The sequence below is a fragment of the Phoenix dactylifera genome, chromosome 7, assembly GCF_051530095.1.
Source record: "Phoenix dactylifera cultivar Ajwa chromosome 7, Ajwa_hap1_PhDact_Kaust_v1.1, whole genome shotgun sequence".
NCBI lineage: Eukaryota > Viridiplantae > Streptophyta > Magnoliopsida > Arecales > Arecaceae > Phoenix > Phoenix dactylifera.
Genome location: NC_143196.1, coordinates 32902220 through 32974308, shown reverse-complemented (window position 1 = coordinate 32974308; position 72089 = coordinate 32902220). Strand labels below are relative to the sequence as shown.

Below are 72089 nucleotides of genomic sequence, written 5' to 3'. Positions count from 1 at the left end.
CCACTTTCCAAAGGGAAAAAAAAGGTAAAATAACAGGAACTAACTGTGGTGGTTTTAATACCATTTCAACTTTGAAGTATTAGTACCTGGCTTTTGAAAAGTTGTCTGGATTAACTTTTGTGAATGTTATATTTCTCCTTAGGGCATGGTGGGAGGGATGACTTGCATGGATATGTCCAATCCCTTGATTATGCTGTCACTGATTTGGTATCAACATTTAACCTAAGTGAGACCCTGAATCACATGTGGCATTAGGGTGTACATGGTATCTTAGTGATAGGTTTTATGCATACAGAAAGTATTTTTGGAGAAGGTGTTGGCAGAGAATCCAGGCTTGCCGTGCTTTTGCTTTGGACATTCAACAGGTGCGGCTGTTGTACTGAAGGTAAGTTGTTCCGAGTGTTTGGAGAGATTGGGGATTGAGATATAGTTGCCTTATTATAATGATTTTTTCTCAATTTTATATTGTTGGCTTTGCATTTACTTTGAAGTTTTTTTTCCTTGTTTCGTGAATATTTGAAGGCTACTGCCCAAAGTTAGAAGCCTGTGTTGAAGGTGTGGTATTGACATCACCAGCTATACATGTTCAGCCCTCGCACCCACTTGTCTCGGTATGGACATGGCTTTTTCTTTGCAGTTATACACACTTTGAAAAGAAAATTTCAATGTCCAGAGAATATATTATTTTGTACTTTGCACAAGTGCCATCAGGATCCCTGATGGCTATTAATCTGTTGCATCATGTGAGATGATTTCTTTGGCATCAGAAAGCTAAAATCTAATGTTAGCAAACCTATTACCTATGCTATATGGGCATCTTACCATTGTATGATCATATTCTGGATGCAACCATCTTCCTTAGCAATGCTTAGTCCGGCATCATTTGATTTTTCATAGTACTACTGTGATATAATGATATTGTTTTTAAACAAATAGAAAATTTAGTTTTAGAATACTCATTGTTGATTTTTCGCAAATGCAGTCTTGTTTTTCTTTCTTAATTTTGTTTATAAAACAAAACTTAATCAAGTTGATGAATTTTATTTATATCCTAATATATATTATAAAAAGGAACTGGATTTGAGGATTTTTCCTTTTGATTTTGCTTGACTTTTTGCCCAAAATGCCCTCGAGTTAATACTAAAATGTTCCAAAATGTTATTGACTATGGGAGCCTTTCCTTCTGGCATTTTTTTAAAGTAAAATTGCAACAAGTATTTTACTTTCTGTTTACCAAAGAATCCTTATCTATATAACTTTCCATTTCTTCTCCAGTCAAACATAAAATTGTGATAGGAGAATTCCAATAAAGAAGGTGATTGGCAATTTCCAATCTATTTAAGATTCCATAAGTTCTTTCTTGTTTACCAGATATTTTTTTCCAACTTAACAATCAATCTAAAATCAAATTTAATATTTATTATTTTGAGACAATTTAAAATCATTAGAGGATCTTTCTTATAGATTTAGGTTTTTCGGTTTCCTATTTTATTTGTTTATTGTTATCTCTTTTCAAGCATGTGGGTGCATTCAATACAAGTTAAAAATAGATAATAAGAAATGTTAATGAAGTAGAAAATAGAAGAAACTAAATTACTATGCACTAATTTTCTTTTAAAATATTTTAAACTGGAGTCTGAAAGTGTTGAATGTTTGAACTGATTTAAGATTGATTGAGAATAGTTATATGATAAACATAGAAGATCTCCTAGTTACTTGCATAAACTTGGAATTTGCCAGACCACCTTTTTATCGTGATTTGCTTTACAACTTTAAATTTGATTGGAGACAAAAAGGAAAGCTATAGGCGAGGGTTCTTTAATATGTAGAAAGTAAATTTCTTGTCATGGCATTTTTCCAAAAAGAAGGTATTAATAAAACAATAGAAGAAAGGATGCACATGACAATACTTTGGGTATTTAATATTTATGAGTTAAATCAAGGACATTTTGGAGAGAAAACAGTGGCAAACATAATCAAGATGGAAAACCCTAAGCTTGAAAACTCCTTTTGAATTTAAGCAATTCCCTTTTCATTTTGCGTCGCCTTTCCTTCTAGGATGCTGTCCACTTAACACTTAAAATATCTAAAAATATTGACCTCAGGTGCCTTTTTCTTGTGATAACATAGAAAGTCTTCTTTTTAGCAAATTTACATCAAGAAATTCACTCTCTATCATGATTAGCAGAACCATCCCGAACCAGGCGGTTTTGTCCGTTCTGAGCCGTACTGGTGGCTCACCGGTATAGTTTGGGCTGTAAAAACGGCCACCGGTACGTTTTGGGCTGTAAAAATGGCACGCTACCAGAGTCAGAGAAGGAAAAGAGAGAGAGAGAGCGAGCGGGGAAGGATAGAGAAGGAGAGGCGACGGATGCCGACGGAGGGCCGGCAGAGGCCGCGACAGTCGAGGCCGCTACTGGTTCTCCTGTTGCGATTGCCGACTTCACTTAAAAATTTTGAATTTTTTTAGCCGCTGTCGGACGCTTGTTTCATTTGAAACGGGGGAACCAACTGTGGCCTCGATGCCGCAGCCCTCCGCCGGCGTCCGCCGCCTCTCTTTCTTCCTCTCTCCCCCGCTCGCTCTTTTTTCTCTTCTCCTTTTTCGGCTCCGATAGCGTGCCCTCTCTCGATACGAGCCCAACACGACCCGTACCTAGTCGTTCCGTCGGAAAACCGGTACGGTACCCGGTATCGGTTCCTTTGACCTTGCTCTCTATAAATTGAAGAATCTTCACCTATAATTTTTTTTTCTTATTCAATAAATTTAAAATTGAATTGAGGAAAATCCCAATCAAAGGGCTGATTCAGGAAGTCCAAGACTTATTTAAGATTCTAGGAGATCTTCCATATTTACCATATAATTTTTTCCTAAAATAATAATCAAGTTAAAACTTATTTAAATATCTTTAATTTTGATACTATCCATTTAAAATTTTGAGGAGAAGATTGTGCTTACTAATATTTTTTTCTACTTTTTCTTTCATTTGTTCATTATTATTAGTTTGCTTATGTGTATGGTGTACATGCTGGTTTGATATTAAGTTTCAAGGGACATTTGATGGCTTTACATAATATAGAAGAGTAAGTTGCCCCTTTATAGGCTTTATGGTGTAGAGGATGATCTGTGAATTGCAAATCAATAATATTTAGGATGGATTTGTGCAAAAATGTTGAGGTGATAGGAATTTTGTAATTTTTGAAGTAGCAAGAGCATGCAAGTTGGGGACAAATGGTTACCCCTAGACTGTAATTTGAGGCAATTGTATTGGGAAAGAAAAAAATATAGATATGATAAAATAACAAGAAAAACTACTAAGGCTTATAATTTAGTACAAATTCTGTATCTGAGACATGAAATCAAATGGATTGGAATCATGCATGCATTTCGTTGAACACCTAACGGAGGACGATGAGCTTTTAAATCACTTGTCACCATGGGATGACATGATGAACTAGCTTGTCAATTTTGTCATGTTGGAAGTGCCTTGTTGAACTTGCGATGATCAGTGCTATTCATGATTTCTGTTAGCTATTTTTGATCTGGTTACGTTCATTCACAGATAGGTTAAGCTTAAAAGTGATCATCTTATGCAATTTAAGAAACAAACTCATCAAATAGCAAATGAACAAATATAGGAGAAACACAGTTACCTAACATCTAAAACAAACTATGGAATTGGAATGCCCCTACTCTCTATGTAATTGGATGTCTGAATGTTATTATTGATAGTGACAAAATTCAGCACACTTCATTGACCTACTTACTTGCCTTGCAATGTCATTTGACCATGATCTAAGTGACTGCTCTTGGAAAAGCAATAACACATTTAGGAATTTTTGAAAAAAAATCATTAATCGGTATGCTCTATATTTGTTACTTGGATCAATTTTTGGAAAAAAGTACAAGATGATAAGAGAACTTGGAAGTGCCCAGTTCTTGGACGTTTGATGCCCATAGTGTTAATTTCGGTATGCTCTATATTTGTTGCTTGGATCAATTTTTGGAAAAAAGTACAAGATAAGAGAACTTGGAAGTGCCCAGTTCTTGGACGTTTGATGCCCATAGTGTTAATTGTTAGAATGATTCAATTTCTTGGATATGATAATCAAAATGGCTAAGCTATTGTGGTATTAATTCATTGTATTTTCCATCATGCTCCTGTCCGTGGTCTTTTCACATAAATAAAAAGGGAAAAGTTATTACCTTTTTTGTATAGAAACTGTAATATATAATTTGGGTAACATATAATTCTTGTGTATATCCTAGAAAATCAAAAAGAAAAAGAGAATTATAATGTATGCTTGTATTATTGCTTCATATACGGTAGTGTGTTGCTTACCCACATTTAGTTTCCTTTTTGTGATAATGGCCAAGGTCTCTAGCATTGTTACTTGATGACAGGTGCTGGCCCCGGTCTTCTCCCTCATCATTCCAAGATACCAATTCGCTGCCACATACAACAATGGCCCATCAGTCTCTCGTGACCCCCAGGCGCTGAGGTCGAAGTATTCTGACCCTCTAGTGTTCACTGGTTCCATCAGAATCAGAACTGGCTGGGAGATCCTATGATTATCAACCTATTTACAACAGAATCTAAACAGAGTTAACATCTCATTTCTTGTACTCCATGGCACAACTGACACTGTAACTGACCCTGAAGGCTCTCAAAGACTGTATGAGGAGGCCTCCTCAACAGACCAATCTATCAAGCTGTACAAAGGGCTCTTGCACGATCTCCTTATCGAACCTGAATGCGATGAAGTGATGGAAGACAATCGTTTGGCTGAGCTCTAGACTCTGATTGTTTGAACAGAGCTTACAGGAGCAGCTGATTGGGATCAATGACAGCAAGCTGGCAATGTGGCACCAAATTTTTCATACTGGATGGCCAAATTGGGAGCTGGAAGGGATAATATAATGAGATACAGCTGATCACCCACTGGAATTCTGGAATGTAATTTGGAAACATTCTTGTCATATACTTCTGGTGTTATTATTGAACTTCGTAATTTTAATTGCAAGTTGAGATCTAGAGCTAAATAATCCAAGTTGCCGCACAAGCTGATGATGTGATGGAGTGTTTAAGAGCTGGTCTGCATGATGTAAACCTATGCAAATAAAATCTCAATTTTGGGATGCTATCATGAGCAAAAACTTACGCACATGACTTTTCAGGACCCATCTTTCAAAGCAGTCTTGAGAATTTCAAGTTTATCTCTAATCTTAGATATTTTCCCTGTTTCCTGTAGCATCTCTCTCTCTCAAAGTTGAAAGTTTATTAATTGTTCAAAATAATACTCAATATCTTTACCCATTGTTACAAAAATAATATCCTTATTGTATTCAGCCTATGGTAGAAAGGGTACGCTTGTGATGCAGCATCTTCCTTGGAATTATATTGTGAATATGATTACATTATATTGGGTTCCATGGGCAGCCAAACAAAGCAAATATTACGAAAGTTATGCAATGTTATGTGCTTTATTGGTTGATATGAACTGATTTAGCACTGTGTCCTCAAGTTGGAAAGGTTTGCCGCCTTTCTCAAGTCATGCTGAACCACCAAACAATGATTTATAACAACAGTTTTGGTAGCCTAATGCTGCTCAGGTCTACCTTGATATATTTATTACTTTATGTTTTCATGTTAATTTACTGTACAATTTGTCCTAAACATATCTATTATTTTATGTTTTCAGCTTAATTAACTGCATCATTTGTCCAAAACAGTTATCTGCTAATGAGGAGTTAATGGCGGTGCCGACAAAGGTATCGGAGTTTAATCATTTTTCTCAAAAGCCATGGAAGAACATAGGATCAACCAACAAGCTGTGTCCCATCTATTTGGTGGCAAGCAAGACAAGATATGCCCTAAGAAGTTTGTGAATTATTATTTTCTTATGGAAAAGCTCATAAATCATTCAGTCACAGATTGACCTTATTAAGCTCACCATTTTCCTAACAGGTACATATTTTTGTTTGGAGCTGGGACTTTTGCCGTCAACATTGCATGGAAATTCTAATAATAACATTAGACCTAGCTTAAAAAATTTACACAAATTTGATCGAAGGCATGATATCTGTGCCAATGCCAATGGAGATCATAGTCCTCATATTATCAACTGGTGGCTATAATTTTGATTGACTGCGAAGATCCCACGATGAAGATTATCCCGAAAAATACCCAATTTGATGAAGTCAAGTTATGTGAATGACTGCCATGATCATTCTTCAACTACCTGTCAAAAAACCAATGGTTTCACATTACGTAACGCCCTGAGGAATTCCTCTCTGTATCTCATGGCCTTTTACACTCCTTGTAATGATCTTATCCAAAAATAAAATTATTTCCCAATATGTTAAAAGTAATGCAAATCACTGAAGATGGTCTATGCTTTTCAAGCTTGTAAATTTGTTAACTATTGTATTTTTTAGTGGATATAAAATGATTAGTAATAACCAAGTAAAAAAGCGAACAACATACGTAATTTCCATATTCTGACTACGGGGAGGAAGATGATAGGAAAATCAAAATAATAGATTCTAAAAAGTTTCGGAGATATTAATACTGATTTATATCTTGCATATAATAGTCAGACAATGATAAGCCCGTTTAAAATGGTTCCTGCTATGATTCCTCCACACTAGTTTGAGTTTTGGGTAAGTCTGTTTGCAGGTTTTATTTTATTTGGTATGAGATAAACTTGTTATTCCAGAAAAAATTAAGAAAATCTAGTACATGGAGCAAGAGAACAACATGGATCAGCCTTCAATCATTTCTTCTTGAATTTGACTGTGTTTGATTCCCCATTTATAGGCCTCATAAGAAGCTTTACATGGTCCAGAATTTAAGCTCATTTGACAGAATCCTTAGAATAATTACCTGAAACATATATTTAGAACATAACTCTTCATTTCCTTGATCAATTATAAAGATCTTTTTAACCATTGTGCAGATCGCAGTATGTAAGGAGTGAAGTTTTCTTCACATTAACTTTGGGCGTGTAAAGAGGAATAAAGGTGAATGCACAATCATCCCACATTGCATGGTATTTTTGTTTCATTTAAATTAGTTAATATTTGCTTCCTATTTTTCTTTCACTTAAATTGATTAATATAATGTAATCGAACATTTGTCCATCGCGGCCTTCTTATAAATAATATTGATAATGATCATCAAGGACATGAATTAAATTATGTAATTGTTGAATCCCAAATAGACGGGAAGTTTTGTCCATTATTGTTTTACTTCATATATATTGCATACATAGCTTTGCAATATTAAGTTTGGCACAGGATGAAGAATTTCATTTCATTATGTCTTAAATGTAGTTGCGGAAACGACGAACAAACAAGGAAACAATTGGCCCATGATGTGATATCTGAAGTTTAATAACCTTCTCTTTTGAATGTTATTGAAATGATAGCCAACAACCTTGTGTTTAGGGACCTCTTTTTAAGTGCAGAACACCTGTTTATCATAATGTACATGAACTCATTTAAAGTTATATGAACTCAAGAGCCTAACTATAAATTATAATCTTGAATTAAGAATCATCGTAGTTAAATAATCACAGCTGGCTTACACTTGGATTATAAAATTACCAATCATTATATCTGGCACTGTCACAGCATGTCGTGGGGTTCAACCACCTTATCTCTTTGTCTTTGCTGTCAAATAATAAAAAAGGGCCACTAAACTTAGTGACCGAATCATATCGAAAAACTATGATTTGTAAGAATTTAGCCTGCCTAATAAACATTGTGCCATGCTATTTTATGTTATCACATAAACATCTGCTCATCTAACAAAGTATACACCGAAAGCAAGTTAGTTATGTAATTTTATTCTTATTATGGAAGATTAAGACGAGTGAAATGCATGAATTATTTTTTTTCAACTCCTTTACATCACAGCTCGATACATGCTCCCCAAGTTGTGCTGGATCGGAGTATTAAAAAAACTTATCAGCCAGTCTCTAAAAAAGTTCCAACTTGTCCCTTAAATGTACTTCCATAGGTTCTTTTTTTTTATGTATTTATAGCTGGGAGGGTCAATATCACTTAATCACTTTGAATACATGAGGTTGCAATGTGACTCCTCTAAATATAATGACACATTCTCCACCTAGTGAGTGATAGGTGAAAAGATTAGAGGTGATCAACTGAGATCTTGATAAGGGCTGACCATATTCCCAGTAGATCGATGGTGGGATATATTGATCGAAACTGGCTGATCAATCTATTACATGATAATTGGCAGTACAAGAAATGGAGTTATTTTGCTTGATGAGATAAGAAATCGCCAATGAGTGGTAATTATTAGATCAAAGTAGTGTAGATCATTCTCTCTTTTTTTTGATTAAATACAAAATGTATTACTGCAAAACGAAGGATCATGCAATAAAACTTATTATACAACTGTTAGCAGTTTCTAGTGGGATCAGATGAGAGCTTTTATCCACATTATCACTAACAACTTAAACTTAAAGAACACCCTGCCTTGTGCGTATGCATAATCTTATTCTTATTGGAAGCCACTTGTGGAGAGACTTCTTCTTCTTCTTTTTGAGAATATTCAAGTATTAAAGCAGCATGCATGGTCTTTTCTTAGCCACATTATATCAGAAGGAAAGTTATTGAACAACTTTTTTCATGAAAAAAAATGAAGAATATGACCTGTATTTGCTAGAAGATCTGCAACTTGTTATTAAATTATAACGATGTATATGGAAAAGTAGTTACCACCATCTACATAGTGCTTACTTTAATCTAGATTGAATATTTATTAAGATGTCTAAAGGGTCATTTTCAATAAATATCTGGCAGCCATTCATCTGCCAATCCATTTGCATGGAATCATGTAATAAAATGAAGGCGTTGAGTATGTCATAGAAGTCTTTACATAATAAGAAAACTTTGATTACATGGCATGCATGAATTCTTCTGGATCATGTTTCCTTTGGGGCTGCACCATACATCACCAATCTATTTATCGGATTGCTAATTTTATAACTAATATTGAAAATGAGAATCAAGACACTTATCATAGAACTCGGTTTTCTGGGATATTACGTCCAACTACTTTCAGAGAGCATGCCAAAGAATATTAACAATTTCCGTACGTCAATGGAATTATCAGTTCTCCACAAATTTGCTTAGCAGATAATGAAAATGCTTAGCATATAAAAATGTACAGATCTGTGTCCTTGAAGTGAATGCTCCAGACAAAGCTAGATATCATATTTGTTTATTACATTCTCTTGTTCAATTTATTGCTACATATCTCTTGATCTATAAAATTAATAAAAGTTTTGCTGCAAAAGAGAGGGAAAAAAGATTAAGAAGCAAAAGAACAATAGATTATCTTCCAAGAAAAATTTAGTTTAGTTCTTTCTAACTATATGATTATAAAGCAAGAGCTATAAACTATATGCAGATGGCTGATGTTTGCTACGTTCAGCAACTAGTTCCGACATAGGAAATGCATGGATAATAGTTGTCATAGTTTCTAATTTAACTCACTCATAGGAGCCACTTGATTTTATCTTCTTGTCTGGTGGGCTCCAAAGAAGTGACTTTTTTAAAAGATATTTTAATGTCAATAATTTGTTCAGATATATGCATGCTCTTTTCCATCCTTGTCACAATATACAAACCTTCGTTATTTTGAACGACATTTTTTGCAGTAATACCTTCAAGCAGGAGAATTATGCTTGAATGTGTGACCATGTAATATTCTGTAAGTCCTATAAAATGTTACTATAAAGATTGCTAATTGTGTACCAATTAATGTATTAATAACTATTTATTAATAATATATAATATGGGGGAAGTATATATATATCTTACTTCCTCCATCTTACCTCAAAAAATATTACTATGAAGAGGTCAAATTGCTCGTCTGTTTTGTAGACTTTCGAGTGGATTTGAACAGTTTCTAGGTTCGGTTTGATGTAGTTTAAAGAACCTCAAGCCACAGGTTTTCTTAAAGTCTACTTTATGTTTAATGAATCATGTAGCCTTTGGCTTCAATCTCCTCTCCTGGTTTCCATTAAAAAGGAACCTTGACAATGCCTGGATGCCCAATGGGGGCTGCATGCAGTCTTTGTCATGATGAATTACCAGTCATGATCCTGAATAATTTCCAAATGACCGATGTGTCATGACAGGAGGCAACAAGATTATATTATGAGCCAATAGACAGAAGAATGGGTCCTTAAATCACCAAAGTCATATTGGGAGGAATTCAGACTTCAGGTGAAAAAGAATGCAAAAACTTCCTTGCTTAAAAAAGAAAAAGAAAAATAAAAAGAAAAAACGTTAGAAAAAAAAAAAAAAAGAAATGCCAGTTCTGGAAAAATCAAAGAAATTGAAGAAAAAAAAAAGAAAATAGAATACCAATGAAAGCTCTTGCATAAGCAAGGGAAGGGCAGCAACTAATTAAAGGAAGCAACAAGATTTAATTACAGCTTACGACTAAATCATGCCTAAAAATACCAAGGTAATTAAATATTGAATATTTGACTATTTCTAATTCTTTTTTTAGGAATAGTTTGAATTATCCCCAGTGCAATGAGATATTTATGAATACCCATAGTGATAGTTGTAGTATTACAAGTGGTTGGCTTCCGCGATATTTAGAAGTCATAAAATATGATAACCTATGGCCTTACTCAAGCCATATTTGAAGTTAGATAGTGTTATGATCCAAGATCTTACCTAAAAATAACTAATTAGAAAGTGTTATTTAGAACTAAACCTGCTATATAAATATCCAAGATATTTCTAGTGCATAACCAGTATGGAACTAAATACACTCCCACACATGTTCTCACATAAACCCCCATTTAAACCTCTAACATCTCAAATGGGCTAAAGGTCTAAATCTAGTCAAATCCAATTAAAAACTCCACAATAAGTTTATGGTCAGAACCAAAATGGTACATGCTGCAATTTTTTCTAGAATCCTAGTTACATATGGTCTATGGATTGGGTCCCTTCTGATACCATTTACGATGACTCTCGGGGCCTTACTCAAAAATAACTAAATGGAAAGTATTATTTGCATTCTTGAGTCTTGTATAAATATCCAAAATCTTCCCAATGTGCGAGTCCTCACAAAAAATAGGCTTCTATAACGTTTCCATTTATTTAGAAAAGAAAAGAAAAAGAAAAAATGTTGGGTCATGAGAGCTCTCCATATGCTTAACATGTGAGATGTCCCAGAGAACATATGAATATTTGTATGATTCCATACTTCTTTTTATCTTGTTTAAAAGATATTTGATATCTTACATAGTTTAAGAGGAAAATATTGGGAAAAAGAATTGTAAGAGACTAGAGGTCCTAATGAAACAAGTTGATTGACTAACTGGCAATTCAGATTAAAGAAATCTTTGAGTTCTTTAATAACTACAGCAGATGAGAACGAAGTTGGAAGTATTGGACTGTCTTTGGTCATCGTAGTTTTTTTTTTTTTTTAATGATTAACTTATAACCACTAATATAATCATGTTGCACCTTGACCTTTTTGGAGTTATATGAGAATTCCTATTGGATGGTATTACTATAGAGGTGAACGGTGTTCGCTCTTGTGGAGAAGGTAGCTTCCAAGAAATGACGTACATCAGTTGAGTCTGAGGCATTCAACATGCAATGTCGGATTTGAAGGGATCATGAAGAATCTGGTGACGATGTTGGCAAATATCTATGGATGCAGTGAAATTTTAAATGTTGCATAAAAAAAAAATGAAAGGAAACATACACGGGTCGAAATTTTGGTGTTAAATTGAAGCTTACTTGAATGGAAGATTTCTGACATATTAGCCAAAAGAAAATGGTAATGTAATTATATGAGAGATTCAGAACTAATTATTCTTCTAAATCAGGTATATACAGCCCTTAGTTTAAGAGATAAAAACTATTTTTATGCATTCCAATTATTGGTTAATCCAAAATGTCATGAATGAACTATACGAAATAAAAACCTATGCGATCTCTACCTAGACATTAAATACTCTGGCTTCTTAATAGCAACCATGATAAGAATTTCATCATCTGTATATATAACAGCCTACCGATAGATGAAATGCAGCAGTCATGAAAAATTCAAGAGGAAGTAAGTTACAGAGCCGACACATTTCTTTGTTACTCTCTGGCCGGTACTAAACCAGATTTACACTCTGACAATTAATGTATGAAGTGCTTCTCCCTCTTAACCCAGCTAAAGTAGACTAATCATTAGAAAAGAAACGTGGCCCTTGTGAGTTTGGCAGTCCACTGAACCGTGACAAAGATTATTTGATCCTTTAGCTATAACTAGCAACTGCTTTTATTCAATAATTGGCTATAAAAATGTGATGGTTTGGAACGGATCGATGTTGCCTATTCATAAAGTTTTCCGTCCTTTGGGCGGTTGTGATACAAAGAATAAGACAAGCACATCAAATAGCATATATATATATATATATATATATATATATATATATATATATATCCTGGTGTGGGTCCAAAGTTCATGGACTTCACTCTCCACCTTCATCACCCTCTTCTTTGTAAATGCCTCCTCGCATTATTGGTCATGGTCGCCTCCATGCAACTTGGTCATCTGTAAATCTTCTCAGTTGAGTATATACTTGATCGAGTCAGCTCGATCTCTAAACGCTAACTAAACAAGTTCTACCGAGGCCAGATTAAAAGAAAAAAATCACTGAATTGATTATATAAAGTGTTGAAGGTATTCAGAAATGAACAAGCAGCAACACGAATTTAGTCTTGTTCTTGCAAGTGCTTCCGTCTCCGCTGATTCTGGCCTTTTTATCATCACCAACTCGAACCCAACTCAAATCTAGCTGTTCTTGCATGAAACACGAGATTGACAGGAATGGGAAGGTCTTGCTCACGTGAGCAAATTAAATACGCAAGTGGGTAATGCAAGTTGGCAAGCATGATGAGGGCTTTTCGGACCTGATCCCTTCTGCCGCCCCATTCTTCCATTCCGCGTTAACTTCAGAGTTCAGATTAAAATACGCCCTATTGTCCCTCATAACAAACCCTCCGGATGCAAGGAAAGGAAGACCCAAGTAGGAACGCTCGATCTGGGTTGTTGAGTCCTGGTCCCCGGTTTTACTTCTCCTTTCTCTTGTCCTTCTCTATAAGACTAATTTCCAGCGTGAAGATATTCCCATTTCCCACCAATTGCAAGCTTTAACATGCATCATCTTCGTCGTCAGAAGAAGCTTATTGCCTTCTCTCTTCCAACTTGCCAATATTTAATATATTTTAGTGCGTAGAAAGGCCCTGCCCACCATCCCCATCCCACCTCCTTTTTTATCTGTTCATTCTCCTCTTTCCACCCCTTTGTTCCATTTGCTTTCTTCTCCTCCAACCCCCAAAAGCAACCCCTCCCCCTAGCACCCCAAATCCTATCCTAACTATCACCATGCCTGAAAACCAAAACCAAGGAGAGGTGAGCTCCTCTCTCTCTCTGTGTGTGTGTGTGTGTGTGTGTGTGTGTGTGTGTGTGTGGGTGTGGTGTGTAAGATCTAAATGATGACAAATTCAACTTATCAGGTCATGTGGCCTAGATTGGTGTTCAACAAGCTGCTTCGACGGCCTCGGGGCAGCTATTCCTTCATCGCGGACTTCCCGAGCACCGAGATGCAGCTCGAAGTAGCCAGTTTAGATGATCCCATCAGCCTGAACAGACGGTCTAATGATCAAATGGACGCACAAAAGTACAAGTGAGCTCTAAAACCGCTACCTCTCAACACTTTTTTACCGTATGCCCTTCCTTCCCCACAGCATTCATTGACAACGAATCATATTAGCTGGGATTTATCCTAACACGCACGGGTGCTTTTTTCTCTTGTTTTCTCCTTAGGCTGTTTGTTAGTACATGGAATATTGGTGGTATCCCACCGCCCGATGATCTAAATTTGGAAGATTGGTTAGACACGAAGAATAACTCCTATGACATCTATGTTCTTGGGTACTTTCATTAATTAATTTCTTATTTCAGATTTAGCTGGATTTGGTATTTAAGATGAGTGGAAATATCCATAAAAATGGAACTTAACCACAGGTTCCAGGAAATTGTGCCGCTTAGTGCCAGAAACATCCTAGGCCCGGAAAAGAGTACAGTAGCCAAGAAGTGGAACTCCCTCATTACGGCAACATTAAACAACTCCCAATCCAGCACACAAAGAGGCCGGGAATCCAAGCAAGGGGAGAAGCAGAAGTTGTATCCAGTCAAGCAAGGCACTTCCGAGGAAAGCATTATGCAAGACATTCGATGCATCATAAGCAAGCAGATGGTAGGTATTCTAGTCTCCGTGTGGGTGAGAGGTGATCTCCGACGATACATTCGCCACCCTAGCGTCTCCTCTACTGGTTGTGGCGTTATGGGCTTGCTAGGGAACAAGGTATTTCCTGCTGTTTCTTCATTGGCTTTAGAATATTAGTGATATATGTATGCATTTTTAAATCAAAATAATATGACAAATTTTGTATATATAGACCATCAAAAGTGTCAGAATATATAATTCTTTTATTTCTTTAAAAACTTATATTCGTGCATTCGCCATGCAGGGTGCAGTGTCGGTTAGGTTTTGCCTGCATGAGACGAGCTTCTGCTTTGTATGCTGTCATTTGGCTTCAGGAGGAAAAGAAGAGGATGCGATGCACAGGAATTCAGACGCCATGCAGATATTCACGAGGACAAGCTTTCCTCGTCGGCGCCCTTCTCTTGATTTGCCACAAAAGATTCTGGATCACGAGTGAGTAAAATGAATGAATTGGAATATTAATTCTACATATATAGCAATCGATATCATGTTTATTCTCTTGCAGAAAAAAAGGTCATAAAGAATTTGGGGCAGTTTGAGCTGAGAGTTTATCTTATTTTAATTTACATAAACTCTCTCTCTAGATATCTCTCCATCAGATGTAATACAAAGCTGATTTATTGTTTTCAATTACTCTCAGCCTGTTAATCCAAATTTCGAAAAAAAGATCACAGTATGCAGGCTTCTTGTAATATCAAATTTGGCAGTGGAAAGTTGGAACAGCCAAAACCATGTTCACAATTAATCATGTCTCTTATAATACGGTCTTATTATGAGTACGTGAATTTTTTCGAAAAGATATTTTAAGTACGTGATTTAATTAAGGAAGACAGATGGATCCCACGTCATGACATGAGATAAGTTAAACCGCCAAAAATGGATGGTCGGTCATTTAGGTAGACCAAATCAACCCCTACCGCGAGTGATTCAGATTGAACTGCAAGCTCTTGCTTATGAGGATAGAATTGTTCCACTTGGATATATTTATCAAGCGATGATGATATCAAAAGCATTTGATATGAGTTATAACATTAACTACGACTATGATCTCTACTTTAATATTCATTTGAGAAAGATAACTTACCAAATGTATTCTTTCTTTAAGAAAAACTATAGCCTGCATTTATACTAATGACCTCTACCTACTGCATACTTTAAGAAATACGCACAACTTCTTTCAGAGAGACAATTGGTCACCAAGATTATTTATTTTTCCAATCCGTGCAGTCGGATAATCATGCTTGGAGACTTGAACTACCGAATCTCCTTGCCGGAGGACAAAACACGAACACTGGTGGAACAAAAGGAGTGGAACATTCTGTTAGAGAAAGATCATGTAATGAACAACATCACTCTCCAAAACCCTATACTTTTTTTTTGAGAACCAGTCGCTAAACTCCCGAAACATGCAGTTGAGGGGAGAGGTCTCGGAGGGTCGGGCATTTGAAGGTTGGCATGAGGGTGCGATCGCGTTCTCTCCCACGTACAAATACTACCCAAACTCAGATGCATATCATGGGTGCATTCAACGCAAAAAAGGCGAGAAAAGACGAGCTCCAGCATGGTAGGTTCAGTAACATCCCGGTCTCCTTGGAACCAATTAGTTTTTATTGCTGATAACCAGGGATTAAGATATGTGACCTATGGATCCACAGGTGTGACCGGATTCTGTGGCGTGGGAAGGGCTTGAAGCAAAACCTATATGATCGATGCGAGTCTAGATTATCCGATCACCGGCCTGTGAGAGCAATTTTCACCGCAGAGGTTGACGTCCCGAGAACTAAGAACTCCTTAAGAAGTTTTTTCTTATCGGACAGATTGGATCAAATCGCTAGCGATACTGATTATTATCCAATGGAGACCGTATTTTGGAGTTCATTGTGAGCTTTAGCTATCATATGGGCGACCACTTTCGTCAAGCCTCCAGAGAGCTTGGGAAGCTATTTTTAGTGCAATTAACTTTCTGGTCTCTCCTCGCATATATGTTTAGAGAGAGAGACCATAACCCGGTACATAATCCTATATCCAGGTTTTATAATTTGTTTATAGCAGAGATTATATAGTGTTAGTGATTAGGCCTGTCTAATCTTTTACTCAGAAAAAAAGGGGAGGGAAAAAGCATCACATAAGAGTGTGTCGTGATGCTGTACGTTTTGTATGGACGAGAAAAAGAGATCGAAAGTTTATTACTGATAAGTTTGCTTAAAGAATAAAAGAATATTGGTGTTCGTTCGAGAAAATGTTGCATGGATTTCAGAGCCTTGCGTTGTATGTGTGCATGTTTGATGTGGGCCTTGAAAGTTGGTGGGTGGATGGGAAGAGGACAAGTTAATTATCTCGCAACGCACGCTAATTATGTTCCAGAATTTGGATGTTGGGGGGATTGGACTCGAGCTGGATGTGACCTTAAAGAATTACAGCTCGCAGGGCTTACTCTTTTTCTATTTGAAGGCACTTTTGTCCCCATCCGTTGTCCTTGTCCAATTTGGTTGCCAATCACTCTCCCCCTATGTGGTGGTTCCATGCTTGTTAGACCAAGCATATACATCAATGCAATATCTCATTATATATTTGGGCACAATTATTTTACTGCTTAGCAAAATATAATTCAAGCAACTTCTGGTCTCATAGTTTGCTTTTCTTTGACACCATCTCTATGGTCTTTTGAAAAAATCTGAGCTCTTCGCAAAGAGCTAATTATTAAGTTCAAAGAAAGAGCATGCTTTGGATGTTAGGAAGACCAGTTTTGCAAATGTTTGCTTCTTAGTAGCCCACTAAGATCTTGATAGACTTAAATCCAAACATAGGCTCATGAAGTTCTCATACAGCATAATATAAAGAATACAAGTTTACCTCACCAATTTGACAAGGGCTACATGCATGAATCATTAGATCTTATTTTGTTTTAAGGTTTCAATCCTATGAAATTAATCTCTTAAAACTTTCAACATATTTTTTATTAGTTTTGATGCATGGTATATTATTATGTAAGATTGCCTGACATGCATTTGTTCCTAATAACTTTTTTCATTCTATATTGCCTCGGATGATCAAAATTTGGCCTCTCTATTCCGGCTTGAGTATAGCATACCATGTTTAAATTTTTACACCAAAGATTTTATCCGCAAAAGAACTCTCATAAGAGTGTTTTTAACCCCTAGTTTTTCATTGTGGTTCCACGTAGAATAGTATGAAATTTAATCATAGTTATTCTGATCAATCTGAAGTAGTCACACCCTACATATTAGGCATTATAAAATGCTTAATTATAACCTCTCTTTTTCTTTTTCCTTTTACCTATTATACCTCATCAAACCATACATGCTGACTTGATTATTAACGGAATTAAGGAAAACATGGTTGTCATATTTCTTGCATTCATAACAGTAACTTCATCTTTGGTAAAGCATATTCAAGAACTTGATAATTAAGGGGTGTTTGGATGTAGAATAAGTGGAACGGAGGGAGGATGGATGTATTCGTTAAACACTAGATAGTCATTGTAACAAAAAAAAAAAAAAACACTAAAAGATTATGGAATAGGGGCTTATATATATCATGTGGGACGCCTAATCCACACAGTACAAATCTATTCCACTAAAATAATAAAATAGACTTATATTATGGAATAGGTTTTCATCTATTCCCTTCGATTACTATATATATTTTGCCCTTATCCACTCTGCACACTCAAAAAAATAAGAAGGTAATTTGACCTTTGCACTTTACGAACACTCAATATACACCAAATGTCCCTTATTCCCTATACTTATATATATATTCCCTCTATTTATCCATCCAGCAAAGTGCCAAAGAGGCTTTATTCCATGAAATAAGTCCTACAGCAATGCCAGGGATATCCCTTCTAAAATTTATTTTGCAACCAAACACTCTCTTAGTTTCTAGATTAGGTGAAATTAAGATAGTGATTTGTACATATATAGAAGTGCTTGAACGTTTATCCCAACAACTTCCACTCAACACAAGTTGTCATAATTTATAAACAAATGAAACCACAAACTAACAAACATTAGCTTCTATCAAATGATTGCAACTAGTTAGAGTATTGACACCATATTTTGGTTGGTCAAACATTACAAAGCAGACGAGCCATCATATGGGGCCAAAAGAAGCAACTTGGTGGACCCAGTGACACAACTTGTGGCTGGGACTCATATGGGCCAAGACGAAGCAAAAGCGGCGACTTTTTTTGTTGAAACAGATTATTTTGCTAGTTATAGCTACATGAAAGGGAGATCAAGAGGTGTTGACACTTGACATATGTATCATGATAGCAAATCCAAATAATTTGAACTCCCTTCATGTTATGTACCAAAAAAAATGGGAGATAAGGTTGGTTATCCTCCACAATGAGTCTGTTCGATGTCTTGGTCATAGGGTATTTGTTGAAGCCAAAATAAGGGAAGGAGAATCATTTAGCTTTGTAGGATTCACACCCTAGAACTACGTACATAGGAAATAACTCGGAATGATGTTTTATTAGAACTAAAGTGCAAGGCATATATGTCAGTGGTCAAAAAAATTCTAGTCTGGAAACAGACTATAATGTGATTTCATAAAGGTGATGTGTCTTTATACACTTCAGCAGCTAGACATATGAGAAAAACACTCATCTGTCACGCCCCCAACCAACTGCATGCAGAAGCTGGACGCATGGGAAACGGTAGCATATTTCATCATCTTCAGCCCCACAAGAAAATAAATAATATCAGATACCATGACATTTGGCTTGAGAGGGCGAGGGAGATAAGATTGCAACAATAGAAAGAGAGTGGAAATGAGGACATGACATGAGAGACAGAGAGAAAAAGCGGAGAGAGAGAGAGAGAGAGAGAAGGGGGGGGGGGGGGGGGTGCATACTGTAATAGAATGAACTTGTTTTTATTATTTATTTTCAGGAAAACTGGGTATTAAATTATCTTATAGGGTTGGCATAGGCCATACTGTAATAGAATGAACAAATCCAAGATTATAAAATTTTATGCACAATTTTTTTCATCCCAGTAGGTTGGTTATTTGCATCTTTCGTGTTCCAGTTGTTCTAATGAGGGCTGAAGAGCAAGGATGGCCTTTTAAGCTTGACCAAATTTCATTGGGCTTTACCCAGATTAAGGGATGATGATATAGATGGCCCCGGCAGCACTAGAGCTTGACATGGATGTCATTACTCTGGTAATCCATCCCAATAATTTTTCCAAAGTTAAATTATGTAAAAAAATATAAAATATATAAATAAGTCTACCTCATTCTATTAGTTTAAGTTTTTGGGACAAATGATGATTTTAACATAGTCTTAGAACGGAGAGAAGTTTGGCCCATATGTGAGAGAGAGTGTAAGAAAATATAAAATATATAAATAAATCTATATCATCCTATTAGCTTAAGCTTTTGTGGCAAGTGGTGATTTTAACAAATTACATCTGAAAACTAAATGAATCATACTTAGAATACATCTATAGATTGCAGAATGGGATAGCACTGCATGTGGCATTTGGGTTCGTATATGATGACCCAACCCAAGCTTGATATTTGCACTATCCTAGCTTGAAAGTCATGCTCATATTAACTCTTAAGTCCATCATTTATCACCAGCATGAAGACTTATTATGAACTTTATCTAAAAATCAGTTTTTCTTTTCTTTTTCTGGCCCAAATATATAGGCTTACATTGAAAGAGACCCACACGATGCTCGTGGTCAATAACATCTTTTTGCTTGCAAGCCTGATCTTTAATCATGCATTGATAAATGGTTGGATTAGTGAATAGAGACGAGCAACAGCAATTTTAAGGTGTTTTCCCGTGTAACATAAAAGTTGCAAGCTCCGATATGCTTATGTAAATAACTAAAATTAAATTAAATCTTGAATGTCCAAGTCCTGCTCAAAATTAACCTAACCACCACTCTAAATAGATTGGATACGGAATTTTTTTTTTTTTTTTTTTTTTTGTATACTGTGTGTAAATAAGTTCTATGGGTAATGGATTCCACGGCAAGATTTTGGATATTCACATAACAAATAGTACTAGGGCTAAATTTATATGGATGGGATATCCTTGAATTGCTTACCATGCACACAAGGAATTGGAAAGTCAACATCCCGGATTATAAAGGCCAGAAGAGAGCAAAAGGAAGGCACTTGCTTCACATTGCTCGCCATCATGAGATCCCTGGAAGCCAAATCTCTCTCAAAAGGAAAATAGTGCAGGAGTAGATAAAAAAAGAAGAAGGTAGATTCCATGCCACCTTTGTTGCTTTGCTCACTATTTCATGTCGATTTTATGGTTGTTTGTATTCGAACTCAGGACCTCTGCTCTAATACCAAGTCGAAATCACCACTTGTCCTAAAAGCTTAAGCTTATAGAATGAGTTAGATTTATTTATATATTTTATATTTTCTTGCCAAACTAAAGCACGCTCCTCAATTATCATAAACCAAAAATAATTAATTACAAGCCAAAACAACTTCCATAGTCTGGATTTGCTGCTCATTGGCCAACTCAAGGCTTGCTTTCAAGTGGATCCTATGCCATACACAGGATGATAAATCTTAGAGACACACAGCAAGCGTAGATTGTGATATTTTTCAAATGGCCTCCAAGATTTTTTTTTTTTTTTTTTTTTTTTTTTTTTTTTTTTTTTTTTTTTTTTTTTTTTTTTTTTTTTTTTTGGTGTAGCCCACCGACTTCAGCATACAACTAGGGAAAAAGCTATGTGCCATGAGTTGGGGCAGCAACCCTACTTATTGCATGTCAAAGGTGCATAAAGTCCACCAGCAAAAAAAACTTTGAAGACACAATAAGATACAACCATGTTGCTTAATCCAAAATCGGCTCATGGATTGGAGATGGCATCACAATTCTGAAAGCCATTAGATTTTCAAACATCCTGATTTGTTGGTTTAGTCACCAATACACTTTAAGCTAGGACTTCGAAATTCTCTTAATGTAGCCCGCACATAGTTGAAAAAATAGTTGCATGCTAAATAGCTATAATCAAGATTGAATAAAATAATCATTTTTTACCAGCGATTAAAATCATTTATTATTTTTTCGCTATATAACCTATTTCTTGTTTGGTTGTTCTCCGATTAGAGAGGCATTGTTGTAAAAAGGTAAAAAGTTTTTTTTTTTAAAAAAGGATTTAGATGGTTAACTTTATTTTACTATCTCTAATAAAATAAACTTACTAAAGTTAAATGGCTTTTTCATCCTTTTTTTTTTTTAATAACCTTGTCTTATTCACCATTTAACTAGTAATGGAACTTAAACTAACAACTACTTTTAAGCTGCAATCCAAATATAAGATAGGTTTGGAGTTCTCTCTTCTAAATTGGTCATTTTAAGATCTATGCAAGTGGATGGATGACGAGTTTTGGAGGACTTCAAAAGCCATGTTGCGGGTGCCAATGGTGGATTCGTGCGAAGGAAAGCTGGTCTTTCTTCCCCGCGACCCGGATCCGTTAAGACATTCGCATGCCGCATGGCTAACAACTATGTCACGCCAAATGCACAGGACTTCGAAAGCTCCTCCCTTTTGCCGTTCAGTCACCGACTGGAGTTGCACGTTGAAGCAGGTCCCACATCAAAACTAGTTTGACGAAACTCGGCATCCGCTTTTCAGCAAAAAAAAAAAACAAAAAAAAAACTCGGCATACCCGGCAACATCCAAGAGTATAAGTACAGCGGGGCCTGCGGGTTTCTATTCGCAGCCCACTGGCTCGAGCACCGTCCGCTGTTTCCATCGATCATGCATTAGGCTCTCGTCACTTATCCAACAGCTGGCTCTTTCAAAACAATATATATATATATATATATATATATATATATATATATATCCACTAGCTGGGCCCTAGCCACATATCGCATGGTGAACGGCCAAGATCTGTCCATCACGGAATTTCCCTGTCCTAAGTGGAACAGCAAAATCCTCTCCCCATAAATGCCGCTCGTTTCCGGAAGGGAGAAAGCTACCATCCAATATTGTTAACCACTAATTTCAAACTTAATTACGTAGGATGCCACTAAATATCTAATCTTCCATCTGACGGTAGCTTAACGGCAGTTATGCCATAGCCGAAAACCCATTACGAACGACTATTAGTGCAAGGAGAGGAGAAAAAAATAAAATTTAAATTGTCATCTTATTAGAAAATATAATATTTGCAATTTATCCGCCATATACGGCGCTATAATGGCTGCCGTTATGTTCGTAGGACGGCGTTATTTACAATGTTGGTTGCCGCCAAGTACGAGCAGAAACGTAGATTCGAGAAGAAAAGACGGGTATTTCCGTAACTTTATTTTGTTACTTCGGACAAGGAAGGTGGCTAACAGCGCTCTTTCTCTTAAATATCTTCTAAATAGATAAGAATATCGTTTAAATAGGGAAGCGGAGCTCAGCGGGAGAGGACCGAAGGCCGGAAGGCAACCACCCACCTCTCTCTCTCTCTCTCTCTCTCTCCTTCTCCTCATCTTCTTCCTCTCGCTCTTTCTCGAAGTCTAGGGTTTCTTCTCGCCGAGCGATCGAAGTGGAGAAATCCCTCGGATTCTCCAATACGCCGCGGTGGAGTGGTCGGAGGCATCGCCTGATCGAAGTGGAGCGCCGCGATTCGCATCGGATTCTCCACCATGTCGTACCAGGGGAAGAAGCTCATCAACGATCCCAACGGTCTGTCCCGATTCTTTCTTGATCAACCCTACTTTCTTGATTTTTTCGATCTTGATCAGTATCTTCTTATGGTTCTTGGCGATTTCTTGCGTTGGTTGCGTGTCTGATCTGATTCTAGGGCCCGTAAGGGTTGGATTTGTGGTTATTTCTTTCTGGAAGTATGCAACTATAGGGAGGTTCGTTCCATTTCTTTGTTATGTAATGGTTCTTGGAAGTCTTCATTTTGTGGATAATGTTGGGCCGGAAATGCGTTATCCCTCCATGTTTTCTTGGATTTGTTTTTTTTTTTGGGAGATTTTTGTGTACTGGGTCCATCTATGAAATGCTCGGTGGAATTTTTTATGTTCTTTTCTCGTGCTATATAATTATTTCTCGGAATTCTTTCCCATGATGTTAGATTGCGGATGATATCGAGTAGAGATTGGTTGTTCTCCAACAATTTTCTTGAAATTTCGCTCTATTTTGATTTTCTGGAAGCATGTTGTAGTCATCTCTCGAACTATAATTCTTTTCCGAAGATTTTGCTATTTTCTTTCTTTTATTGCATATGTTTTCTCGGAAGTCTTTCCCACAACTCTATATCGTGAATGGTGCTGTGTGGAGATATGTCATTCTCCAACCTCTTCTTGAAACCATCCATCACCTGAGTGATCATAATTTTGTAAAGATTATTGCATGCTCTCAAATGCTCATTAATTTTGCTTTTCTTTTACTGTATACTCTTCTTGGAAATCTTTCTTATGATGTTAGATTATGGATAATACTGAGTGGAGATTGGTTATCCTCAACCCTTTCTGATTTTTTTTTTTTTATTTTGATTCTTTTTTTGGAGATTTTGCATTGGTATTTATCTCTGAAACGTTCTTTAGATTTGTTTTTCTTTTCTTTGTTCTGGAAATTTTGCTTTATTTTGGCTCTCTCTCTTTTTTTTTCTTCAAAGATTAGCTTCCTATATCTATTGTTCTAATGCATTCGTTGCTTCCTATCTTACCGTCAAATACTTACTTAAATGTGGATTAATTTGAATATGCTGATGGATTAAATTTTAGGAGCATGTCATGTGGAGATTGGGTGATCTATCTCTCTCTATTTTTTGTTGCCATTTTAATTGCATACATCTTTCATAAGATATACAATTTTGGTTGGGATGAAGGAGTAAAATTTTGACTGCTGTGGGTGCAGATGTGGTGACTGAGTTCATTGAGGGCCTTGTTGAAACTTATCCTGGTTTGCAATTCTTAGATGGCTTCCCGCAGGTGACAGTTATATGAGATATTTGCTAATTTTGAGTGATTATCTTATGAGCATATAGTCTTGATTTTGAAGGGAAATTTTTGTATTGGTGGCAGATTAAGGTTGTATTGCGTGCTGATGTCCTGAGAACAGCTAACGACAAGGTTGCAGTTATATCTGGTGCGTGGATTTGAAATCAGGCTTTCTTTCTTTCTGGCAATTCCCTCCTCTTTATTCATCTCCTATAATAGATTTTGTATGAAGCTTATCTCATGCCTGATATTTATATATATTGAGCATAGTTGCATACTTATGTTTTCGAAAGCTTTGAGATGTTTTATCATGCAGAAGAGTAACGATATTGGACTCCTTAAAATCTATTATCGTTTGTGGTACGGATATGGGCATCTTTCCTTTGTTAACTACAAAGAATAAACAAAATGATAACCCTTAAAATCTACTGAAAAGGATAACCTTTGAATAACATAATTGGTACAAAACACAAGAAACAATCTTGAGAAATATATTATAATAGTCATTCCCCATTACATGATTTCTTCCATGCTATATATGCCTCTGGAAATGTTCCCTTTGCCTCTTTTTACTTCCTTATCCTTGTAACCTATTCCTTTACCTCTACATGCGTTGATCTTATGCTTTCCTAGCAGAGGGCAGCATATAGTGACTATGTAAGTGGCAACTTGTGCAGTAACACTTGTTTCTATCTTTATAATAGAAGAAAACTTCCAATTTGCAGTGTATGTTTTTGTTTCTTACTTTACACATCTCATGTGTAGTATAACAAGCCTAAAAATTTTAAATGTGGCTCAACTTTCTTGTTCTTATTGCCAAGCATCAAATACAACACTTACTAACAGTCACCGACTAGACATAATTGATTACCAGTTTATATATTGCCCTTTGTCCACATTGCAACACACAAACACACACTTCAGTTTGCCCCAACAGTCAGCTTTGCCCCAACAGGCAGCTTTGCTGGCTGTTAATCAATGCTATCTTTAATATCAGAAGACACATCCTAATTCTTTCATCAGTTTCCTAGAAGCATCACTCTTAGACCACCATTTCTTATAGAAAAATGATATAGGTCCTTGTGTGTCATGCCTTAGGATATGTATCCATCCAAGAAGTTTGTCCCTGTCAACTCTTATATGGATAATTGAATTCTTCTTGTCACTATGTGAATTAAACATCTTATGCATACCTAATGTCTTGCCAAGAGGACAAAAAATGGGTTAAGAAGGCCTTAGTCTGAGATTTTGCTGTGTTTTTTTTTTTCAATGGAGGGGTCTAAGTCAAGTTTTGTGGTTTATGGGATCATTTACAAGCTTGATTCATGAGTTGGTGGAAGTTCCGTAATAGGTCAGCTTTTGTAACCTGGGTCTGAAAGTTCATTGTTCAAGTTATGTGAATCCTAGGCTTACGTTGTAGCCCCTTGTAAATTGTGAGAGCCTGCAACTTGGGGAGGTACCTAATATATTTGATCACTATAAATGAGGTCCCTACATTTTGATTACAAGAGAGAAAGGAGGAGGACAATGTGAGATCAGAATCATGAGGGTTTGATAATATTTAGAAGGGGATCAGTTGTTGGAAGGTGCAAAAAGTTGACCTCCCACTCCCGAACATAGACAAAGACAAACTTCCTTTTTGCTTGTTGTATGATGGATTTGTTCTTTTCTTGCTTCTGCTTTTATAGGGAACTTAGGAAAATCATGATCTATTAGAGATAGAGAGATTTCGAGGGGAGTTTACAGTTCAACCATAACCATATGAGACAGGGTGTTGGATGAAGAACAATTTGATCGCCGGGATTACACTTCAAAGATCAACAAACAATTGAAACAAATTGGATTGAAGAACCCTTCATTTGGAAAAGGAAGTTCTTTTTGACAAAAAATTATTAATATGCCAAAAGGCCACTTTCATACAGTATATTAGAATTATATATCGGACAAGACTATTGACTCTAATCTGGCAAAATTATACTCGAAATAGGACTCAATAATAAGAAAACATTTAGGATTATTCAACCACAAATATAGAAATTTTACTAAAATTAGATGTTGTCTCAATATGAAGTCTTTGCCCATGAATCTGTTGGCCCTTGTGAAGCTTGGCATGGTCCGGTTGGTCGTAATACTTGCTAGCTGCACCTTGTGCTGCATCACCATAGCTATCCAGCCTTTTTCCAGCTATTTAGGTTGGCTTTATGTATCTTCGTTTGCCATGTATTCTTGTTTAAGGCCATGTCTAGTATTATTCCAAGCTTTCCATCCTTTTCCTTAGGACCTCCATCAATGTAACTTATGTTTTTCCTTCATTTTCCTTGTAACCGTTTCGCACAGATTAGTACATCTTTGTTGCAGTACCCTTGGCTATTCGTTGCATATTCCCATATCATCTCACTCAAATTTCTATCTTTTTGTCCTTAATTTGTGCAACTCCTGCATCTTTGGTTTATTCATTTCGCAATTTATCCTTTCTGGTGGTACCGCACATCCATCTTAATATTATTAATTCTTCCATACCTACCTCGATTCCTTGAACCCTCTTAATTGCCCAAGATTCTATGCTATACAACATTGCAATTCTTATAGTTTTATATAATTTTTCCTTAAGTCTCCAAAGTATGCATTGATCTCACCCCAGAGGCACCTCTCCACTTCATCCAACCAACTCTAATTCTATTACTTAGATCTTCATCTATCTCTTCATTATTTTATGCAACAGATCCCATAGTAGTTTTCTACAATTGGCTATCAACCTAATATCAAATCTCCACTTTTCTTATTTAGGATTGGGACGAGCCTTGGCTGTGTTGGATTTTAGAGTCCAAAAGAGATCAACTATGTTGGAGTTAACTTTTCAAAATATATTGCTGGGGCATATTTTTCTTCTCCTTTTCCTCTAGTTCTCTTTTTTCTTTTGATTCTTCCAAAAGGTCATAATTGATCATAGATGTGATCTAATTAATGAACTATGAGATCTAGAATTATGTTAAATCATGTTGAGCATCTTGACTAAAATCTTCTAAAGTTATTAGAGTATATGACTATAATTGTGACAGTATATAACATGCCTTTATCCATGTTTTGTTCCAATTCAGCTATTCATTCTTACTAAAGGCATTGAGCTGTTTGCGATGATATATGTCACTTAAGCATGGGTGTTGTAAATTTACAAAAAAGCACATCTTATATATAAATTGACAAAAAGGGAAACATGAAGGACCAAAGAAAGTTTTAGAGCAAGGACTTAGGTCCTACCGGAATGGAATATTATTTGAGTAACCCCCAGGTGGAATTAGGGATCAAAAGACTAACAACAAATTATATAGATTCAGATCTGAAGGTTCTAAAAAGAGAAGCAATCTCTTGGATTCTTTTTATAAAGAAAGAACAGAAACCAGGGAGTAGAGTATGAAAGAGAGTAGGAAAGTAGTGTAAGAAGAACAGAAATAACAAAAAAGAAGAAGACAGGGGGGAAGAAGGCCTAAGTTCACTTCTTAATCTCAAAATAAATCCACATGCTTTTTTTTTGAAATCATCGTATATACCATTTTAGTAGCCTCAAGAAGCCAACTTACCCAACTCTAGTTGGACTCTTTTAGGGCTTGTCTGGATATTCCTACATAATTGAGCTTAAAGTCCTCCACCCATTTAAGCATGGCTCTATCAACCAAACACCTCTCGGTCCATATCCTGTGGGAAGAAAAAAAGACCTTCATGGATCTCTTTTTCTTTCTGCACTCCAAAAGCTAGGATTTGGGTAGGTCCTTAGAAAATGTGAGCTGGATGGACCAACAGGCCTGATTTCTGCAAGATTTTTAGCCTAGTCTTGTAGGAATATCCAAATAGGCCCATAAAAGGAAATATAATCTTAAACATCCTACTAAATATGGACATATTTGACTCCCATTAGGACTCATAACCGAGAAAAGAGATTAAAAACTGCTTAAAGCACCCCAAAATAGACACAATTACAGTTTATGGTATCGTAGCATGAATAGTACCCGTGAAGAATACCTTACAAGTTATCGACCCAATAAAACAGAAAATAATGATGGAAAAACTGAGAAATAAAATAAAATTCCAGCAACTTGAAACTTTAAGAATTTGATTCTATCAAGATCCTGGATATTATACCATTTCGACAGGAAAAAGAAACCAAAATGTGTGCGGGACACCTGCTCTCTCTTGAACTGGGATGTCCTGACCATCCTAGTTCGTCTTGATTGATCCGGTTGCATCCCAACACTTGGAATGCACCGGGATGGCCAGAATAGTTCGAAATGTTAATGACTTTTGATCTATCCCATCCATACTGTCCTGTCCTGGTATGAACAGTAAAAGCAAGAAGGGTTGCATGAATGGCATGTTTTACATTGTTTACTGTGGCATGAGGAACAAGAGCTGTAGGGTGAATCTCTGCACTTGAAATGATCTAATGCAAGGGTGTAAATGTTGGTGTCAGCTATGTCATGGTTTGCTCCTAAGATGGTATTGGATGATGAAACTGTGACTAACAATAAAAATAATATGAAAAAAATATTGCATCCTGGTAGCTCTCGATTGTCTTGGTGCTTTCGAAGTGTCGGAGCATAACTGGGATGATTGGGATGGATCAGGATAGTTGAGATGTCCTAATCCAAGAGAGAACTTCTATCCCACACCTATCCTGATCTCGTTCCTACTGAACAAGATTGCATTGGGGATACTGGCTTGTTTTGGCGGGGCCTAAATCCTTGGTCTAATGCCATTATTTAGCAATCTTGATCTATTCTGCTATTTGTTGCACATGACTAGATCATCTTAATTGGTTGCGTCTAGGCTGCATTATTTGTAAAAAAGTTCTACTATTGCCTATCTTGGTTATAGCATTCCCTGCTTCCATATTTCATCTCTCTAATAGCTGTCTTCTGTGTCTACATATAATTTAGTGCCACCCCTAGTATTGTTCAGTGAAATTATCTGTATAATCTACCTGGAGTGTGATTACCATTCAACACACTAAAAGCTTCTCAACCTCATCAACCTTGCCTCAAACCTTTAACTCCACAAAAGATGTCGAGCATTTCATATTAGCTGTAGATTGATGATAATGAATGACATTAATTTCAAGGGGTCTTTTAGCCATTAGCTTGATGTTGGCCCTTGTTTCAAAATGTGTATGTCTGCACCAATGTTTTGTAGTATATATGTATGATACCATTGAACTTCATATACTTCCAAGTCTAATATTTTAATCCATCTAGTTGTCAGTTCACCTAGTTCTGGTGTAATGATGATTAGTGACATCATTTGATAGGTAGCTTTCTATTTCTTTCAATGCTATTGCCTTCTGTACAGGGGGTGGAAGTGGCCATGAACCTGCTCAGTCTGGATATGTTGGAGCAGGGATGCTGACAGCTGCCATTTGTGGAGATGTTTTCACTTCTCCGCCTGTTAATTCTATCTTAGCTGTATGATTTCTTTGGCATAAATTACCTCTTTTTCACTGTTTGCTGTAAGTCAGACTTACTTGATCTAATCTTATAGGGCATTCGAGCTGTCACAGGTCCTAAAGGATGCCTTCTAATAGTCACGGTATTGTAGTATTTCCTTGATTATAAATCACAAGAAATGTTACCATAGTAACATATCCGCACATTAGAACTTTTTATCCTTTTGTATCTTGTTACCTCTCAGTTGTTTGATTTGTCATTTATTTGGATTTCTGCACATCATGTGAAATTTCAACATTTCTTTAATTAATTGTTTGAATTAAAGAAGAATACTAAGTGATTACTCTCATCTTCACTGCCTTAGTAAATATTGTACTTTTTCTTTGCCATGGTGTTTTTTCTGAGAGGACAGTGTTTTGCACATTGACAGAATTATACTGGTGATCGACTTAATTTTGGTCTGGCAGCTGAGCAAGCTAAATCTGAAGGCTATAAAGTAGAGGTATTAAACTATCTACTATTTCCAGAAATCCTACATAATCATAGGGATGGGTTTGCAAATTCCAGACGTTTTTATTTCTGCAGATGGTTATTGTTGGAGATGACTGTGCACTCCCACCACCTAGAGGCGTAGCTGGGCGAAGAGGTTTGGCGGGGACCATTCTAGTTAACAAGGTAGTTTCCCTTAGGTTCTTTTTTTCCCATCTCATGTGTATGAGCTACGGCAGTTGTTTTATGTTGAATAACATGTGTTGATTCTAAACAAATATATGCTATCCTTATTGCTTACCGACACCAAAATTGGTTCTTATTTAAATATTATCCAAATTTTTATATTTCCTATCCGGGAAGCCTGAAAGCTTGCTCAAATATGTGTACCAGACAATCACATAAAGAGATTAAAATAGTGCATCTGACAATGTAGATCTTATACAGCTTGCTGGCCTCAGCTGCACGACCATGACAATTTTTTTAGAGTAATTATAAGAATTTTCTAATATGCATTTCTACCTAAATTTATCATGGTATTTTTTTTTATATCAGTGAATGCTTTATGTTATCAATTTTACATGCAGAAATGATGTGAGAAAAGAAAAGAAAAATTGGTTTTAAGCTATTTCCTTGTGAAATGACATACTTGTATGTTTTTATGTATAGGCATGTGTGCTTAGGGGGGCTCATGTTCATAATAAGTTTTGCTTTCTAAGGATCTGCTTCTATGCAGTCCAGACTTGAGTTGGAAAGCAGAACTAATAATAATCTGCCTTCGTTCGCACCATCATGATGGATAATCACTTCTTTTATATAGCCACACATGATTAATTCTGGTTTCAGTGTTGCAAGAATTCAAAGAATAAAGATGTAGTTTGGATCGTCTCTTGGAAATAAGTGTCATCACTTTTGCCTTTGATGCAAGCAGCAGGCCGTGCGCCGTGATGAAAATAGAGGACATTATCAATGGTGGTTATTTTTGGTTAAAACAGATCAAGTCTCCACATAGATTACGATCCTCTGACCCCGGATCTAAGCCATAGTCCTGAACAATTAAATAGAAAAAGAAAAATATAAGCCAACCCCAAATCAAGCAACTAATGCTCTTCTTTATGCCTATTATCGCTAGATCCAGTACGTTGATTAATGAGCACATCCTTATCAGCTAATACAATTGTTGATTCAAGATTGTGTAATAGCGACATGATGGCATTTAGGGTGATAAAAAGTGAGAGAGGCAGATGGTGATGGAATACCTATTCCATGTCTATAAGTTCCTAGGCATGAAGTTTGGAGCACCAGTTAGACTATGGTGATCCTGATGGGAAAATATCAAAGCCAATTTGCTATTTGGTGTGAATCAGTCACTCTAGTCAAAAGACATGAAAAAAGTCTGGTTTCAGCTTTTGTATTCTGCAATGTTGTAGTGGCTTTTAGTACTGGGCATTTCTCACCTCTTGAATACTCACTGCCATTTCTCTGATTTAATGCATATTTTTGCACATTTTAGATTGCACATGTTCCAAATTTTGCATAAAGATCTTAGGACTCGTTTGGTTCATGGGAAAAGAACGGGAAAAGTGTAGTCAATGGGAAAATAAAGAAAGACCTCTTATTTGGTTGGAGTTTTCAAAGGAGAGAGATAGGAAAGTAGCATTTCCATGTTTCACGAGAAAGAAAAATCCATGAGGGACATAGGAAAGCTACTTTTCCACCGGTTGGTATAATCCTATGTCATGAGAACACATCCTGGGCTCTCCTACTTATCATTTTCTGAAGGAACCATTGCTTTTTGGTAGCGCAATTATATGGAAAATGTGATGGGGTTTTGGTTCTAAAAGAATAAGAACCATTTCTCTTATTCTCATTCTCACTTGCTGCGATTATATGGAGAATGTGATGGGGTTTTGGTTAGGTTATATGATGGGGTTTTGGTTCTAAAAGAATAAGAACCATTTCTCTTATTCTCATTCTCACTTGCTGTGATTATATGGAGAAGGTGATGGGTTTTTGGTTAGGTTATGTAGAGCTTGGTGTAGGGTTAGCAATAAATGCTGTTTTCTTTGAGGTTGAGAAAGATGGCAAAAGAGATGACAGATCTTGAATTTTTCTTTAACATTCCTTGGTAGAGGGGACAGCAGTCACATTCGCAGCATATCTTGAACAAAAGGAGGAGTAATGAAGATTCATGAAACTCAAATTTGAATATCACACTCCTTGTATGTCAGCCTTAAAGGCTTAGAACTAGTATATGGATGCAGTTCAACCTTAAATCTGGAGAAAACAGAAATAGAATAGCTGAAACAAATGCTTAAGCAAGAGAATGGAAAGAAGACAAGACAGAAGGAGAAGTGATGGGGAAGTGCATGGACACTCCAGATAAGTGAACCACCTTATTTTCTTTTATTATTGCCAGCCATCATTCTCTACTAGTTAATGATGAAATCATTTGGGGTTGCTTGGAAAAAAATAATTATGTTGGTCTTAATAATTGTGTCCTTTATATTCTGTTAAGGCCTCGCAACTTGCTAGCTGCCATAATACATACTAATAACATTATGGCTGCATTGAACCAGTTCTACCAGATGCATCTTTGTTTTTTAGATGTTAGATTCATAGTCAATTCATCCTGCTTCTATCCAACATAGATGATAAGATGTGCCATTCTACATGGAGATAGTCTGGTCATGACTGTACATTAGTTTGACGCTTTGTCATTTGGACAATATCGAGTCCAAGGAGTAAGGATGTTCAGAATCTGCTACTGGAAAAATGTGTGACCCCTTAGAGGACTATTTAGCCAGGTCTATGATTAAAGTTGTGATTTTCACATTCTCAACCCAGTTATCAAATATACATTTCTAGTGTCAGAGCTTAGTGTTAGATATTTTGGAAATCCTTTGAAGAGTATACTTTGTTGGTCTTTTTTGCGTATACTTTCAAACTTATAATGTTTCTGTAATTGATAGGTTGCTGGGGCAGCTGCAGATGCTGGTCTGTCCCTGGCTGACGTTGCTGCAGAGGCAAAGCGTGCATCTGAAATGGTGGGAACAATGGGAGTTGCCTTGTCCGTATGTACACTGCCTGGCCAGGTCACATCTGATCGTTTAGGTCCAGGACTGATGGAGCTTGGTCTTGGAATAGTAAGTTAACTTAAACATATTTTGTTGACAAATTGACTTCAATTACAAGCCTTCATTACACCATCACTTGTATGCGTATCTTGTTTTTCTGACTTGGTATATGATGTTGCATTACTTTATTTGTCAATGCACTGCATGTCAGCTGGAAATGTGGATCAAAATTATATAGGCATCCTTGTATTTTTTTTTATTCCAGAACTAAAAGGCCTAGTTTGCTGCTCATTTTTTCAGCATGGGGAGCCTGGGGCTGCTGTTGCTGACATCCAGCCTGTTGATGTAGTAGTATCTCATGTTCTTAAGCAGATTTTGTCAACGGTATACTTTGTTTGACTAATATTTAAGTTTACTCTCCAGTTCATTATTTTCCTTCATGTGCCAGATTCTTTTTTCCCCTTTTTATGGGTAAGATCTTTTATTTATTAGTCAAATGCAAGTCCTTACCTACCTGCTAAAGCCGTTGATGCAAACTAACCAAGTTTATTTTCATCAACTACTTGCCAGCATAAGTTGTGTTCTTGATCTTTTTTCATCAGATCATCCTAAATTGGTATGGTTCCCAGAAAGGGACATTTCAGAACAACATAGGAGTATAGGGTGGTGTTAGTTTTCTAGTCCATATGTGGAGAATGTAAAAGACTCAGGCCACCTTTCATTTCAAGTATAAATTCTGAATCCTTGTATTGCTAGAGATATTGAATTGCATGAGACATCAATTAGGGTGCCTAGAGTAGTATAAAAATGGTTTTGTTTGCATAAAATCTGAACCAATATGTTGGAAAATCTTTATGATTTAATACATTGATTTTACTTTCACAATTTAGAATTTCTTTTTTTATTTATTTGTTGAGTACTTTGAAGATTGGCAGGGCTGTATATTTATTTGGTCTACGCAAACTATAATTGAGATTGTTTCCTTAAAATCCATCTTCAACTAGGTGCTTATTTCAAGGAGTGTACAAATATTTTGATCATCTCATGATTTGTTATGGCATATCTGAATTTGAGGAGCCTACGAATCTGTGGAGTTTGACAAGTTTCTCATGATATCATCCACAACTAACATTATTGGACATCATGATGCTGAAAAATTTGAATCAAGGAGAAGATTATTAGTGGTGTTTGATAGCATTGTAATGGGTGGCCATCTAGGTTGCTAGGTGAGCCTAGCCACCTAGCAGTGTGTTACTAAAACCCTAGACTTTTTGATGCTGGAGCGCCTAAGGTTCACTTGCTAGGCGAGTGGGTTTGAGCCAACATTGGACGCGAAACTGGAACGCACGAGTCTCGGAACCTAAGCTACTTTTGTCTTGTTAGGATTGTTTGATGTTAGGTAATTTTAGGGAGTTTTGATTTTTTTAAATCTTTTCTTTTTGACAACTTTTGATGTTAATAGAAAAGTTAATAGTTAGAGTTCTTTGAGTTAAAATAGGATTTGGAATCTCAGATTAAAAAGTAGGAGAAATAGGCTTCTTTTGTATTACTTATAAATACCCCTTGGGGCTCCTATTATAGTCATACTTGAGATACTCAAGTTATTGATTAATGAAAACTCTATTGTGGGAAGTATTCTTCCTTTGCCTTCTTTCTGTTTTCTCTCCTTCCTTTTGGTGGATTTCTAGGGTTGTACGTGTGTGAGAACTGTATCCTTGGAGTGGCTGGTCAAGATAGTGTTTTTGGCCTTGGAAGAGAGTAGCCCATCCTTGCTCCTCTTCCATCAACTGTCTGCCCATTCTAGCACTATGCGTTGTATGTACCCTTGTGGGGTTTCTACTACGCCATAGTCGCGTCGACATGCCCTTCAAATTTTTTGCCCAAGTTTGACACATACCATATCTGAGAATGGTTTCAAGATGTCATGCAGCCACAATGTCGAAGAGCATGTTTAAAGTGAGCAAGATCTGTGAGACATTGAATTAGATGAATTGCATCGCCAACTTGAACAACTTCAAGAAGAAAATTAGTGGCTTCGTCAATGGCAAGGCAATGTGAACATTGACATCATCAGGGTTCCAATCACTACTCCGACAGAAAGCTCTTTGATGATGAAAGTGAACACTTCAATGAAGAAGTAGAAGATTTCAATCCACTCTACAATAAGAGAGCATCTTCATCGACCTGTTGCCAATGCAAATGAAGACTACATTGCTACCATTGCGACTTAAACATCAAAATAGATATCCTCGATTTTGAAAGATGCCTACAACTCGATGAATTTATTGATTGGGCTCCACACTATTGAACGAGTCTTTGAGCTCAATGAAGTTCCCGATGATCGACGTGTCGAGTTAGTCGCCATCAAGCCCAAGAAGTGCGCATCAATTTGGTAGGAAAATTTGAAGCAATGATGTGAGCATGAAGGACATGGCAAGATCCGAACGTGGGATAAGATGCGTCGTGAACTCAAGCAAAAGTTCCTTTTTGAAGATTACCATCAAGAAAAGTTTCTTAAGCTCCACAACATTCGGCAACACGAACTATAAAAGAGTACAAGATAGAATTCGAGCAACTCCCCATGATATGTGACATCAAGGAGCTTGAAGAGCAAACTATAGCACGATATCTTGGAGGACTGAAGCCTGAAATTGAGCTAGTTGTGCAACTCCAAACCTATTGGCTGTTGAATGTTGTGATTTGATTTACAACAAAAGTTAAGAAGTAGCAACTAAGAACAAGGAATTTGTACTTTTCAAGGTATAGAGATGGAGCGTCCAATTGGGGAGTTTCATGTCAAATATATCGGCATACTCCAAAGTCGATGCCTCCTAGCCATCCCAGAAGAAGGATAAGGGCGGCCTCAGCAACCCCTGCTGTTTTTGATCCAAAATTTTGAAGAGACCTATTTCAGACGCTAGTTGGCAAGCTTTAGAATGTATAGGCCATTATTTTTAAGCTTTGGTATCTGCACCCGAGCTGGAGGAGATTTGATGTCGAAAGACCACTTGTAAAGCACATGGCGCTCTTCTCTTGGGCACCCAGAAAAAAAATGAAAATGGAAACCTCCTATCTAGCCAATCACAATCTCTTGCTTGCAACTCAGTCTGAGGAAGTCTCTTCCTTTTCATTGGATAAGCTCGAATGGCTGCTCAACGTTGTTGTTTGCAAGGTCTCGATCATTTACATGGACCCACTTCTCATTCTCTTGCATGCAAATACTTAAGAACCTATTGGATTTAGATAAGGAAGAAGGTCAAATCCAGATCGTCTCTCAAAAACAAAATAGGAATAATTATAGCTTGATCGGTTCCATTTTTCCTTGGAGAAAAGAAGTCTTGAGGTTAAATAGATGGTTCGATATCTTTACCTGACTCATCCAATACCATTGAATTTTTTGATTGGACAACAAGAAGTTGATCATGTCTTGGCCTGCCGAGCCTTCCCCGGATAAATACTTATCTATCCATAGATAGATAGAAAGTATGTACTATTATATACTGGTATACACACACCAGTTGAGCCAATAAAAAATGTCAACCATTGTTACCTGTGCTGCTTTGTGAATTTGATATGATGGATCTCCCACCTCGGTAGGCAAGTTGCCTTTGCAACTTGCATCTCTGCTACTGGAGTGATGTAGCACAATTGCGGGGAAAAAGGAGAAGAAGGAAGAACAAGAGAGGGAGAAGGAGGAAGAGGTTATAGGGACGTAGGAAGAAGAGAAGGGGAGGAGGAAGAAGAAGAACAAGAAAGAAGCTAGGGTTTTTTCATTCCATCATCAGTTCCTCATACATTAGAGGGGTGGTCTTTATATAGACCTTACACATTGATCCAATTACATAACCCAATCGATCAGTCTAATAATAAAATAACGGACCAAATTAACTTGACTAAGACAAAAGTAAATAATGCAATAAAAGAAAATGACTCAAAAGTAAATAATGCAATAAAAGAAAATGACTCGGACTCAGATGGACCCAATTCAAGTCTGACTCAATCTGGAGGCTCAGGATCATCTGGATGAAGGGCTCTGATGTCCCCATCAACTCCTCCCGATGAGAAAAACTCGATCCCGTCGAGTACAGGTCTGGCCGACTGTCGTACTGCTCTAGAAGATCGGCGTCAAGGCGTTGCAACTGGACTCTGGAAATCCATGTCACGTCAGACTTTGGTCGATTTTTCCACCGAACAAGGTAACGCTGGTAATCATCGTTCCTGGTTGAAATAACCTGCTCATCCAATATATGTTCTATTTGTTCTCTACGTGCATGAAATTTGGAAAGTGGTGGCTCAACAGTAGGTAATAGGTCAGGGTGTCTAACATGGGCAAGTATATCAATAAAGAGGTCAGAAGGCATGAATATTGTCTTTTTGTATGGGACTAAATCTTCAATATTAAATGTCGCACTAATCTCATAGTCATCAGGAAGATCCACAACATATGCATTCGAACTGATTTTCTTTAAGATTTTGAACGGTTCTGCACTACAAGTTTGCAATTTAGTAAACATTTTCGAAGAAAGTCGTTCAAGCCTAATTCTTATCATGACGTAATTTCGTTCACTTAACTCTTTATAATGTCTGTGTAAATCAGCAAGGGATTTATATTTTAAGTTATTAAAATGACTACAATTGCTGATTTCTTAATGCAATGAATGTGGATGTGATGCAATTGATTGTGCGGACTCAAAGACTCTATACTGATGAGACATGAAAAACCGGTCTATGGGTTGCCTAGGTTTGTAATCATGCACCATTTCGAATGGACTCATACCTATGGACTTGTTAACCGAACTATTACATGCAAACTTAACTGTCGGTAATATTAAATTTCAGGTCCTAGCATATGCATTCGGTTGAGCCTATGATGTGGAATGTTGGGCAGAGATGCTCCGGAAACTAGATCAATTGCGCGTTGGATATCACGCATTGGAGAAAGTGCATCCGGAAGATCATCAGGGACTACATCATGAAACTCCTCTAGAAGGGAAACTACTATAGGAAAATGTTCAAGATTGGACACCACATGGGTATCTTTAGCTACAAGTGCCAATTCAGATGACTGGCTCTCAATATCTATCACTACCTCTTCAACAGTAGTGATGTGAAGTGGCTTGGTTGTACTTATTAGATCAATAGTCTCCCTTTGGGAATCATTTTGGACAAAGTCTAATTCTGTAGGTTCGTCTTCAAAGTCTTCTTCATAGTCTTCTATATTTGGTTCATAGATTTCTTCGACATATTCGACCTCTTGGCTCCTAACTTCTGGTTCAGTAATCAGGTAGGTTTTAATGGAACATTGGAATGCTATGGGGTCGAATTGTTGACACCTTGAGCATTGGGTTTGGTGCCCAAGAAAATAGGGAAGGATTACAGGTGATGCAACCAAACCGATTTTAGGTTGGGCTGCAATAGGGGTTGGCGGTGTAGGGGTTCTAGAATTTTGCATGAGCTCACGGATCTCTTATTTGAATTTCTTGTATCCAGCCCGCATGGCATCGATCTGTTCTATGAGAAACCTCAAAATGTCGGAATTCATGGTAGCTACAAGGGTTTTCAGTTGATTGAGATAGCACTCCATATCACTACAGGTTGGCATGCAATGATGACACTGGGTGATGATGTGAAATGCAGTGTCACTAATGAAATCCTAATAAATATGATGCAGGACCAGATTTGATGCAGGACAACCTAGTAATGCAATCTATTATGATTTCAGAGATCAGCAAGTCTTCACAAGAATAACTTAAAGTTTAAATGTTGCTGATTTTTACTTCGGTTATTCAGAATTAAGGATTAAGATAATTCAATTTAAGAAATTAGATTGCAATCAAGTAGTACAGTTGTTCTGATCCTAAAGTAATCTGATCGAATAATATTGATAAACGTCCTGTTACTAAGGTGCGCTAATTTAATATCAAGATTTAATGGGTAATAGGGCGAGTTCAGAAGTGAAAGGTTCAATGTTCTGAATTGTGACGGCAATATAAGTTTTCAAAATGTGGCTATCATGCAAGAGAACTAGAACATAATTAAATGAACAAGCCAGAAAAAGTAGAAACCTATCACCTGTCGTGAAGTAGTCGGCCAGAGTCGTTCGCTCATGGCTTCTCAAGTAGTGGAGACGTCGTCGGACGCAGCGCAGAAACTCAGTAGTGTGGATTGCTAAACTCGAACTGTTGCACGATTGAAGTGGACGCCGAGGAGAGATGACTGGCTGGAGATGGAAGCTGTGGAGAGATGCTACTGGCGCACAGGTTGATGAAGAGCCTGCTGGGGTTTGATGTGGGGAAGGGCTTTGAAGCCTATTGCGGCCCGCGGGTAGAGGGGATTGGGGTTGGGCTCGAAGGGGCCTGCGGCCTGATGGTCCCGAGGGCCTTTGTCTGCGGGTCAAAGAGGGGGAAGGGGGTTCCGATGGGGTGAATGGGGAAGATGCGGCCGAAGGAAGGGAGAACAGGGGAGAAGAGATGGAAAAGGAGATGGCGGGGGCAGGGGCGGTGTGCTCGGGGGAACAAGGCGGTGCTCGGAGGAAGCGGGCAGTGCTCGGGTGGTCTGCCTGCTGCTCGGCGGCGTCGCGGCTGGTTCGGGCGGCGCTGTGGTTGGCCGCGGGGAGGAGGCGCCTCGATCGGTAGCGTCGCGGTTCGGCAACGGCGTGCGGACGTGGTCGATGCAGGAGGTGTGGCTCGGCGACAATGGGGGACGGCGTGGCGGAACGGCGCGGGCTTGGACGACGGAGGAGGAGGGGCTCGGAGGCGATAGCGCTTGGCGACGGGGAGGCACCATGAGGGAGCGGCGGCACCTCGACGGTTCGGGGAAGACGGCGGTGGAGGACGGAGCGGCGCTATGAGGGCGGCGGCGCAGCGTGCGGTTGGGGAAGATGAACAGAGGTAAGTTTTTTTTTGTCTTTTTTTTTTCAACTCAGACCCATTAGGATCCGGGTTATCAGGCGTGACCCGCTCCGAAAACCCATTAAGGGTCCATCACGTGCAAGTCACGTGCGTAGCTTCTTTTTTTTTTTTTGGGATGGATCCGGGCTAACAGAGAAACGGGTAACGGGTTTGGATCTTACCCGTTAGGTTGGTTTTCTTCAACCTCCCGACGGATTCGGGAGGGCATGCTGCTCTTCGCGGCGGCGCTTGCGGGGCGGGGTGGAGGTCTTGGCGGCGGCTACGGAGCTTGCGGCGACAGGAGGCGGCCGACCACAGCAGCCACGGGCGGCGTCGACAAGCACGGGAACCCGGGCGGCGGGAACCCGGGGGGATATGGCTCCTCCGACGGCAGGCTCGGGCCTTCACTGGGCGGCGGCGGCGGCGAGGACGCCCGACGGTGGCTCGGCGCTGCTGGCGGTGACTGGTGGCGGCGGTGGGCACGGGTGTGACGACAGGTGGGGTGGACCTGGCAAAGGTGCTTTCCCCTGTTCCTTATGTGAGAATCGAGAGAAGGAAGAAAGGATTTCTTTTTTTTGGGGGGGGGGGAAGGCCTGATGAAGGAGGCGTGTGGTAGCGGGCAGTGGGCAGTCAAAGGAGAAAGACGGAGGTGGAGGCGGTGGGGTGAGGTTGTGCAGCGGGCGTGGGGTGACGATTCAAGTGGCAGCATGGGAGAAAGATGCTGTGTAGGGATTCGAGGCTTTGGCACAGGGGCAAAGCCGAGGCTCTGATACCAAGTTGATGTAGCACAACTGCGGGGAAAGAGGAAAAGAAGGAAGAACAAGAGAGGGAGAAGGAATAAGAGGTTATAGGGACGCAGGAAGAATAGAAGGGGAGGAGGAAGAAGAAGAAGAACAAGAAAGAAGCTAGGATTTTTTCATTCCATCATCAGTTCCTCATACATTAGAGGGGTGGTCTTTATATAGACCTTACACATTGACCCAATTACATAACCCAATCGATCAGTCTAATAATAAAATAACGGACCAAATTAACTTGACTAAGACAAAAGTAAATAATGCAATAAAAGAAAATGACTCAAAAGTAAATAATGCAATAAAAGAAAATGACTCGGACTCAGATGGATCCAATCCAAGTCTGACTCAATTTGGGGGCTCAGGATCATCTGGATGAAGGGCTCTGATGTCCCCATCAAGGAGGGTATGAACAAGCCACCTTTTGCTAGCCTCGGCCATAAGACTTTAGATGTCCACAAATAGCGTCCGTTGCTTCTTCATTCTTGGCCGGCAAGCTCGGTTTTGTTCTAATCACTTCGATTCCCGTACACGAGTACCTTCTCTTTTATGCTCCTGGTCTTTGTTCTTTAGCCGGCCGATCCATAGCCGTCATAGCTGAAGACTGAAATCCTGAGCTTGTAGCCGAGACGGGGGACCAAAACTTAATGTCTGACTTCCTTTCAAACCCGCCCATCTTCCAAATCAAGAAACATAGGCTCGTTGGGAAGAAAGATGGAGTGAATGGGATCCCTCCTAGACGAAGTTGAATGTTTCCCAGTGCCGATCAACCGCTCATCTTGTACGGATGCCAAGACCTCCGAACTAAGGGTTCGGTCAGTAGAGGTGACGACTTTGCCTCCCCGGAAGAAGAATAGTCCCGCTCTCTAGCCGACTGATCCTGTTGATGAATCGCCCCAGATGACAACGTTGCAAGTGTGGGTTTCAGACGGAATATACCCCAGCTTGCTAAGAGTGGAAAGGAAGAGAGATAAATCGCCCATTTTTTGGTTCTATCGCCTCCAATCTCCGCAAGTATTTCAAGTATAAAGGGTTTGGGCATATTGCTGCCGATAGCCCAAATCTAAACCTAATCTCTTTGGTGGAGGAAGAATCATGCACAGAAGAGGAGGAAGAAGATCAGTCAAACAAGTATGACGAGGAAGGCCCAAGCACAGAGGAGTTAATATATCAAGGTGAAGTATGTGGAATATGACTTCTTTTTCTATTTCATCTTCTTGGACACCGCAACAAGTTGAAAGAGCTGCTGAAGTATTCAGCTTAAAGCCTGACGATGGACATAAACTGCTATGGCGATGGATTGACAATACATGTGATGAAGCATTGGCACTGTTTCCTCCAATCCCTCCTCCAATATCTGTTGAGAGTTACAATAAACGTTCTACTGCACTCCTACATCTCTCGACCTTTGTTATAATTTCATCCTCAGCCATTGATTATATGATGATGTAGAGCCCTCAGCTAGAAGAATTCTTGACATAGACTTCTTATGTATCATTTGAATATTCAAGCAGGAGCCAAAAGCATATTCAGCATTCTTCACAAAATGATGATCTATTGTAGCATCAAAAAGATATCAATGGTGGTCTTGTTATCCAGAAGGTACTGGTGTTCGAAGCCTTCAGTCTTTAAACTTTTAGTGACCTAGCATGGGCCCATGGGTTCAACAGGGAATGCATTCTACGCTGCTGGTAGATGTCAAAGGTAGTGATTATCTAAAGCAATAATTTCACCTCCAGCATCCTTATATATTACCTCAGTAGTTCTACAGTACCAGCCCATTATTGCAGCAGCAAATCATCCAGCAAGCATGTGAACAATGGATAATCAATCCTCAATCACAAAATATTTCACGTAACATGACACACAATGTTCTACATCAGCTACTTTCGCAACAGCATACTGCAATAGTTGTAGCCATCTCTGCCCCAACTTTCTCGCTTGCAGTCTCCCTTATTGAACTCTAGTTCTCCACATATAAGTAATCAGCTTGATACAGTTCTGGGTATGCCTGACTTGAGAGATCAGGGATCTGAACCATCACAAAGGGGAAAACAGAACATGCGATTTTTTCAACGATCTTTTGATACCAGCAGCCAGAAGGGCAATAATGGTTGGCCACAGTTTAGGTCCAAGTACGTGTTAGCTGAAGAAAATAAAGCATTTTGAAAATGTAGCATGCCGCGACACTCAGCAGTGATCCTTATACACACAATTACTCTCACCAAGCTTGTTTTGCAGAAAGGTCTGCCGGTTCAAGGCTGAAGCATCATTTATGCCCGACATTTATTAGCAATCTACCCTCTTGGGCACAAGTAAAGGAGATCATGGAGCTACATGAAGAGGTACGCGATAGAATTCTTTGACAAATAGTGAAATAGCAGCGTTATGCTAACAAGCATGGGAAGCCTGTGTCTTCAAAGAAAGTGATCTTGTTTGGATGCACTTGAGGCAAGAGCGATTCTCTTTTAAGAATGTCATCTCGTCATGTAGATGGTCCTTTCAAGATTTTGAAGTGTATTAATGACAATGCTTATAATAAAATTAAACTTTTTGGAGACTATGGAGTATCTGCAACATTCAACATAGCTAACCGATCGCCTTACTATGAAGATCAGGAAGGCCAAGAAGACCTAGATTCGATGGCGAGTCTTCTCCAACCAGGGGAGTATGATGCCGGCATGCTTAGGGCTTGCTAGGCAAGTGGGTTTGAGCCAATACTGATGCGAGACTGGAATGCATGGGTCTCGGAACCCAAGCTAGTTTTGTCTCGTTTGGAAAGTTTGATGTTAGTTAATTCTAGGGAGTTTTGATTTATTTTATTTTTTTTGAGAACTTTTGATGTTATTAGGAAAGCTAATTGTTAGAATTCTTCGAGTTAGAATAGGATTTGAAATCTCACATTGAAAAGTAGAAAAATAGGTTTCTCTTGTATTACTTATAAATACGCTTTCAGGGCTCCTGTTATAATCATACTTAAGATTCTTGAATTATTGATTAGTGAAAATTCTATTATGGGAATTATTATTCCCTTCTCTCTATTCTCTCTCTTTCTAGTGGATTTCTGTTTTGCGAGCTAGCATGTGAGAGTTGTATCCTTAGGGTGATAGGTTAAGGTAGTGTTTTTAGCCTTGGAAGAGAGTAACCCATCATGCTCCTTTTCTAACAACCACCTGCCCGTTGTAGCACCATGTGTTGTACGTGTCGTGGTGGGATCTCTCTCGTCACAGTCGGTTGCATCAGCATGCCCTTCCTCCAAATTGTTAGCCAAATTTGACACCTTCCGGCATCAGGATCAAAGCACTGTTTCAAGATGCTGTCCTGCACCCACAACGACAATGAAATGTGCTTCTATGGCAATTACCACGGCTCGTGGGAACTTCTAGGCAGGAAATTTCTATCGAAAATTGGATTGCTCTACTTGTTATTATGAACAGTAGAGTTTCTTTATAGTCACACTGCATATTTAATTTATATGTTCAAATAGAGATACTTTCAGTGGCAACATATGTCTACAATTCCTATTGTCAGAATGCTATGCATTAATAGAAATGATTTTTCTACATTCACAAAAACTATATCATCTTCTACATGCAATTGTTCAATTGCTTGCAGGAAACTCAATATGTTCCTATCACACGGGGGAGCAGAGTGGTTCTCATGATTAATGGGTAAGTACTGTTTTATGACTCTTATCTTTCTAGATTTACTTTTTGATTAGTTTTATGCCTTGGTCAACTTTTTATTTCTTTTTTAAAAAAAAATTGGGCTACTTAGGGCAAGATTCTTTGGTGCAGCCACCATGAAACTTTACTACTACTTTGCCTAGCACCTTACAAAGATTGGTCAACTAAAATAACAAGTGAGACATGTTTTTACCAATATCAAGTTTTGTAATATAAATTCTTATTGCTACAAGGAGAGCATGGTGTGAGAAAAAATTAATCAGACACCCCCTCAACTTAGGGCCAGTTTTAGTATCCTTTGAGTTTAAAAGTTTCAGAGTGGTCATTCAAGTTAGTTAAGCGGTTCAATGTGGTCCTGCCATCCATATTTATATACCTGGGCTCACAGGATTCCATCATATGATGGTCATGTGAGATTTTTAGGACTAAAATACCTTTGTGAGGAATGGTTTAGATGGAGAGGGATGAGGAGGGACAGAGAGGAGGAGGTGGAGGTCGTGAAAGAGGAGGTGGTGGGACTGGGTGAGGCTTGGGACTTGGTTAGATGGAGAGGAGGGATAAGGACGCCAGCAAGATTTTGAGAGGTGGGGGAGGAGGTGTTGGAAGAGGAGGTGATGGAAGGGGCTCGGGACTAGGTTAGAATCGTTAGATGGAGAGGAGGAGGTGATGGGAGGGGCTCGAGACCAGGTTTGATGGAGAGCAGGGATGAGGATGACTATGGGATTCAAAGAGGAGGGCGTGGTGGAAGAGGAGGTGGTGGGAGTGGATGGGGCTCGGGTAGCACCATGTTAGAGAGGAGGGGTGAGGACAGTGGAGTTTAGAGAGAAGTGTTAGAAGAGAAGGTGGTAGGAGCAAGGAGAGATGAGAAGAGGATAAGAGAGGGTATCTTTTGGTAAAGAAACCATTCTTATAAGGGCAAAATTGTTCTTTAAAATGGCGTCTTAATGGTGTTGGATGTTGGATAGGTTTTGGGACTATATTGAACCATTTAACTAACTTCAGTGACCACTTTGAAACTTTTTAAACTTAAGGGGAGGGAGTGTTTAAGCAATGTTCCCTTTTTATAACTAAAAAGAAATTTCAAGAGCATTAGGTTGAAACGTAGTAGCTGGAATCTTCTAACTGGGCAAGCAAATGTATAATGACAAACACTTTGTCGTAATCGACTCCCTTGACCTGCAATAATAGGTTGTCATCATTATGTTAACCAATGACAGCCATGATGTAATGATTATAACATCTAGTTACAGAAAGAGGTTACGTGACCAGTGCTTTGATAATTGTTGATAACTTATTATTGCAGTTAAAAACATAGTCATGCATAAGACTAATCAATAGCATCTCTAGTAACATCAATTTTACCGAAATCCGTACCGGTCGGCGCCCAGCATGGTTTGGTACCGCTTCGGTACCGAATCGAACTAGTAGGGCGTGCTGGTTCACGGACCGGCACGTGAACTGGCATGCTCTATTTTTTTTTGTAGTTCTCAAAAAATTTAATTGATAATCGCTCTTTTCAAACTTTTTTTATGAATTTAAGTCTAATTTATTTATTTTTTGATTTTTTTATATTTTTTAATATTTTTATGATTCTGGTTTAACCTGCATGATGCATTTTATTGCTTTAAAATGATGCAAATCATAAAATAAACAACATAAAATATCCTCAATTTAAGTAGTGACGTGAAAAATATAAAATAATACAATCAGTTATATACATTTAAAGTACAATATACATGGCGATATCTAAAATCGGGTTGAGTGGCGATGGCTTTCGTAGATATCCGAATCATAAGTATAGTTAGGAGGCACATCAATCCACTCCTCTAACCAAGTGGTGTTGTAGTCTTGTACGTTCATCCCATAAGAAACGCGCGTCGGGTTATAAGCAGTCGGATTTTTTGCCGAAGCTCTGGCTCCAAGATGGCTGATTATACAGCTGTGGAGGGGCCCATCCGAATATGCCGGTAACAAAATACGATCCGTGAGATGCTCCGGGCTGCAAGACGGCTGATTATACGGCTGTGTAGTAGTCATCGAAAAATGCCTTAAACGCACCATATTCATATCCATATCCGTATAGGTCATAGGCTGCATGTGGCTACGGATAATAGAATCCAGTATACAACTCCGAACATAATACGTCTATGGATTGTACTCCATGTGTGAGGTCATCTGCAGTTGTATTGTGCTCTTGAATGATCTCGAGGAGCTCGTCTCCTATATACAATCGTATCCTCGCGGGCTCTACTAGATCGTGCATCGTGGTTCCTATCCTGTGTAACATGTGTAAATTAGAACTCAACAGTGTGTCGAAGACCACCCCATGACTGTCTTATAAATAGTGATCTTCTGTTCTCCACTTTCTCCATGGCCAGTAGATCCATGACCACCAAAATTGTCATCATCGCTGCTGCTCGAGGACTCGACACTTTTCATTGGGGGTGCAGGTGCCTTTTGTTTTTCTTTTTGGTGCTTATCCTTCGTGCCCCTCTACCTGGCCTCGCCCTTCTAACCAAGTCGATTGGGTAGTGTAGTGGCCTTGTTTGAGCATCTCTCGATCATATCTCTGAGAGAATGTTTCGGACGAGTCATGTGGTGACTGGCTCCCCTATGGTTGTGGCTGATCAGTTGTATGAATGCGTGGAATATTGCGCTTAACCCATTGCCCTGCATCGACCTTAGCCTCGCGAGCTACGAAGCTGGCTGGTCGTGGAGGCGATCTGGGCTCGTCAAGCTCCGGCTCCTGTTGCCTGCCCATAAGCCATTCGATTATAGGATCATCCTCATCATCAACGAAAGCATTATGGATCAGATCTGTATACTTGAGCTCCACTTTCTTCTGAATATTTTAGCCTTAACCTCAGATTGTAATGGACATATACAAGGTCGTTGAGGCGTTTTTGTGTCAAATGGTTTCTTTACTTGCCACTCGAGGAGACCGTCTAAGAAAGGATCCGGATAGCTACCCTCTTAAGATTTTTCGTGAACAGCTCAAAATAAATATACCATTCAGGTGCAAAAATATTGAAGAAAAATAGATATAAGATAGTACCATATTAGTAACCATCTAACGCCATATGAATGTCCACCTGATGTGTAACATATCTGGATTCATCCTCGTTTTACTCACGACAGTTGTTCACTGTCCAAAGCTGTCACTGCCTTCTCTAAATAATTTGGTCTATGAAAAAGAACCGTGATGTACCATGTTAGTAATAGAAAATACCAGTTAACTTACACATCACTTAAGTTAAGTTACCTTTTCTAGATATAGGGCCGCAACTTTCGGATCAAGCTTATCTCCTGAACTCTAGGTTGCACCAGTTGCACTACCAATAGTGCCGGCTCGAGAGCATTTGCCCATGCTTCCAGCCAATATCACGCTTTGGATCCTTTTTTCTTAATGGTTCTATTCCTACACCGGATCGATTAAGTACGTCAGTTTATTAATTATTTAAAATTAGCAAAATATTAATACAACGACGATAATTTTTTTTACCTTAGAAAATACATTTAACTTATCTAATATATAACCCTAATTTATTTATTTATTTATATATTTTTAATAATTTTTATTTAAAAAAATATTTATATATATCATAAATTTAAAAAATTATGATTTCTACCTTAGAAATTACTTTTGAATTATGTAATATGTACTATTAATTTTTCATAATTTTTTGTATTAATTTTATATTTTAAATTATTTTTATATGTAAAATTTTTAAATATTAATATTTTTAAAAATAATTTTAGCTCATATTCATGTAGAATCTAACAATGGATGCTACATATAATTTTTTAGGCCCTCGGGCATACATAAAAGGCTACTTATTTATCAATTTGTTCCAAATTTAGGCCTAGACTACTATGCGCGTGATCACATCAAAACTTGAATGAATGGGTACCAAGTTTTTATATAGAGTAGCTTGCATGCTCCTAAATACGTTTTTGATTTTACCTTTTTTTATTTTAAAAATTTTATTTTTTTAATCCAAAAATATAATTTTAATTTTTAAAAATTATATAAAATTTGAAAAATAAAATTTTTATGTCAGTGGGTACATCGTCCATTGATTTACAACATATAAAAAATCAAGCCCAAATTCAAAAAATTGGCATGATCTTATTTTATTTTGCAATATTTGATCTATTTTTTTAAGCTCCCCAAAAAGTAAGGAGATAGGAGAGAGAAAGCACACATTATTTAGTCTCGGTTCTTCCTTCTAATAGTCTGAATCGGTGTTGTTTATGAATTTTTTGGACAGAGGAAGCTCTGGCACTATGGCAACTCACCGTTGGGAAGGCCTTCTCGGGCCCTTCCAATGCCGTTGAAGGAGCTTTTAAAACCCCCAGTAGGCCACTGTGGCATGATTGCCACAACACTCGCACTGTGGCAATATACTTGACTTGGTGCGAATTTTACTGGCATCGGCGTCGAACCGGTCAGAACCGTCTGGTTTCGGCTCGAAAAAGACCGGTTTCGGTCGGTCTCATTACGGTTCCGACCCGTATGGGCCAGAACCGTTTTCTATTAGCGAACCGACTTGGTTTACAACCGGGTCGGTTCGGTATTGCCTGAACTGGGCGGTTTGGCCTGGTTCGGCAGATCTTAGTCCAGCTTTTTGGATACTTGATTAATATGTTGACGCATCCTCGCATTGTTATCTTTATTCATGATTTTGTTTGAATAAGTATAATATGCACAGTGTGAAGATGCTTGTTTAAAAATATGTATTTCATTTATAAATCTACTAAACCTTGTCAAGTTATTTATATTTTCTCAAAGTTTGTTGATAAAACAATAGCATTTGAAAAGTTGAAACAAAATTTTTCATGGTAGTGATGAAATAGAGTATCAGTGCATCATGCAAACCCTTTCTATATAATAAAAATGAATCTCTTTCAATTCTCACTCCTTCATGCTTCAAGGAGTAAGGACACTCTCTAACAAGTATAAAAAGTAATAACTCATTCCTTGACCTTATCTATTGCTTATTGACTAGGTGGGCATCTTAACATCTTTGATTAACCCCATGAAAATATTGCTTGATTTAATTTGTTATAATACAGATTGGGCGCCACTCCGATAATGGAGCTGATGATTGCAGCAAGAAAGGCAGTTCCAGAGCTACAACTGGAGTATGGACTGGCTGTTGACAGAGTTTATACTGGATCTTTCATGACTTCTCTAGATATGGCTGGTCGGTTCATGCAAGAGGCTTTGGTGCACTTACATTAGTCATGCTGGCTGAATCATAAACTGTTTATGCAGGTTTCTCCATAACTGTTATGAAGGCAGAACCAGCAATTTTGCAGCGTCTGGATGCCCCAACTAAAGCTCCATACTGGCCTGTTGCTGCTGAAGGTAACAAATATGAATAAGGAAACTCTCTCTCTCTATATATATATATCTCTATCTCTCTCTCTCTCTCTCTCTCTTTCTGTGTGTCTGTATGTCTGTGTATGTCTCTATGCGTACGTGTTTGTACAATGCATGGCATGTTGTTCTTTTAGATAAAAGGGCTTAAATTATGCTTGGATACGCTTTGTTTTTTGCATGCTTTTATAGTGCTTTTAGCCCTTGCATGTTTTATTAGTGCTTTTAGCTTGGTGGTATGTTCAAGTTGTCTTAACTATCTTGATCGATATAATTTTATTTTTACAAAATCCTTGCTTTGAGATAAATGTGATTGAGACATCATAACCATAAAACATTCAGTTCTTTTGCATTAAATCATTCTACCCGCTCATACGAATTTCGAAACCTGAAATATATTAATTTGGTTTTTTGTTTTTTTGTAAGAGTTGTTGATGATTCATGTACTTTTTAACCTGTAGGTGATCGCCCACCAGCTAAAATTCCTGTTCCAGTGCCACCATCTTCTTCATCAAGGAATAATGAGGTTAGAAGTAAATCCATTTTGCACTGCTGATTTCCACATCATAGAATGAGTAACATTTTCTGTCATTGAATGGTACTTGCTTTGGTTTCTACATTTTCCTTAAGTCTTTAATTATTCGATAACAATTGTATCGAGTATTCTATAATAATTTCAGGGGAAGATACTTAACTTGATGGTGTAATGCATTAGATGCTGTTGAAGTTGTCTGATTTTGATCCCTGACATTATAAGAAACGTAAAAGTTTTAGTTTGTCGAACTTTCCATAGACTAAATATACTGAAATTAGAAATTTCTGTAGGCTCGGACAACCTCTGGACTTTCAATCTAAATGGACCAAGGATGTTGATGTCCAATTGATGAATTTTCTTGATCGGTTGTTTAAACTGAGGAACTAGTATCATGTCATGATTAGTTGTTGAGATAAACAGTTTCTAATAGCTCTTCAATTTTTTGCTGCAAGTGCTATTAGGGTTCAAACTAGTGGAGAATAGCATGGATATTTTTTTAAAAGAGCATATGAAGTTAACTATTCCGCTTAGGCTATCTTGCATTTCCTTCAAGATGAAAAAAGGAAAATATATGATTCTTCGTTGATGAAGGAATAATTATATCCTTTTCCTTTTTCCAGTTAGCTCACTTTATTTTTTATAGCCTATTGTTCTGTTGATTAATGGGAGGTCATCTTATCCTGTTGTAATACATTTTGGTACTGTAACCTGAGTATTTAAGTCATTGTGTTATGATGTTCCATGGATCTACGATAAGTTTAGGTGGATCTTTTAAAAGCATTCCTTTGATTTAGTACTGGAACATCTCTGATTGACTAAATAAATTTATATTCGAAGTCATCTTGCTTTGTTTCATCCTCCATATCATGTATATTACACTTTTACATCTATTATCTAGTCTGTAAAAGTTACAAAAGTCTTGGTTTGGAAATTTTTAGTCACTCCTTTTATCACAGCCTAGGGCACCTTTTTGGACCAAGTATAGATAGGAAGGACCAGGAGCTTGTGGTTCAAAACTTTATGCCCTATTGCACCTTGTCAAAGTTTTCATCTTGCCCAAGATCTTGATTTCTATTGGTATCTCACAACCCTTCATACAATATATAGAAAATCTTGGCTCCGATTATCTTAGTTGATATAAACTGAAAAATCCTGAGATATGGGCTGATACAATGCAAACATATCAACTGATAATTTTCAATCACCTTTGTATTTCCTCAAATAGATTTTTTAACTAAAATATTTCAAATTCAATATCTAAACCCACTTAGATGTCCGGTATCTCAAATTTTATAAAACTTGCCCTATTAGTAATGCATGTATATTGCCATACAAGTCACAAAGTACGAATTGGTCAAAGCATGTGGAGATGTCAGATCAGGACCAGATGATAGGTATATGACAGTATAGCACTAGTATGGGGCCCAATACTGTATCGAACCGGGCGGTATAGGGCGTACCATATCGTACTGACACAGTGATGGTATAGCACTAGTATGGGGCCCAATATCGAGATGGCGTACCTTGGTCCGAAGTTATTCTCATTCTGTTAAGCAATTGGAGACATGAAAAAACCCAAAATAACGGTTTACAGTTAGAGTTTGGATGGTTTGAGAACCTGGCATAAAGATAGGCAAAATAAATTTGTGGTTGAACTTGGTGCGCTGATCATCGATTTGGTCAGCAAGTGAAATGACGTCAAGGTTCGAACTCTAATGGAAACTTCTACCGGATTATGTTTTTCATATTAGCACCTAGATCTGATAATGGGCTATACAGAATCTAGAATATAAGACTATAAGAAAATTGTTAGACATGTTGTATGATATAGGATGCAGCTTGACAGGGAATATAAATGGGGCCTCCAAGGAGAAAGAACTAAATTTTTCTTGATAAAGAAAAATACATGTGTATGTTGTTAGACATTGCATGTCTTGCACGGATGTTTGTAAGCCAAGTGAAATATTTTGGGTCATCCACAATAGAAAGCTTCCAGTTGCATAGTAAGTAGTGGAACTTAATAACATATATTGCAAGTGTTGACATACCGTTGAAATGAGATAGTATTTTCGGTACCATACCATTACAACAAAATATTGGCACTAGTATGGGCACTTGGATGCTGAAATGATGCAGCATAGGCGGAGGGCAGTTTTTGGAGTTGGCGGCGGGGCAGTGCCGAAGGAGGCGGAGGGGTAATGGCCTCTAGTGCACCGATTCGTAGCGTTTGCGGGGGAAAAGTCTAAGGAGCTACATGCGCCACTTTGCCATTGCCTTCCTCCTTCGGGCCAAGAAGGGGCAGGCAATTAGTGCATGAGGAGAGGGGGAGTTTTCTTTTGTTTTTTTAGGGGGCGAGGGAGAGAGAGAAGGGATGGGGAGTGGCAATGGCTAAAGGAGGAGAGAGGGGGGGAGAGAGAGAGAGAGAAGGGCTAGGGAGCGGCAATGGCTAAAGGAGGAGAGGGAGATTTGGGGTTTTGCCCTTGAATACCCAGCCCAATATAAACTAGGGGTGGCAAAATATGACCCGACCCGCCAACCCGACCCGTGTTCGACCCGCCATAAACAGGGTCGGGTTTGGCCTAAACAGGTTCGGGTCATAAACAGGTTGACCCGTTTAACCTGTTTATTAATTGGATCGGATACATATTTTAAATGTCTGACCCGTTTAACCTGTTTAATATATGGGTTGGATTGGATCAAACAGGGCCGGCCCAAGCCCCGGCCCAAAGAAAAGCAATAGCTGTTGTTTACTACCTATCTCCACAGCCCACAGGTTGCTTAGCCCATAGGTCCAGCGTGATTTAATGAGATGGGACGGGGTCAGGTTGTCAGGCCGTCGCGTTGAACCCTCATCTCTCCCTTCGTCGCGTTGAACCCTCATCTCTCCCTTCGTCAGGCCGTCAGGGAACCTCCTCATCTCTCCCTTTGTCGCGTTGAACCCTCCATGGACCTGGCTCTCTCTCTCTCTCTCTCCGTTGAATCCCCCTCGCCTCCCACCTCTTCGGCTCTCCCTCTCTTGTCGAAAGAAATCATGAGTCCCGATCGGAAAGGCGAGCGGCTTGGATAAGGCGGTGGATCGTCCGATCGGGAAGGCGAGGGGGCGTTGGATCCGAGCTGCGGAGCGGTAGAAGCGGCGCTCGATCGGGAAGGCGAGGGGGCGCTGGATCCGAGCTGCGGAGCGGTAGAAGCGGCAACGCTCGATGGAGGCAGCGGCGCTCAGCGGTGGTGGCTCGGTATGGCGCTGCAACGGCGGCACAGCGGCCATCACGGCAGATCTTGAGGCAGTGGTTCGACTGGTGAAGCTCCGGCTGCGACGCGGCAAGGCGGAGGTTGCGGGCGGTGCGGGGTGGCGGCTCGGGCGCAGGAGGCCGCGGGCGGTGCGGGGTGGCGGCTCGGGCGCAGCCGTGGCGAGTGAGGCCGATCAGGGAAGAAGATAAGCAGTTAATATTTTTTTTCTCCTTTACCCTTCTGCCTCTCTCTCTCGGTCTCTCCTCCTCTCTCTCTCTTGGTCTCTCCTCCTCCTCCTCCTCCTCTCTCTCTCTCTCTCTCTCTCTCGTCTCTTCCCCTCCCATCCCGCCGGCCCCCATCTTTTTTTTTTTCTTAAACGGGTCTTAAACGGGTCGGGTCAGGTGACCTGTTTATTAAACAGGTCGGATTCAAGTTGTAATTCCTGACCTGTTTAATAAACAGGTGGGGTTCAGGTTTATAATTTTTTGACCCGATTTGTATCTGACCCGACCTGTTTATGCCTGATCCGACCCGATTGCCACCCCTAATATAAACTAGCATTTGTGCACCATATATGAGGTTATGTGGTTTATCCATGGATTTGATGCCCATTTTTACCCCCTTGCAGTCCACGAACTCGCGTGGGATGCCACTCAATCTCGAGTGTCGGGAATGCATGTGGGGCATACTGTTTAATGAGAAAACTAGGATAGCCCCGCATTGCAGTATTTGAATCCTTGATATATAGTGTATTTTTGTCTTTTATGTTGCTTAACAGTGACAGGCTGGTGCAAGAAATCGAGAATATGCAGATTTTTTTTTTTCCATTTATATATTTTCAAGTCCGAAAGTTTCTTGCTGTGTGCACCAAAAACTTCAGTCAGGGAAATGGGAAAGTTTTGGATGAGACTCTGTTCAAAATTGAAGCAAGGTATGAAAATTACATTTGATAATGGTCTACTGAGGAAAACCATAGAGTGATATCCTCTATCTGTGGTTCAACTTTATCATATGTTAAGTAATACTGAACTCAGTCCTAAATGAAAAATGAGATGTTAAAAAGTTCATGAAATGTAGTGTGTCTCCATACGATGTAAATGTTTTTCATATATAAGAGTAGTTGTTTTTAGGTCTCTGGAAAGTTTCTTCAGCAATTCACCAAGAACTTCAGTCAGAGTGATGGCTGTGTTTTAGATGGGATACTGTGTTTGTAGTTGAAGCTTAGACTCTTGACGTCAGTGACTTGTAATGGAGGAAATCAGGATAATCCTCTGTGGGTGGTATTGCTTTCTCATTGAAAATGAGTTGGCAATTTCTTAAATGAAAACTGAGATGATGAGTGATTCTGTTGTTGGTGGTGAAGGGTGTCTCTGCATATAATATGACTTCAGATTTTATCTTATAATATCACAAGGCAGCATTTTCTTAAAAACATATTAAGAATACAAACCTGATTTTTTTTGTGTGTGACGAGGTGGGACTCATGCAGAAAGAACAAATGATCTGCTCTTGCATCAAGTGCAAATAATTTGTTTAACTCTTTAAGTGGGATGATAAGGGATTCTCAAGATTCTTAGAATTGAACTTGCAATTAGCTCTTGCAAAGAACAAAGGATCCAAAATTTGTCTTAGGAAGATCAAGTGATCAACAATTAAAATTCATCTCTCTCTCTCTCTCTCTCTCTCTCATTCACTCACACACAGACACAGAGACACATAGTTTCAGGATTGTAATGGTAGCCAAGAAATGCCTACTTATAAAATTAATAATTTTTTTTGATTAGGATGAAGATTATGAAACTGAAACTTTGTTTTTTATTTTTCTTGTATACCGCTGATGAGACTACTTTGTTTGATAAGTAACCTTAACCTTTTCTTTCATTACTAGAAAACTTTTCCGCATCAAGGTATATTTGTGTTATGCATATTATGGTCATATTATCCATTTCATGTTGCTCAGACAGCTCCTTTTTGGTTATACCTACTTATCTATTCTTCGGCAGGCATTCACTCGACCACAAGAGCTAAATGAACAAGGCTGCATACTGGAGGCTGCTATTCAAGCAGCTGCAAATGAAATCATCAATCTTCGGGACGAGTTAAATGAGTGGGATAGTAAAGTGGGTGATGGTGATTGTGGAACTACTGTGAGTTCATTTCTCAAATCACATCACTGAAGTTCATATAACTATGGTTCGTCTCTTATCGCTCATGATTATGCTATGTATGTCTTTTACAGATGTATAGAGGTGCTACAGCTGTTCTTGAAGACATGAAGAAATGGTAAAGATCACTTCTAATTAATTTTCATATGAACAGTAGGGTTTACCAAATTTCATTTTATGCATGCACTCATGTCTGGTGCAATACATGTGCTTCGTTCTGTTGATTTCAAAGCCCTGTCACAACCACGACACAAATTTCATGGTGTTGTCTCTTTTTTCCCGCAAACTTGTTTTGATGTCAAGTTCTGATGATAATATGTTAATTCTTGAGCCATCCATTGTTTAGTTTTGGAAGATTTAACTTTATCATATGATACTAACTTTTCATTCCAATTGTAGATTTAACTTCAGCATCTACTTCTGGAAGATTTATACTTGAACTAGCATATGATGCATTTAGATGGCTTCCCGAACTGTTAGGTGAGAAAACACATACAGCCAGAGGAAGGCAAGCCTAGGAGGATAATCCTAGCCATTGACATTCTGAGTTAAATATAAGTTGGATAAGCAGCATGACTTTTGAGCTGGTAATTCTGTTTTCTGAAAATTTTATGATAAGCGAAGATTCAGATATCAATTTTAACCACTGTACGAACAAAGCTGAGGACATCAGTCTCCAGCCGCCTAACCTGTTGGCTGAGTTACCATTTTTTAATGAATATCTTTCTCAATCAAGTCTGAGTATTACGTCAAATATATGGATATCTGTCTTGCAGTCAAGCTATTGATCTTAATCAATAGGTTTTTTTTTTTCAAATTGGTGTCATCAGCAGAAAGAGCACATTATAAAGGTTCATGCTTTAATAAGCATTTGTAATTCCTACTTGAGACAGTAATGTGAAACCCACTTATTTATGATGGTGATTTGGTTGTAAAAATGATTTAATTTCTAGATTATCTAATAACTCCGATGGAGTTTTCAATCTTCTTTTGATCACTAAGCAGAGGTTTCTGCTTTGCAGTTACCCTCTGAATGATGCTGCGGAAACTGTAAATGAGATTGGGGCCTCAATCCGAAGGGTGATGGGTGGAACTAGTGGGATTTTGTACTTCATCCATCTTATCTCCTTTTCAGTCTTACCTTGAAATATAGGCTTACTATTAGCCCCAGTAATTTATGATGTCGAAATAAATAATTTTGTGGTTTCCTGCTTGTTTCATCAGCATCATGATTTCAATATTCTTGTAGGAGTAATGCTTTGATTTATGGGTCAACAGATATGACATATTCTGCAAGGCTGCATACACAAGCTTGAAGGGAAGCCCAATTGTCACATCAAAACAATGTATGGTGATGCTCTTTGTTTATACTTATGATGGGAATCATGGGAAATATTCTTCTTTGTAACTGGTTGGAATTGTCATCCTTCCTTTAATTCTAGGGGCCAGTGCTCTGGAGGCATCAATTGCCGCAGTCAGCAAATATGGTGGTGCCAGTGCAGGCTACCGCACAATGTTGGATGCTCTAATTCCAGCATTAACAGTTCTAAAGGAGGTAAGCAAAAGTTCGCTTCAACCCCCCCTCCTCTTTTTTTCCCTAGCTTTCTTCTCTAACATAAGTAATGCTTTTTTTTCTTTTTCATGAACAGAAGCTGGATGCAGGGGATGATCCATTGACAGCTTTTCTCCTGTCATCTGAAGCAGCTATGAATGGGGCAGAGTCAACAAAAGACATGCATGCACAAGTAATTCAAGTTTCTTTATGTTTTTGGATTTTGTTGAATTTTATGCATGACTAACGTGCATCATGAACGAACATCAGTGTGCACTGAATACACCAGCAAACTTGACCTCTGCTAGCATCTATCAAGACTCTTTATGACAAGGCCCATATACTTGTACAGAAAAAAAGGGTCCATATACTGTTGAATTTTGATCCCATGCTTTTAGTCATTTGGCCATTGCATTTAATAATGAGGTGAGAACTATGATTTTGGTGCACCACATGAAGCATCCATCAAAGTTTAAAGATCATTTCATCAAAAGCATCACTCAAAGATAACAATGGTTTATGAAATTAGTTCTTCATGTGGCAGTCTACAAACTCACAGTGCTTGCTATGAATTATATGAGCATCCGCAAGCATTTCATCTTACATGTTAACTGCAGGCTGGTCGATCCACTTACGTAGCTGCTGATCTTCAAGCTTTGGTTCCTGACCCTGGAGCAATGGCTGCAGCAACATGGTATACAGCAGCAGCGCTTGCTGTCAAGGATAAATTGCAGCCGTCACCGAGCTAACAGTAACTATGGGCATTACTTCAGAATATCAATATCATACCTTACAGTGCGGTTCTTCACAAATTTTCCATTTTCAGATCATTTGTTTTCCGCTTGTGCATGCATGAGCTGAGAAAGCTGAGTTTTGTCTTGTCCGGTGGCTGGCTAGTGTAATATACTGTGAGATGCCATTATGATAGTCCAATATGATAATAAAGATTTAAATTTGGGGTTTGCAATTAAATATATAGTTGTTAGGATCCTGTTAAAACTATGATACTGTTGTATTTTTTTTTCCTGATGGGATTTTTTATTCTTTTGAGAACTAAGATAAAAGAAATCCTATCCAAAATATAGGTGAGGGCTAGGTTGAGAATCTACTTCCGTGATATCAATCTTTAAGACTTTGCCAATTGCATTGGTCCTTGGTAATAACCTTGAAGACTATGCCAACTCAGCCGGATTGGGATCGTTTCGATTATCGACTTGGACTGGACTTGGAAGGGCTTGTACGGTGGTCATGTTTAGATTAAGGCTTGTCGTTGCACGTGAGACAGCATCTTGTGGGTTCTATTCACATGGCAGATGTGCGTTTGTAATTGGAGGACAGGTTCTCTCTGGTCCACGTTGGGAATGGAGAGGATTCGAATCTGTTGGGACTTTCTTTGATGGTTGCGGAAATGATAATGGAACCAGCGAGCATCCAAGTCTGTTGGCCCCTTTGGTATGCTAGCAGGAGAATATCTGAACATAGGTGGTTGTGATTGGAAGACAGGCTCTCTCTCTCTCTCTCTCTCTCTCTCTCTCTCTCTCTCTCTAGTCCAAGTCGGGATTGGAGCGGACTCAAATCTGTTGGCACCCTCTTCTCTGGTAGTGATTGAGGTCTAATCATCTACGGTCCTGGTATGGTGATTGGAAGACATCCTTTTTCACTCCAAGTCAGGACCGGGTAGCATCCGAATATATCGGTAACCTCGGTATAGTAGTAAAACAATATCTTATATTTGCTATGTTTAGCCAAATAAGATTTTATTTAAAATTGCTGTTGATAATAGAGCTTTTAAAAGCTTTTAGAAATAAAATTTTTGAGAAAAGTTTTTATAAAAAAGTTATTTGCTGTTTGGTAACTATATTTGTAAAGTGCCGTGAAGTTTTAACATATCTCTGGTAATCAAAATAAAAAAATATTTTTAGTATAATAAAATGACAATAAAGTATATTGCATAGTATTGTATAGTGAAGTATAATACAATATAATATTACATATTATTATATATTAAAAATTATTATTTTGTATAATATTATTATAATATAGCGCAATATAATATTGAATACTATAGTATAGTAATATAACATAATATGATATGATATAGTAATAAATTATTAATAATACTATATTACTATAATGAAATATAATATTATTATAATTATAACATAATATATAATATAATAATATTGTAACATAACATAATAATATAGTATAATATAATGGATTAGAATCTAATCAAATAATAGATTATATTATATTATTATTAAATATTGTTATATATAATAATAATATAATCATATAATAGAATATAATATAATCTCATATATTATCTTTTATATTTTGAATTACATATTATAATATTATTATTATAATCATATCTTATATTATCATAATATAACTATTATTATTATCATTATTATTATTATTATTATGATGATGATGATGATGATGATATAAAATTATGATCATAATATTATGTTATATTATGCTTATAATAAAATATAACAATATATTATCTTATAATTAATAATTACCACAATAATATAACATATTATACTATTATAATATGTATATATATACGTATGTATATGCACATTTATACATATATATTTATACGTATGTATATGCATATATATACATATATATTTATACGTATATGTGTGTGTGTATATACACACACACACAAATACATATATATTTATATACATGAAAATCAATACTTGGAGAATTATACAAGGAGTAGAACTGAACAATAAAATACTAAATATATAATTTGTCTTAAAAACCAACTATATAAACACTAAACTAAATGGTCGTGAAATAAAGAAATTGAGGTATTCTTAAATAAATAAATAAGATAGGATGCGGTTTCTTTAGCTTTGGCAAGCTCGCGTTTTTTTTTTTTTTTTTTTTGCTAAAACAGGTGTTTCATACAAGGCGGGTACGAATACACCCAGACGAATCTGCAAACAAAATGTCCTGGAATGCACCGAGCAAGTCATCCTCACCAACCCATAGGGTGTCTCCCGAGTGGCTAGCAACATATGCCGCCACCCAGTCCGCGGCCCCGTTGGCCTCCCGATATATATGCATAGCTCGAAAGGTGATCCCCTCCCCCACCATCGACCCTATATCACGGAGCAAAGGATGCACTCCTGGCCCAGCTGATCACCGTGGACGAGTCGCCCTCCAGGAGGATAGAGCTCGCCCGAAGCACTCGTCGCGCATGTCGCAATCCCAGCCAAGCCACTCGCAGCTCTGCCCCTGGGACCGAGGTATCGAAGATCTGACACCCCCCAGCTGCCACCATGGTAGAGCTCGGTCCCCTGATAACAAAACCTGCCCCTCCTCTCCTGCCTCCATCCAGGACCGAACCATCAAAATGACCTTGAGAAAACTCGGGGGTGGGGGCTTCCAGGTGAAAAACACCGTGTGAGAAGCTGCCAAAGCAGCATGGGGGCCCCAGGTGTCCCGAGCTATCAAAGATCTATCATCCAACCCTACATGAAGGAGCTCTGCTGCTTGTGTCCGAGCCCGCTCCATCACAAACCGTGGGGACGGACGGAGCTCGCCAAAAACTCGGGCGTTCCTGGCCAGCCATACCTGGTACGCTGTGCAAGACGCTCGAATAGCCACAAAGCGCATCTGAGGGGATCTAGACCACCGCCGAACCTCCTCCAAAAAGCAGTCCCTCCGGCTCCAGGCACTCTCCGGGATCCCGGACAACCTCCAAGTCCACCTCGCCCAAACACACTAGAATAGTGCATGATCCACTGACTCGTCCACCTCACAAGACAGGCACACAGAGGGGATGCTAACACCATGTCGGCTCAGTGCCCAGCTCGTCGGCAGACGGTCCCAGGCCACCTTCCAGAGGAAAAGTGCAACCCTCTGGTGTAGCCCGAATCTCCAGACCCAGCCACAGTCCCTGCCTAGCTCTGACCCCTGCTGGAGGACCCGAGAGACATCACCCACTCTAACTCTGGCTCTGCAAGTGGTGCTCCATACCCTGACATTTGGCCCTGCTGATCCCGGGACAGGAAGAGCCCATACTCGCTCGGCTAAGTGCTCCCCAAATAACTGGTCCAGTCTGTCCTCATCCCACCCTGCCTCCCCCGGCATAATGAGGTCACACACCCGTAGCCCCTCCGCCCCCTCACCGCTGATCATCGTCGACCACAAACTCAACGAAAGTGCATCCACCCATGGGTCCTCCATCATGTCAATGCTCCGACCGTTGCCAATCAACCATCTAGTGTGCGCCAGAGCCATAGGCAAATACCTCCCAACCTCCCGCCACATGAAGGAGGTCCTTCGTCTCCCCACCGCCAGGCCAGCAGGGCCTGCCCGGTCATATCTCGCTATCATGACCTGACTCCAGAGTCCCTAGGGCTCCAGAACAATCTGCACTGCTCGCCGCGCCAGAAGCGCCTCTCGCCTCGCCAGAAGTGACTGCACCCCAAGCCACCCTCGCCCAGGGGCAAACAAACTCTCTCCCAGGCCACCAGATGTACCCCATGGCCTCTCCCCAAGGAGCCCCACAGGAAGCCACGCATAAGCCGCTCTATCCCTACCAAAATCGTCTTCGGCACAACAGTATGGGCCATAAGGTAAACAGGCATGGAAGAGAGAATAGAGGCAAGCTCGCGTTTTGCTCGTCGTATCGGCCTGCCAATTACCACGGCCGTGCATCCCAACCTTTTCTGCCAACAAGATGGAAGAAAAGATGCACAGAGAGATATAGAGATGGAGACGTCGTCGTCTTTGTCCTTCGTCACCATACCTTCTGCCCTGCGCCATGGTTGCTGGAATTCCTTGTCCACGCCTTTCGAGTAAGCCCTGAACGCTAAATCCCGGAATTCTTCCGTTCTAATTTCCGAAAAAGCAACTCCAACATCCCCCCATCGTTCTCTCCTTCTTCGCGGACACATTCCTCCCTGCTTTCACTGCAGAATCTCAGCAAATAAAAACACAGATGCCCCACGCCTGAACACGGGGTCTGGAAGCGCTACTAGTCGACTGGTAGCCTAGGTGGTGCCAGGTGTGACGTACTCATACGGAGGGTTACCCGACCCGACCCACTGGTGGGGAAGGTATGAGTAAAATAGGTCGGGGTGCCCAACACACGACTCGGTCTACCCGCATCGAACATTCTCCTGGCAGGGTGGGGGCCCAGTGGTCGGGGCTGCTACGCGGGGGTGGGCTTGTCCCTTCCTCCCCCCTTCCCCTTTTCTTTAGCAAAAATAAAAAATAAAAAAAATAAAAATAAAAACACAAAAAAACATCGACTTTGGCTTTTGATCTTAATTGATTCTTTCTTTGTTTCTTGATTTCCATATACAATTTATTCGGCGGTGAGAGGAAGGCGTGGTTGCTTAGCGAGAGGGATGGTCTTGAAGCAACCAAGAGAGAGCAATTTGAAGCTCTTTGCCCCCTCATCTCCTTATGGATTTCTAGTAACGTATGTCTCTTTCCTCCCCTTTTTATTCGCTGCCGCTGGCGTCGATTTCTTTTTATTCTTATGCTCCTTGTCAGATTCATGATTCTCGTCCCCTGTCTTTGAAGAGTATGTTGTATCCTTCGCGCGGAAAGAAGGATTCACCTTCGCGAGAACCCACCGTTATGAACCACGGAGTTCGGAGCGCTTTGAGGTTTGTGCGGCGCGTGATCCAACGGTGGATTCGCGTGTAGGAAGGTGAACCTTCTTTCTCGCGAAAGATACCGACTCCTATCCAGAGTACCAGGCTTTAGCAGACAAGCTCATCAGCATTCAGCATTTCATGACTTTTACGCTGAAATTCTGAACCTTACAATTTTTCAGGTCCAAAAATTGTAGTTTTTAATCCAATTTAGATTTCTTCTGATCATGTAGGATCGACAAATTTTGGTCCTTATGAAGGAATTGGTCTTCATGGAGATATATATGATTATTTTTGATTGAAAAAAACAAAGTTCTTTCATGACTTTAGATGGATCTGTCGAAGTTGGCCTTGAGCAAACTTGGGGGTGGCGGCTCTCAGGTGAAGAACACCATCTGAGGGGCTGCCCGAGCAGAGGGGAAACCCTAGATGTCCTGAGCAGTGGGAAAACCCCATCAAAGGTCCATCTGAAAAAGAGGTGAGACTAATCTCCACTGCCTGTACTCGGGCGTACTCCGCCACAAACCTTGGTGACATCCTGTGCTCTTCAAAAGTACGGACGTTTCTTGCTAGCCAAATCTGAAGCGCTGTGCAAGTCGCGCTAACAGCCTCCTGACGTGTCAGCAGATTGCCCAACTACTGGCGAATCACCTGTAGGCACTGCACCCTTTGACTCCAGGCCTCTTGCTGAATTCCTGTCCACTGCCACGTCAACCTCGCCCATGTGCACTAAAATAGCACGTGGTCCACCGTCTCATCAGCACCACACATCCCGCACTTGGAGGGAATTTTCAAGCCACGTCCACTCAGCACTGCTCTCGTCGGAAGGCGGTCACATATCACCTTTCATAAAAAGAGTGTTGCCCTCAGGTGAAGCCATCTTGAAGACATTTCAATGCTTTTCACCTCCCCCTATTATCTTGAAGCATCTATCCTTCATGAAGGATAGCTTTCATAGCTGTCCTTCATGAAGTTTGTTTTAATTATTATGCCTAGTCTTTTCAACCTTCCATATTTAATAGCAAGTTCTACTTCAAATATTTAGCTGGCATGCCTTTCTTATGCTAAATGATTTGCTTAATGCAGCCTTGATCCTTGCTAGAAATTAGGACACCATAATGTAATGGTTACTTGGGCTTCTCTCCTTGGTTTTTATGCTTCAGTTTTCTTTGAAACCACAATTTAGCAGAAATTGGCTACTAAACACTTCGTTGCCATTTTGAACTTTACTAATAAGAATAAATTTCTCCCAAAGAATATAAATAAAAAATTCTAACATTTATTTGAACATGACTGTTGTGATAGAAAAAGACACTTTTAAAGTTGTTTCTTTTTTGTAAGTTATATGTATTTTTGAAATTTAAAATATTGAGGTAAGGATGAATATAGGTAAAATTAACATTGTGATGCCAAGAGTACTATTCCATCGAATCTTAAGTGCTATACTTTTTGTTAGCTTTCAATCTTATAATTTGCACATGACCTCAGGAGACAAGGTTAGCTGAAAATGTGAGCGTCATGTTATCATTTGCATGTACCTGTTATTCTATAGATCATAGAGTATAAATGAACCATCATCTTTTGTCTTGGTTTTTCGAGCATCCATCTAATGTTGGAGGAACCTCCTGATGTTCTCTATCTAAAGAATTGGAACGCTATCTACCCATAGAAATTCTTAAAATGAATTTGTATGGAGTTCCAAAAGATGGTAATGCTATTCTTAAGGAGCAAGTAATTTTCTACTCAAAAGTGCTGGATATTAGATGGTATGATGAAATTTGATCATTGTTGATTGTCTTTTGAATGCATTTATTTTGTAGTTGGAAATTTGTCTCTTCCCTTGGTGATTGGTAAATCATAGATAAAAGGCCGGCGTAACAAATCCTTTGCACTGAGAGTCATGGTCTGGATGAAGGACTATCTAAATTTCTTGTGCACTATTTTCTTCTCTAGTCTTACTGCATCTTATTGACTAGTAATCCTCTGCTTATGAGCAGGCATCACATTGATAATTGAGCACATCATGACCATAACTTTCTTCTTAAATTTCATCAGATACCATTCTTGGGTGATTTATTAGTTAGATTTTTGATATATATGAATTATGCATCATTGAAATAGAGGGATGCATAATCTTTTGGTCTCTTTTTCGTTTTGTTCCTTCAAAGGGCGGTACATCAGTTTAGTGCTAGCAAGAAGCATGCTTTTCTTTTATAGACTGAAACATAAATCTCTATGCACATACAATTTGTATATATGGATGTATGTATATCTGTATCTATGTATTACCCACACTTAATATGGTCTTGATGGGAATCCTCCCACCTTACAAATAATGACCGAAATAATTGGAGGCATTGGGGCCACCAAAATATGTTATCTGATGGAATATGCTGTCTTGGTTTTCTGATGCATCGACCATCTAAGATCCTTAATGATGAGATAGTTGAATGTCTAGGAGCAGGTGACAGCCGACCAGGTTCAGGAATCATTTGCTGGTGGATAAGGATACATTAATAAGGAATGCCTATCTTTTGCTGAACATGTAGAGAGTCTTTTAAAATTGATGACTTGAATGTTTGAAGAGAAATGTCAACATAATATTGGTGCTAACTATTAAATTTTATGGAACCTAGAGTATGAAAGTTTGCAGCAAGACATCAAGGACATTAGACACCGAATTTTGGTTATTTTATTCTCACCAAATTTGCTTTCTGCTGTGATCTGGTCCAGCATTATCTAAGATAACACACATGGATAGTATACCATAGTCCAACTTGAACAGAATGTGTATAAATAATTCTATCATCTACTGGAGTATCTAATTTGGTGGATATTTCAGAATTGCAGTATTCACATCCATATTACATGCTTGTCTCTCTCTCTCTCAAAAAAAAAAGGTCCCATATTACATGTGGCTGGTATATGATGGAAATAGTTACATAAATTTTGTTAAAATATGTCAGTTAAAAGAAAGGCTATGTCCTGTTAATGCAGCTACATGGATTGATTTCTTTTCCCTACTTGAAAGGAGAGGATATTTTTTAAATCTCCATATAGTTCTTGTTTTTGTTTCTTTCTTGTTTTCCGAGTTTTCAACCTGTTTCAATATTCAAGGCCTATTCCTCTCCTTGCCACTCTGTTACAGTGAGGTAGAAAAAAAAATTAAACTAATTATTTGCCAATCTACATGATTAACTTCCGATTTTTTTATTTTCATTTAGTTTTATTCACCCTCTTGGCATGTAAAGTTGAACAAAGTTTACATAATGTATCTTAGCCATGGTTCGAATAATGCCATTATGATCACTGAATCTTTCTCAAAAACATCATGATCACTGAATGACCATATTCCTAAAACTGCTGGGTGCTTTTATTGTTTTATTATGAATGTTATTTAGCTAAGAGAATTTGAAAATTGGTGCTACTCTGATTTCATGGAATTATCCATATAACAACTTATGACAAAAAAATATATATTATAATTTTTTATGACATCTCTAGAAACAATCATGTCATATACAAATAACAATATCATATATTGGATTACAAAATAGTTGTTTATGTACCTGACATTAAATTTAAATGGTGCAGTGCTAACCGAAAAATACTATGGCCATTATATAGTGCCATTTCAAAGGTTTTCAGAATCATTATGACCGTTGCTATAATGATAGAACATTCACTATCTGAGGCTAACCTGACATGTGTAAAGTTACATTCCCACATCAAATCTCATGTTAGAAAAGCATTAAATGGCCTCTAAGATATATGACCCAAGTATCAGAAAAGCAGATAGTATTTGGAAAGTCTTGAATAAATTTCACCTGGTCCAAGTGTAATAAAGGAGTGGTCCTGAAATCACCATCCTTAAGGTGGACCCTGTATAATTGTTGTGAAATCATAAGCAAATTGACAGTACAACTTATAACAATCAATGTGAGCCCCACTGACCATGATACTATGTGGTTGGAATACTGGCCTGCAGAGAGCTGTGGAGCAACCTACACCTAATTGGTGCAAGTCTTTCCGTCTTCTTGTTCTTCCTTCATTTTTCTTTTAATTTTCATAAAAGAAAACAAGAGAAAAAAAAAAACAAAGACTAATACCACTTGTTGCCGGAAATTGGACCCGGGGGCAATCTTCGGTCGAGGAGAGGGAGCGGGAGGTGGTTACTCACGGTGGGGCGGTGGTTCGTCGACGGGCGGCGTCCTCCGTCTGGGGTGATCGGCGAGAAGGAGCGGCTGATTCCCGCGGCTGGGCGACGATCCGACAGTGGGCGGCGTCCTCCGTCTGGGTGCCTGCACACGAGCCGGTGGCCGGGTCTCCCGGCGCCGGCCCTCCGACGCTCAAGTCAGGGAGGGGGCAAATCGTGTAGAGTAGAGGTAAACGGTGCGTGTCCTCAGTATCGATTTTCCAACCCCCTTTTATAGACCGGGGGTCGGTTTACCTGCGATGTAACGGGGCGAAGCCGTAGTACGGCTCGGCATGTCGTTCAGGTCGGCGCTTGGTCAGGCGAATAATTGCACTGATGTCGGCGATGAGGGCGTTGTACAACCCGAACTAGCACGCTACCAGGCGAATTTATTGCATCAGTGTCGGAGGTATGGCCGAGATCAGAGACTTATCACAGTTGACTAGACTCTGCTGGGCTTATTTGCCATGGAGAGCTGGGAGTCCGTAGATGACAGGAGTCACGTGCATTAATTGTTGAGTGAGCCGGAGATCCACATTTATTGTGGAGTAAGCCGGAGATCCGCATTCATTGTGGAGTAAGCTGGAGATCCATATTTATTGTGGAGTGTGCCGGAGGATCACAGCGGTCATGCGCAATAAATGCCGGAGGGGCGTCATAGTACGGTCTCTGGCCGGACCTCGGAGACGTATAGCCGTAGTAGGTGGCTGACAAAAGTAGGCCTCGGGCATTGGGGTTTCTCTTAGGTCAGAGGTTCCGAGTTCGGGTGCCGACTTCGGCCTTCCAGGGTCGACGATTGTGCGGCTTCTTTGGGGCATTCGTGTCATTTGGGGGAAAAACCTTATTCCCCCAACACTACCCCCCGACTTCCGAGTTCGAGCGGCTTGTGGGCTCGGACGTAGGAAGTAAAGTCCATCGTTAAAGTTGGGGGGCGAACTTCGTCCGCACCCTCATGTTTCTTGGAATTTTCGTGGTAGGACCTGCGCCCTTGGGCGTTTCGAGGTTACTTTGTTCGGCGAATTAATGATGGGGTCCATATCCCTACGTCTTTCAAGGCGACTATAGCGGGGGCGGTGTCTCTTGGATTACCGAGGTTGGTTTGTGAGGCGGACCCAGGATGAGGGTCCTCGGGTTCGACGGGGTGGCGCCTCGGCCCCACAATCGAGAATTCCCGCTCATCAATGAGCGTGCCATTTTGGGTTTCAAAACGGACACGCGGCATGACCAGGGGTCGGACGCTTCCGATTTCGTGTTACCGGGTCATAATTTCGGAGGAGTGGAGGCCACACCGGGGCTCCACGTGTCCCAGATTTTATTAAACGAGGGGAGCGGGGGTGCCGTCCGCTCATTCTTCGAGGCGATGGGGTTCTGTGGACCCATAATGAGGTCCCGAGATCCGATGGGACAACACTTTGATTTCGTATTCGATTTATTGATCCGGAGTGGATGCAGTGCCTCGGCCTCAGAGGTCGCCACGTGGCGCAGCCCGATCGGGGGATGGGAACCGACCCCATCGATCTGGGCCGTCAGGGGGGTCTATATAAACCCCACGAGTCTGCCCTAAAGGTCTTGTTTGGCTTCCCCTCATTTTCGTCGTCTTTTTTCCCTTGTTTTCTCCCTCAACCGAATTTTGCCGGCGGTGCTCGGAGCAATTTCTGGCAATGTCCAGTAGGTTTTCTTCCTGTTTTCTCTAGAGTTTCCTCTTTTCTTCTCCTTGCCAACTTCCATTTTCTGCTCTTAATTTTTACTCCATTCTTCTGTGAGAATGAGTCTCGGTCCCGAAGAAGTTGGGTCGAATATGTCAGAGGAGGAACTGGAGACAATCCGCTCCCGTTTCTTCTTCCAGCCCGGGTTTCGTCTTGAAACCGCAGGGCCGGGGGACAGGGTGACGCAGCCGCCCCCAGGTCGGATCGCGGTTTACCGCGAGACACTCTGGGCGGGCCTGCGTTTTCCCACCCATGAGTTCGTGAGCAGCTTGCTGGCCGAGTACCAGCTCGTCCCGGCGCAGTTGGCTCCGAACTCATGGAGGACCATAATCGGGTTTTTGTCCCTGTGCCTCGGGCACGGGATCCCGATCACGGTAGGCCTTTTCCGCCGGTGTTTTCTGTTAAAGAAGAACCCGGCGGACGCAGGGTGGCTATATTTCGCCTTTCGGGGCGGTATGTCACTCTTCCGGGGCGCCCCTTCCTCGATCCACGAGTGGAAGGTGAAGTTTTTCTTCCTGGCGTCCGCGGCGCCTTGGGGGTTTGAGCCGAGGTGGGGACACCCACGGCTGAAGGCCCTCAACAGACTCTCCGAGCCCACGGGGAGGGAGCTGAGGATCCTAGACTCTGTGCGAGCCCTCGGGAGGGGCAACGACCTGTCCGAGCTCCTGCGGGAGGGCGCCCTGGCGAGCGTGGGTCTGAGCTCGGCGCGCCCCGAGGGTAAGGGCGGCTACGTTATTTTCATTCTTTGTCTTTCGCTTTTACTGCCACTGGCCTGACACTTAACAAAATTTTTGATTTCAGATATTCCCCGCATGCCGACCAGCAACACGTCGCTTTTTTTCCGCCTGAGGAGGCGGGAGGCCGAGGCCGGGGGGGCTAATCCCCAGCCTCGGAGGAGGGCGAGGACGGACGGCGCTTCCTCGTCGGCCGGGATGAGTGGCCCCGAGGCGGGGGCCCCTGCGGCCGACCCGAGGCGGGAGCGGGTGGTCAGTGGTGCGAGCCCATCGGCCCCTCCTTGCCCTGCCCCCCTTGCCCAGCGGGGGGAATCATTCGTGGCCCGGCCGCAGCAGCCAGGACCCGGGCCTGCCCGAGGCCCCGAGGCGAGCGGCTCCGGGACCTCGGGTCCGATCGTGCCGAGCTCTTCCCGAGCTTTCCGAGAAGAGTCGGTTGAGCCAGACTCTTCCGTTCCTGAGGGGAGCTCGGCCCTTCAGGACGCCGAGGTCGCACGCTCCATGTTGCGGCGTGCAGTGCTCCCAGCGGACCGGGCCGCGTTCCGGGGGATTTCGCTGGAGGAGGTCGCCGGCAGTGCTTACTGCAGCACCGCCCGGGTAAGTTCCCTTCTTAATTTTCCTGAGTTATTAGCGTGCATACGTGCCTTTCAACTCACAACACCCTCGCTTCTTCTTTTTTTCCTTTTTTTTTTTTTCAGCATATTCTCGAGCTCGACACCATGGCGTTCCTCGCCCACGGGTATCGAGAAGAAGTTCGGCAGCTCGGCCAGCAGCTGGAGCCGGCCAAGAAAAGAATCGCCGAGCTAGAAGCGGTGTCGGCCGCGGCCGAGGCTCGGTGGGCGGCCACCGAGGCCGAGCGCCTTGCCGTGGTGGGGGCGCTTGAGGAGGAGAAGGCGGCTCACGCCATGACCAAGGCAACCATGCGCGGCACGGAGGCGCGCTTGGGGGAGGTCCAGGCCAGGGTCGCGGCCCTCGAGTATGAGGAGAGGGCCCTTCGCCTCCGAATCGAGCAACTTGAGGCCCGGGAGAGGAGGGCTCTCGAACGAGCCGAGCACGCCGTGGAGCTCTTCAAAGAGTCGCAAGAGTTCCGCGACATGTTGGAGGAGGAGACGGTCGACGGTTTCCTTCGAGGCTTCGAGAACTTCCGAGAGCAGGTGCGCCTGTACTGCCCTCAGTATGACTTCTCGACGGTCCGTCCGAGGGAGGACCGGGGCTGGGGGTCCGACGTGCGAGCCCTTCCCACCATCCTGACATCCGAGGCGGGAATATATGAGCAAGACCCCGCCGAGCCTTCGACGAGGGTAGCCGAGGCGGACGGTGTCATGGAGGTGGCTCTGGCGGCCGAGACGGACGCTGTCCCGGAGGTGGTGCCCGAAGCTCCTGCTCCCGACCCCGAGCCTGTTCCGGAGGAAGGTCTTGAGGTCATCAATGTGCCGGACGACCCCCCGGATGTGGCTCCCGCCGCTTAGGACTTAGCGTATTTTTCTTTCTTTTTCATTGTATCCGAGGTCGGCCCTTGAGCGGCCGACTTCCAATTTTGTAATTGGCCTTCCGGCCCTTTGTTAATGAAAAAGTATTTTTGCCATTCCGTGTTCATCTTTCCCTCTGTTGTCGTGACCGAGGCCAGGGCCTTAGCGAACAGCCTCGATGGCCTAGCTTTGCATTTTAATTTCCGGGCTGCTTAACGAAGTTGCCCTTCTTCCCGGGCTACGTCTTAGCCTTCTCGGGTTCCAGTCATCCCGACGAAGAGGAGCTCCGAGTCTTGAGTTTTTTAGAAAATTTCCCTAAGTCCTATAGCTCGGATTTGGGAGACGTGGAGGTCATCGCGTTTAGCCTTTAGGGAAGTCCCAAGGTGTCGAGGTCGGGCCTTAGCCCTTTAACTAAGACCGGACTAGGTCTGTATGTGCCGCTAATCGGGGAGTTTAGTCGGGTCTCCGAACTTAACTCCAAACTCCTCAGAGGGAGCGCGGGCCAATAGGCAGGTTATTACCGAAGGTTTTCATAGTTATTGTTCTCGGACTCTGCCGAGGCTTCGGTGAGCAAGGCTGGGGTTTCCAGAGATTGCCTTGGTACCCGTGTTTGGCTGGCGCATTCGTGGCCGGGACCACTTTTTAGCCGGACGTAGGAGTTTACGTCGAAGAGCCAAGTCGGGCACTAATTTATGAAATCCTCTGTACCAGTTTCGGAGACTTGACGAACGGTGCATGCATAATGTAATTAGGAGGTCGATCCTAAGCCGACCCGTTAGAGAGGCCCGACTTTGGGGCGAGATAAGGCTTCAAC

General features: G+C 39.9%; 2 protein-coding genes and 1 pseudogene across 7 annotated transcripts in view; all 3 read left to right on the top strand.

Moving 5' to 3' along the window:
- Positions 1-5215, top strand: part of LOC108510688 (uncharacterized) — an 11685-nt pseudogene extending 6470 nt beyond the window's left edge. The window contains exons 3-6 of the transcript XR_016395837.1: positions 127-207; positions 296-401; positions 523-611; positions 4403-5215. The product of XR_016395837.1 is annotated as an uncharacterized LOC108510688 (transcript). The remainder of the gene's footprint in view (positions 1-126; positions 208-295; positions 402-522; positions 612-4402) is intronic.
- Positions 5216-13052: 7837 nt separating this feature from the next.
- On the top strand, positions 13053-16589 carry LOC103713205 (type IV inositol polyphosphate 5-phosphatase 9-like). 3 transcript variants are annotated; one of them, XM_008800046.6, is made up of 8 exons: positions 13055-13472; positions 13577-13746; positions 13887-13994; positions 14088-14427; positions 14594-14781; positions 15577-15685; positions 15762-15913; positions 16005-16589. In XM_008800046.6, the coding sequence occupies exons 1-8, from the start codon at positions 13446-13448 to the stop codon at positions 16231-16233; spliced, it is 1323 nt and encodes a 440-aa protein (XP_008798268.3). In that variant the 5' UTR covers positions 13055-13445; the 3' UTR covers positions 16234-16589. The 3 variants fall into 3 exon arrangements, with proteins under 3 accessions (XP_088557916.1, XP_008798268.3, XP_088557917.1); XM_088701790.2 differs by lacking the exon at positions 13887-13994 and having other exon boundaries at positions 13053-13472; XM_088701791.2 differs by lacking the exons at positions 15577-15685; positions 15762-15913; positions 16005-16589 and adding an exon at positions 14855-15078.
- Positions 16590-22706: 6117 nt separating this feature from the next.
- LOC103713200 (putative 3,4-dihydroxy-2-butanone kinase) lies at positions 22707-58510 on the top strand. Of its 3 annotated transcripts, XM_088701788.1 has the most exons (21): positions 22718-22795; positions 22875-23039; positions 24222-24295; positions 24389-24452; positions 29645-29757; positions 29834-29881; positions 30170-30241; positions 30325-30414; positions 33201-33374; positions 33606-33689; positions 44605-44660; positions 49752-49882; positions 49954-50046; positions 50520-50584; positions 55825-55968; positions 56061-56104; positions 57009-57092; positions 57265-57332; positions 57429-57541; positions 57636-57731; positions 58156-58510. In XM_088701788.1, exons 2-21 carry the CDS (start codon positions 23000-23002, stop codon positions 58285-58287), a joined length of 1785 nt encoding a protein of 594 aa, XP_088557914.1. In that variant the 5' UTR covers positions 22718-22795; positions 22875-22999; the 3' UTR covers positions 58288-58510. The 3 variants fall into 3 exon arrangements, with proteins under 3 accessions (XP_008798256.3, XP_088557914.1, XP_088557915.1); XM_008800034.4 differs by having other exon boundaries at positions 22707-23039; XM_088701789.1 differs by lacking the exon at positions 33606-33689 and having other exon boundaries at positions 22730-23039.
- Positions 58511-72089: the final 13579 nt, after the last annotated feature.

What these genes read in the sequence shown, in the direction of transcription:
- LOC103713200 (XM_008800034.4), top strand. Translation starts at nt 23,000, where the DNA reads ATGTCGTACCAGGGGAAGAAGCTCATCAACGATCCCAACG. An exon ending in GGTGGAACTAGTGGGATTTT is followed by an intron (nt 57,093 to 57,264) that starts GTACTTCATCCA and finishes ATGGGTCAACAG; the next exon opens with ATATGACATATTCTGCAAGG. An exon ending in CAAAAGACATGCATGCACAA is followed by an intron (nt 57,732 to 58,155) that starts GTAATTCAAGTT and finishes TGTTAACTGCAG; the next exon opens with GCTGGTCGATCCACTTACGT.
- LOC103713205 (XM_008800046.6), top strand. Translation starts at nt 13,446, where the DNA reads ATGCCTGAAAACCAAAACCAAGGAGAG. An exon ending in AAAACCAAAACCAAGGAGAG is followed by an intron (nt 13,473 to 13,576) that starts GTGAGCTCCTCT and finishes TCAACTTATCAG; the next exon opens with GTCATGTGGCCTAGATTGGT. An exon ending in TGGGCTTGCTAGGGAACAAG is followed by an intron (nt 14,428 to 14,593) that starts GTATTTCCTGCT and finishes TTCGCCATGCAG; the next exon opens with GGTGCAGTGTCGGTTAGGTT.